This window comes from Crinia signifera, chromosome 4 (genome assembly GCF_055691185.1).
Source record: "Crinia signifera chromosome 4, ASM5569118v1, whole genome shotgun sequence".
Taxonomy (NCBI): Eukaryota; Metazoa; Chordata; class Amphibia; order Anura; family Myobatrachidae; genus Crinia; species Crinia signifera.
The window spans coordinates 87895220-87967308 of record NC_139220.1 but is presented as its reverse complement, the minus strand read 5'-3'; the positions used below and the strand labels follow the sequence as shown (position 1 = coordinate 87967308).

At 46.5% G+C, this 72089-nt stretch overlaps 1 protein-coding gene across 1 annotated transcript; it reads left to right on the top strand.

The window, feature by feature from the left end:
* The first annotated feature begins 52125 nt into the window (after positions 1 to 52125).
* On the top strand, positions 52126 to 62634 carry ZCCHC10 (zinc finger CCHC-type containing 10). Its single transcript, XM_083181962.1, has 4 exons — positions 52126 to 52275; positions 53827 to 53988; positions 57676 to 57717; positions 61539 to 62634. Exons 1-4 carry the CDS (start codon positions 52235 to 52237, stop codon positions 61816 to 61818), a joined length of 525 nt encoding a protein of 174 aa, XP_083038088.1. The 5' UTR covers positions 52126 to 52234; the 3' UTR covers positions 61819 to 62634.
* Positions 62635 to 72089: the final 9455 nt, after the last annotated feature.

The following is a 72089-nucleotide window of genomic DNA, read 5'->3' as shown; positions in this document are numbered from 1 at the left end:
ATTTATTTAAAGATGGTATGACCCTAATTGTTTAGGGATGGCAAGAAGAAGCACTTGAGACCAGCACCCTCAAAACGCGGATGCCCCTCATGGCGGCGACCAGGTCGCCCCACTCACTGGCATCACTCAAATAACTTGTGCGTACAGCCCGCTCCGCAGCGGCATGCCACGCCCCTCCTAGGGCCAGACGCGGGCACTTCCAGGAAGTGTCCAGCGCCCCACCGCGTTGAGTCGGGACTCGCCTACCTTCTTGGCAGAGGGGCGGGCCATACCCTACGGAGACCACCTGACACCACACTTGAGTGCTGGTCGAGAGCGCTCAACCGCCGATTGTAAATCAAACTAAATTCAAATTTGGTGAAGGCTCAAAAAGCCCATGTAGCACTTTAAAAGGGGAGGGAGGGTGGGAATCCAGACTCAAAGAGGAAGTCCTTCCTGCCTGCTTGCCTATAAGTACCCCTCTCTAAGCTGACGCCCCCCAGCTACCCCATAGGGCAGATCTACCTGCCACTCATTATTTGCCTCAGGCCTTATCTTGACATTCACAACTTTATTTAACTGCTGCAAATTCACAGGCTCTTAATTACACTCGAGCCTATGCAGCCCTCGTTACATCTAAGGCGCCTAGAGAATTATGCTGCTTTATCTTATATCTATTACTTAACACTTAAGCCTAGAAATAACTCACACTGACACCTTAACTAATAAATAAGACACGGACACCAACTGCGTAAGTTTAAAGGTCATCTAGGATATTTATTTAAAGATGGTATGACCCTAATTGTTTAGGGATGGCAAGAAGAAGCACTTGAGACCAGCACCCTCAAAACGCGGATGCCCCTCATGGCGGCGACCAGGTCGCCCCACTCGCTGGCATCACTCAAATAACTTGTGCGTACAGCCCGCTCCGCAGCGGCATGCCACGCCCCTCCTAGGGCCAGACGCGGGCACTTCCAGGAAGTGTCCAGCGCCCCACCGCGTTGAGTCGGGACTCGCCTACCTTCTTGGCAGAGGGGCGGGCCATACCCTACGGAGACCACCTGACACCACACTTGAGTGCTGGTCGAGAGCGCTCAACCGCCGATTGTAAATCAAACTAAATTCAAATTTGGTGAAGGTTTAAAAAGCCCATGTAGCACTTTAAAAGGGGAGGGAGGGTGGGAATCCAGACTCAAAGAGGAAGTCCTTCCTGCCTGCTTGCCTATAAGTACCCCTCTCTAAGCTGACGCCCCCCAGCTACCCCATAGGGCAGATCTACCTGCCACTCATTATTTGCCTCAGGCCTTATCTTGACATTCACAACTTTATTTAACTACTGCAAATTCACAGGCTCTTAATTACACTCGAGCCTATGCAGCCCTCGTTACATCTAAGGCGCCTAGAGAATTATGCTGCTTTATCTTATATCTATTACTTAACACTTAAGCCTAGAAATAACTCACACTGACACCTTAACTAATAAATAAGACACGGACACCAACTGCGTAAGTTTAAAGGTCATCTAGGATATTTATTTAAAGATGGTATGACCCTAATTGTTTAGGGATGGCAAGAAGAAGCACTTGAGACCAGCACCCTCAAAACGCGGATGCCCCTCATGGCGGCGACCAGGTCGCCCCACTCGCTGGCATCACTCAAATAACTTGTGCGTACAGCCCGCTCCGCAGCGGCATGCCACGCCCCTCCTAGGGCCAGACGCGGGCACTTCCAGGAAGTGTCCAGCGCCCCACCGCGTTGAGTCGGGACTCGCCTACCTTCTTGGCAGAGGGGCGGGCCATACCCTACGGAGACCACCTGACACCACACTTGAGTGCTGGTCGAGAGCGCTCAACCGCCACTGCCTTGGCACTCCTACCCCGCCGGGTTAAACTGTGTCACAAGGCCCGCCACCCTAAAACAACAAACTACGCCCTAACTACACTAAACTAGTGAGAATGTCCTGCAGAAAAATTGCCATACCGGGGTCCGATAGGTGAACCCCGTCTGGCCTATACAACTTGGGGTTGGTTTTCATAATGGTGGGATGCCTGACTGCTTTACCACCCTTCGCCACTATGTATCTGGACACTGCGTGGTTCACTTTCTTTCTGGCCTTCTCAACAGCCTCTATGCTCCGACACCCCCGCCATGTGAAACGGGGCACTATGTCCGACCATACCAGCAATACACCTGGCCAACGCTCCTGTATCCTCGCCATGTCTTTCTCAATCTGTATGGTTAATGCAATGCCTGTCCGCTTGACCAGGTCATTGCCTCCCAGGTGTATTACTAAAACATCAGGTACGCCTAATCCTAGCTTTGGAGACTAGCAGGTCCCACAGGCCATCCCACTGAAAACCCCTAATGCCCAGCCAGTGCACCTCCCGTGCCCGAGACAGCACCGGGGCCGCGGCTGCCAATGGGTGCCTAGCAGCCCAATATATGTAAGAGTGCCCCACTAACCAAACCCTGCCCAGAGTCCGTGAGGAAGGGGGAGGGGCTGAAAAAGAGAAAGCCTAAGGTTAGCATATAACATTATACTGTAAGACACAACTGGAATGCATTGCTATAGACCCGAGTGAAGGGGAAAAATCTTAAAAAACCTCTGGTGGACTGTTGGGGGAAGCCAATTGTAATTAAGTCCCCTGCAGAGGAAAAAGTAAAAAAATTCCCTTCACACCGTCGATTCCGGGACGCTAAAGTCCCAAAACCGATTGTAAACAATATGTTTTCGAGTCAGCGCAACAGGCGCTTTCTACAACTTATCTAACCTTATATATTTCTTATAAGCGGCTGACTTCCACCTCCCCACCGCTTGAACTGAGGATGGTGGAAGCCCCGCTGCGGCTGCGCAAGTTGCCGCCCCGATTCTGAACGAATGCGTTCCATACTCTTTCTCGGGGAGACCCAATGCCGCGACACACCTCGGAAACACAGCCGCAAACTGGAATCGGGTAAGTGGCCCCACCTCTTTGTGTGCCAGGAACTGTGCCGCGGTGCCTGGTCCGCCCGAGACATACTCCTCAGCCAGGGATACAGGACATATCGCCTTATTGCAGTGCGCTCTCAATGTAATCCAGGCGCCCTTACCCGCCTGGTCTGTCTTAGACCTCCCTATCTTGCAGAGTATCTTCCCCTCACGGAAAACTACATTTTCTTTGAGGAGCCCAGAAAGCGCGCGTTTGTTAGCTGCCACTAATTCGCTTACTCGAAAGGCCCCAAAAAATGCAAAGGAAAAGGCCACCTTGAAGAGCGCCGCCTCATAACTATTCTCTGCCACTCCATTCAGACACTGCATAAGGTCCCCCAGCATGCCCTCATCTACCGGGCGACGTGAGTCTGGAACCCCTGGCTGTGCCCTAGCCCACCCCTTTAGAGCCTTGGATAGTACAAAAGACCTGGTAGGGTCTGGCTTGCCTAGCAACTTGGAATGGAACGCTATCCCAGCCAAAGCCGCCGCCATAGCCGACTTTGACCTGCCTTTTTTATAATGTTCCCAGACGAAGGCTAGTAACCGGTCCTCGACCGACTTACCCTCTGCCTCCGGAGAAACCCGAAAGGCTGACCAATCCCTCCAAGCCGCCCCATAAGCTCTACGTGTGGACGGGGCCAAAGATAGCAGGGCCAGTGACTTCATGCCGACTCTATGACCTGCCATACAAGAGGGGGACATCTGAGCCCTGTGACAGCAGCCTCTGGTGCCAGCTCGCGAAATCTCTCGAACTGGAACCTCGAGAGTGCGTCTGCTATACTGTTGTCGACACCCGGGACGTGTCGGGCCCTAAAGTGTATATTGTGCTGCAGACAATGCAAAACTAGGTGTCTTAGCAGGCGCAATGCTTCTGGCGATGTGGCCCTCTGGTTGTTAATCGCATGGACAACTCCCATGTTATCGCACCAGAACACTATGTTCCTGTCCGCCAACTGGCTGGCCCACAGCTCTACCGCCACGATTATGGGAAAGAGCTCCAGCAGTAACAGATTGACCGTGAAACCGCGGTCTATCCATGATTGCGGCCATGGCGCGCAGCACCATTCTCCCTGCAAGTAGGCCCCAAATCCCGTAGAGCCCGCAGCATCTGTGTATAGCTGTAGCTCCACACTGGATGCTGGTTCCGCCGGCCACAGCAGCTCCCTGTTAAACTGCTCCAGGAAACTGGACCAGACTGCTAGGTCGCCCTTTATCTCCTGCCCTAGCCTGACTGTATGGTGTGGGTCTCTTACCCCCGCTGTGGCCCTCTCCAGCTTCCTGCAGAACACCCTCCCCATAGGAATGATGCGGCAAGCGAAATTGAAAGATCCCAGCAGCGACTGAATCAGCCGCAGCTGGACCCTCCCCTTCCGCCGGCACTCCTCGATAAGCGCCTGCAGCTTTGCCACTTTATCCTCTGGAAGCCTGCAACATCCACTCTCAGAGTCTATTTCGATACCCAAATATGATATCACCCTGGTGGGACCCTCTGTCTTGTCAGCTGCTATGGGAACCCCCATGGCTGCCAATATGTCTTTGGCCCTTTCCAGAATGCGCTCACATGTGTCGTCATCTCCTGGTCCCACAAAAAGGAAATCATCCAAATAATGAGCCACCCCTTTGCAGCTCGCACTTTCCTGTACGCACCAATGCAGGAAAGTGCTGAATCTCTCAAAGTAGGAACAGGAGACCGAACATCCCATGGGCAGGCATTTGTCAATATATATGCCCCCTTCTAACCTGAAACCCATAAAGCGGAATGAAGTGGGGTGTAAGGGGAGCAGCCGGAAAGCGGACTCAATGTCCAGTTTCGCCATTAGTGCCCCTTGACCAAAACGCTTCACTATCTCCAGAACTTCATCGAAGAGCTGGTAATGCACACTACACTGTGATTCAGGTATGGCGTCGTTGATCGACCTTCCGGGGGGGTAAGACAAGTGTTGTATCAACCTGTACTTCCCCGGCGTCTTCTTAGGGACTACGCCTAAAGGGGAGAAGCACATGTTGGGCAAGGGTTAGGCCGCAAAGGGGCCCGCCATCCTTCCCAGTTCTATCTCTGCATACACCTTTTGCCTCACAACCCCTGGGAAATCCCTGGCCGATTTTAGGTTTTTATAGGATCTCACTAAAACTGACTCGGGTATGGGTAACTTAAAACCAAACTTAAAACCTTGAAATAAGAACTGTGCCGCCTCCCTGTCGGGGTAAAAGGCTAGGCGGCGAGCCAACTCGTCCAGGACTATGGGGGAGTGTGCCTTACTTGTTGCTAGGCCCTGCCTCACCCTGTTCCTGGGCCCTTCCAGACTTGCAGGCTTTTCCTGAGTGTCCTGCCCCACACCAACGGCATTCGTGCCTGTAGCGGCATTTTGCCCCTCTCTCACATTTGCCGTCGTTGAAGGCAAAGCACCTGCCTTTGCCCGGGGTCTTCGCCCCGGGTTTCCCCCCGAGAAAGGGCTTCCTGCCTGCCTGCTCGGTGGATGGCTGACCTTTCCCAATGACCTCCAGCCATATCTCTACATGCTTGCACCCCATGGGCATGTTTGTGGACCCCTCGTGAGCCCGACGAAACTTCTCGTCATAGTCCCGCCATGCCCCATTCCTGTAGCTGATGAATGTCTCGTTTACCAAAAATAGGTAGCGGAGAACATTCAAATGCTCATCTGGCCTGGTGCTCAGGTAGCACGAGGAAAAGATGAGGAAACCCCTGAGCCAATTGTGAAAGCTCTTAAATGCGAGCTCCCCATTGGCTGAGGATTTCTTGGCCTTGTCGAATTCCTTTTTCATATCAGCCGTCAAAGTGAAGAAATCCACAAACTTCCCCTTCTTAATCCTCTCTTTAACTCCCCTACGGAGACCCCTGGCTATGGCTGTGTTAGAGCAGTGGACCTTATCCCCAGCCGTGTCTGTAACGGGGGGGGGGTGGCGCGTCCCTTTGTTTGCGCTTTGTGCCCTTGACCCTCTTGGCCACGGCTCGCGCAACCAACTTTGCAAGCTTGCGCGGGCGCCCAGACTGACCCTCATCCCCGCTACTAGCTGTGGAGTGGTAAGATGAGGATTCACATAACGAATTGTCAGTGTTCTCACCATCCGAGGATTCGGCCCCGTCCTCAGGTTCAGGCCCTGCTTCTTGCGCCGGCTTTTCTGAAGGCCTGGGCCTTGCCGGTCCGCCAGACTGCCCCTCATCTCCTGAGGCGCCCCCGGTGTCCCTGTCGCTTGCGACCGCCATGGCGGCCGGGGTAGATGACCTTTGACCCGACCCAGACACGTGCAGGATTCCTTGCGTGGCACCCTGTGCCGAGCTCGAGGCCCTCCCGGCCCGGTCCGAACCTGTAGACATGGCGGGAGACAAATGCAAGGTATTACCCCCAGAGCCTGACGCCGCAGAAAAAACAGCCTCTCCCCCGGGTGCCCTTCCCCTTTCTGCACTCCCCGCGGGCGTATAGTGAGGGCGCGTAGGGGTGAAGTTTGGCTGCTGCCCATATGGGTGGGGCTGGACCCCACTCTGATAGGGATGCTGCGACCCTGACGCCCAGCTAGGAGTGGGCTGCTGCTGGAATAATGGCCAAGCCGACCCGTAGGGCCCCTGCGCCGCCCCACCGTGTTGGTAGAAATATGGGAAGGCTGGCTGCTGTCCCCAGGTAGGCTGGTGTGACATTGGTTGCTGCACTGGTGTGTACCCTGTGTGGCCGGTGGATACCGCCGTCGGGAAAGGCCAGACCCCCTGCTGGTGTGTGGTGCCCGTGGGCTGCTGAAACTGCTGGAAACCCGGGTAGAATGCTGGTTGACCTAAACCCTGGTGCCCCTGCTGTAAGGGAGCTGAGTGAGGGAACATCCCCTGTGGCGCCTGGTTCTGCCCAGGGCCCTGGTGCCACGCTGCCTGCTGCCCCGGGTAAAACTGAGCTGTGGTAGGCCCCGTGGCCCCCCCGCTGCTGCGGGTTAAGGCCGGTGGCCCCCCAGAAAAAACCCCCGTTTGCGGGGCAAAGCTGCCAGGCAGTATAGGTTCCCCCGTGTGTGCCAGGGAGGCCTGCAGCGTGACCAGTGGCGGCCCCCTTAGTAACGCAGGGAGCCTTGCCGGGCCCCCCGTAATCACCTGCATGGGGCTGGAGCTAGTCGTATGCGGGGTAGATGGCCCCCCTCTGTCCCCATAAGGTAGCGCGTACACTGGGGCCCCAGGAGCTGGAGGAGGTGTACTCATCCCCCCTTGCTCCTCTTCGCGGTGGACCTGCACTCTGTGTACCCCTGCCCTAGTGCCTGGTGACGTAGTGTGGGCAGCCAGCGCCTCGGCCGAGGTGCCTGGCATGCCCCCGCGTGTTGGTGTGCTACCCGCCTCGCTAGACGCGGTCTGGCGCTGTGGTCTGGCAGCCGCCGGGGACCGCGTGATCCCCGCGACGTGAGCTCCGCTGCTGCTGGGACTGACTGCTGACAGGGGAACAATTCCGCGCTGCAGCGCCGGGGAGAGAGGGCGCACAGCCTCGCGCTGGCGCTCTGTGGCCTCTGTGTACTGGGCCATGGCTGGCGTTTTACCACCCCCACGCCCTGCTACAGTGATCAGGGGGCGGGCGGCGTCTGCCAGCCAACGGGGGGGGGGGAGCGCTGCGCTTGGGACGCCCTGACATCTTCAAGTAAGTAACTAGCTACAGAACAGAGAAAGTAGAAATACTTAGCTTCGTTTGTCCTTGCGCTTGGTTACACAGGATAGTCTCAGCAGAAATCCAGACTCAAAGAGGAAGTCCTTCCTGCCTGCTTGCCTATAAGTACCCCTCTCTAAGCTGACGCCCCCCAGCTACCCCATAGGGCAGATCTACCTGCCACTCATTATTTGCCTCAGGCCTTATCTTGACATTCACAACTTTATTTAACTACTGCAAATTCACAGGCTCTTAATTACACTTGAGCCTATGCAGCCCTCGTTACATCTTGCGACAGTTTACAAGGCAGTGCTTCAATGTGGAGGGGGAGTAGTTTGGGGTGAAAAATTGTGACTAGAGACAAGACTTGGGTTAATTTTTTTGAACCTAGCTCCAAGAGAAAGTCAATGGAATGGCGTCATAGAATCTCACCACCTTAGTAAAAATTAAAAACTGATCGATAGCTAGGGAAAGTAATTTCGGGATGCAGAGAGTGTGATTAAGGTTCATTTTTTGCAACAGTGGTGCATCATAAATTCTGTCCAATACGTCAACACCCTCAAGATGCTTAAAGCACATATTTGGCAAGTTTGGATAAGGAGATCCTGAAATATTCCATGCGTCAATGGTTGCAGAAGAAGGACCATTATGATTTTTACTGCACTGGAATATATGTTCTTGTTTCAAGGTGGACAAAAACTGTGGAAAAAGAAAGAAATGTATTCATTAATCTTGAATGTTGTGTTGATTATACTGTAAATTTAATTTAGTTTTCTTGTAAATAAAAAAAAAAAAGATGAGAGGCATTACTTTCTGACTGACCCTCGTACATTGCAAATTTCCCCTTGTACTCCATTGAAGCATGCATGAAAAATATTTTTGCCTGCCTGCCATAATATTCATTGATGTGCACAGTTAAAAGGCAAAACTGTAAAGGCCCATACACACTTAACGATTTTCAGCTGAAAATCGGTCAAAACAGACGTTTTGAGCGATTTTCAGATGAAAATCTCCTAGTGTGTAAGCCCCAGAGATTGGCGACTAGCGATGATGCGCGCTCCCGCATCATCGCTAGTAAAGTGGTTCATCTGCTGGTTTTACCAGCAGATGTGGCGATGATGGATGGTTTTTCATCCATCATCGCCATGTGTGTACGCTGCCCCGGGCTGAAAGATTAACCACTTTCAGCCCGGCGGCCCGCCCCGCTGCCTCCCCCCGCCCCCTCGCCAGTGTCATATACTCACCCTGCTGTGGTCCGACTCCACACCGCGCCGCTCATCATCTCCGACTGGCTGCTGCTGCTGCTGAATAGCCCTGCTCCCCCGCCAGGGGCGGATCCAGGATAAAATGACAGGGGGGGGCACCATGACAAAAGAGGGTTTAGGTGGGGGAGGGTCGGTGTTAGTGGTGCCAGTGTACATGCTAAGAGAGTGGCAGAGAGAGGGTGGGGGTGGGATTAAAAATAGGCCCTGGCATTTAAAGTACGCAGGCCCACCATGGCGACAAAAGTGAAGGATGTAGTTGTGCGCGCGCCGAAGGTGCGCTCTGGAAAAGGGGTGTGGCCACTCAACAGGGGGCGTGTCCTTGACTGTAGTGTACAACACCATATACAACTTCTACACATTATACAACAAAATACTAGACCCCATTATACTTGCTCCTTACACATGATGCCAAATGGATTGAGCCAAAATTTACATAATAACACACGGATTGAGCCAAAATTCACATAATGCCAAATGGATTGTGCCAAAATTCACATAATGCCACATGGATTGAGCCAGAATTCACATAATGCCACACAGATTAAGCCAAAATTCACAGTACACTTAAAAAACAGGGACATTATCCACCAAAGGCTCGCATTAAACATTTACACCATAATGTCCATTACACGTTAAGTTACACGCCATTATGTCCATTATGTGTTATGCCAAACACCATAATGCCTATTAAAAATTATGCTACATAAGTGCTGTTTCTCTACATGCTCATTGCCAAGGGTTCTATGCTCATTGCCAGAGGTTCCATGCTTGTTGCCATGTGGGATTACATGCTCATTGCCAAGGGGGAATACATGCTCGTGGTAAACGGGGGACAGCCGCCGCCAGGCAGAAGTGATAGCCACTGACAGTGGCAGAGCCTGGCTGTATTCAGAGCACTGCAGGTCCCGGCTATTTGAAATAATACCCCTTTCACACCAGAAAATGCAGTCCCTGCATTTTCTGGTGTGAGGGGTAGAGAAAACCACCCCTCCCCCCTTTAACCAGTTATCTCATTTAACCGGCTATATCTTCGGAACCTACTGACCCATTTACATGAGACAAGTATTATATTGAAGAACTTTTGAGTGGGCTTTGAATGATTTTGGTCCAGTGAAACTGAAATGTTTGGTTCCAGAGTAATCTGCCCTCAAACAACATGAACAGCCATGAAATTACATTTCAAAAATAAAAAAATTGGATTACACGCAATATCTCTGGAACTGATTGACCGATATGGACCAGCCTGGTATCATATTGAAGGCCCAGCGATTTGGAATTGAATGAGATCAACCACAAGCTTCTGTGGTGCCAGGGGGGAACTGACAGCCGTCGGAACCCGGTGGGGGTCGGAATTGACAGGTCCCATATTATCCTATGGGGAAATTTTGCCAGGCGATATCTCCGGTTCCTGGGGGGCTAGAGACACGGGGCTGGGCTCGTTGGAAAGCCCTGGTCCTCAGCTACAAAAAAAATGACAGGGGGGGCACGTGCCCGGGTGCCCCCCCCCTAAATCCGCCACTGTCCCCCGCTGATCACCCGGCTCTCCCATCCCGATTCCCCCACAACACAAAGCGCTGCTGGCCCCACCCCCCGCCCAAAACGGAGCACACTGCTGGCCACCAATGTTAAGTCAGTAAAATATTCATTGCAGACACTGTGCACCAATGATGATTAATTAGCCAGTAATATATACATTGCTGGCACAGGTCAGCAATGTATATATTGCTGGCACCACTGTGCACCAATGATGATTAATTAGCCAGTAATATATACATTGCTGACACAGGTCAGCAATGTATATATTGCTGGCACCACTGTGCACCAATGATGATTAATTAGCCAGTAATATATACAGATGGGGCCGGGCTCATCTTTGCAGGGGATGGCGATGGCGTCGCCATCGCCATTCCCTGCTCCCGCGCCATCTGTGTGTCGGAAGGGGACGCGCACGCACGAGGTGCGCGCGCGTCCCCTTCCGACGGTGCTGCCCTCGGTCGCCCGGTGCCCACACCGGGCGCCCGCACCCCCCCACAGCCTCCTCGGGTCCCCCCAGCCCCCCTCGAGCGGGAGGCGGACAGTATTGCGTCCGCCTCGCCGGCCGGCCGCCCGGATACTGAGACGCGCGTGCGTGGGGGACGCACGCGCGTCTCAGTCAGATGGCGCGCCGTGTTGCTGGCGGATCGCCAGCAGCATGCTGCTGGCGGTTCGCCAGCAAGCATAAGGCCTGCGCTATCTGTACATTGCTGGCACGGGATGCAGTTAATATCCCGGCGGTCGGGATCCCGGCGTTCAGAATCCCGACGCCGGAATCCCGACCGCCGAAATGCCGACACATTCTCCCTCCTGGGGTGTCCACGACACCCCTGGAGGGAGAATAAATTAGTGTGCCGAGCGCAGCGAGGCACCGGGCCCGCTGCGTGGCGAGCGCAGCGAGCCCGCATGGGGGGGGGGGGCGATCCACGTCCCCCCCTTGTCGGCATTTCGGCTGTCGGGATTCCGGCGTCGGGATTCTGAACGCCGGAATCCCGACCGCCGGGATTTAATACTGAATCCGCTGGCACAGGTCAGCAATGTATATATTGCTGGCACAACTGTGCACCAATGATGATTAATTAGCCAGTAATATATACATTGCTGGCACAGGTCAGCAATGTATATATTGCTGGCACCACTGTGCACCAATGTTGATTAATTAGCTAGTGACCAGCCGGGAGGGGGGGGGGGGGGGGGTTTGGAATTGGGGGGGGGGGGGCGAGGTGTCGCTGCTTGCCCTGCTTCGGAGCCCTGCTAGCCGGCACTAGACTCTGCAGCTCCTCTACATCATCCTGGAGCGACCGGCAGGCGGCTGGTGCCCTGCTAGCCTGCACCAGACGCAGCAGCTCCACTACGTCATCAAGGAGCGACCAGCGGGCGGCCGCGGCCATCGTCAATCTGGTCAAAGCCGCGGCCATATTTTGTGTGGGCAGGACAGCCGGGCAGCGGCCCAGGGTGGGGAAGCAGAGGCTCGGGCATTGGGGGATATAGTAGACAAATGTGGTCCGACCCATCGGGAAATCGCCCGGCCCAATTCGCCCCTGGTGAGGTGTGTTCAAAAGTAACTGAAATCTAAATTGTAATAGTAAAAATAAAGCAGCCAGTTTTTACCCTGCACAGAAACAAAATAACTCACCTAGATCTAAAGGCCCCCATACACTATGCGATTTTGACCTAATTCTGGGGGATCGGGCCGAGAAATCAAGATCAGAGTTGGTCTGATGTGTGGCCAGCATAATTCTTTTTTGTCTTTTTAGACATACTTGCCTCCCATGAGGGAGAAAATGCTCTTTTCCTTCCTGGACTTTCTTGGTAATGTATCATTGCCATCACCTGTGGTGAGCTAGGTAATTGATAAGAAAGGCGTTTCACCACAGGTGATGGCAATCATTCATTACCAGGGAAGCCCAGGAATGCAGCATTTTCTCTCTCATGAGTCAGATAGGCAAGTATGGTACAAGAGAATACCCTCCAACATGACCCATTCCATTATGTACAAAATGCTCTGCTTCTGGACATCCCTCTTATTGTATGATTGCCATCACATTGATAAGAAGGGTGTTTCAACACAGATGATGGCAATCATACATTACAAGGGAAGCCCGGGAGCAGAACATTTTGAACCTAATAGAATGAGTCATGCTGGAAGGTATGCAAGAGCTAGCAGGTAAATTGTTTTACCATCTTCGCAGATCTGCCTCCATTGCCACATGTAGCCTGCTCCAAGCAACAAGATCATTGTATAAATCAGCAACATATGTAGGACTAACCTTATGCATCAGAAGCTGGTAACATTTAGAGAAGGCGGTGAGGCGTGGCGGAGGTGTATAGTGTCAGGTTATAGATGCCAGGAACCTACTCCAAAATATGGGTTATGGTCATACTTGTCTACCTGACCCCCTCCATGAGGGAGAAAATGCTCTGTTCCTGGGCTTCCCTGGTAATGTATGATTGCCAGCACCTGTGGTGAAACACCTTTCTTCTCAATTACCTAGCTCCCCACAGGTGATGGTAATCATACATTACCAGGGAAGTCCAGGAACAGAGCATTTTCTCCCTCATGGAGGGGGTCAGGTAGACACGTACCGTACGTGGACGGTGAGCGAAAGTCTACCCACAAAACATCCGCATACGGACGGCCACAAAGACCGACAAAGGGGAGTGGCGTACACTTGAGCGTACGCCACTGTACACGGACGGATCTTCTCAGACACCGCTAACTGGCGTATAATAGAGCGTACGCCAAAGTTTACGGACGGTTCTCCTCCGCTAACACACCGACAGCTTACGGCTGTCTGAGCGTAAAGCCACCGTGCATGGACGGGTCTCGCCTGTTTTCAATGGAAAACTCAGCGAATGTCAACCATCGTGAGAGTGAGCGTACGTCTGTGCACGCTGGCATACCCTTCACATATATGGCCCTGCTAATCTAGCCTTTCAACTATGATTAAGGCAATTAAATGAATTATTCTAATTGTTATTCAATTATTGTTTTCTATTACCTCAATTGTCTACCTTAATGAACACCCTAATAAAAATACATTTTAACTAAATAGTGGCCATGGCCTTAAAACATTGCTGAAACATCCTTGTAGCTGTTAGATGTGGTTTATGTATTTTTATCATAATTAAAAAAACTATGTTTGTATAAGAGTGAAAAGGTTGACACGTGTCGACTTGTAGATTGAGTGTGCTGCTGTTTAAAGTATATGAAAACACTTACTGAATGTGTGTAAATGTGTGTAAATGGTTACAAAATAACTACCTTGGCATATATAAGCAGGTCTTAAAATTAATCTTCGCTAAAATGAAACCAACCTTTACATGTAGAAAGATATGCTTCCAATGTGTTTGAGTGCTGTGTGTGGCTTGCAGGTAGTGAAATAATGGTTTGGACTTAATAGGCTGCAGCATTGCTTATTACATTCAGGTGTATGTGTTTGAGTAGTAATCAGCGTTAATTAGCAGACCCAGGCGTCCGCTCTCATGCGGTATCTGTAGGGGTGGTCTGGAGGTGTCGTGGCGGCCGCCTGTTTTGTGTCCGAAATGCACGTTGCTTTCGCCGATCGAGCGGTAATAGCACCGTACATTTTTTGTGCACACCCCCGTGTACGCCCATGTTTACGCCCAGTTTCCCTCATTATTTTGGCCGCTCCCCTCAACACGCCCCTATGCCGCCCACAATGACCGTACTCTTGCGGACAGGTTTTTTTGCACGGAAAGACCCGTCCGTGAGCGTTGTGAAGTCGCCGTGCCTGCGCATTGCGGAAGGTACGCATGCGCAGATAAAAAAAAAAAAACAGATCCGCCGGCGTACGTTAATAACGTACGAACCAGAATAACCCCCTATGTCTCTACTGATTATTGGAATATGCTTAGGGATCTATATATAAATCCGTGACTATTAGGATTATTTTCTGTATATTTTCGGTCAGCCTTCACCACAATTTACTGAGAAAAGAGTGATCCGAAGCTCCTCGGTTATAATGACTGACACTGGCATAACTGAATTTATCGCTTTGCCAGCCTAGTTTTCTATACCCATGAGTTCACACATGTGCAGTGAATTGGAAACACAAGCCTGATTCAGAGTTGATGGCAAAAGCAAAATGTTTTTCAAATGGGTGAAACCATGTGCACTGCAGGTGGGGCTGATGTAACATGTGCAGAGAGAGTTAGATTTGGGTGAGGTGTGTTCAAACTTAAATCTATATTGCAGTGTAAAAATAATGCAGCCAGTATTTACCCTGCACAGAAACAAAATAACTCACCCAAATCTCCCACCCATCACCCACTCGCTCTGCACCGGTCACATCAGCCCCACCTGCAGTGTACATGGATTTACCTATTTGAGAAAGAGTTTGGTTTTATGATCAACTCTGAATCAGGCCCTAGTTTTGGTGCAAGAGAGCTATGTCATACCTCCCAACATGAACCTCTCCAGGAGGGACACAATGCTCTGTTTCTGAACTTTCTTCTTAATGTATGGTTGCCATCACCTGTTTTAAACAGGTTAATGGGTAAGAAAGATGTTTCCACACAGGTGATAGCAATACAAATTAAGAGGGAAGCCCAGAAACAGAGCATTCTGTCCCTCCTGGAGAGCGTAATGTTGGGAGGTATTCTATGTCCATATCTCCGCCCCCCAGCCCCCACCACACACCGGTTAAAGTGCACAGTGTCCCTTCACACGGCTCCCATGCTTCCGGCACTATTTTATTCTCGCATCACGCAATAGTGGATGGTAGGCCATGAAATACCGCCCATTGGCACATGTTGCTCAAAAAACAGTGAAAAACCCCATGTTGACCTAATGACCCTGTTGACCTAATGACCCTGTCATAAGATCACTGCAGCACATGAGCAGTGACAATAAAGCCCCGTACACAGAGGCGTACCTAGATATTTGTGGGCCCCATAGCAAAAGTTTGTAAGGGCCCCCTATTTGGCAACTGATGGTGATAAATGTATATAAAACATATTACTTAGACAGCAAAGATGGGCCCCCTTCAGCTCTGGGCCCCATAGCAGCTGCAGCCCTTGCACCTATGGTAGTTACGCCCTTGCCCGTACACACGGGGGGGGGGGAGATATATTGCTCAGAAATATATTGCTAGCAATATATTCCTGAGCAATATATTGCCCAGTGTCTCCTTTGCATCAGCGACCTGAGATGGTCGCTGATGAAAAGGAACCTCTGCTGGGGGAGCTGCAGAGGTAATTAGCTGGTCGCAGGAGCAAGCTCCTGCGACCAGCGATTACAATGGGGCAGAAAACGGGAGCGCGCACCCGGCAATTTATCGCTGGTGCGCACTCCAATCACTGGCAATATGGTCGCCTGCGACCATATTCCCAGCGATTATAGCACCTATCTCCCCCGTGTGTACACAGCATTAGATGCATGCACAGACCGCCTATAATCACTTAATGGTGAATAAAATCGTGATTGTGTCTCTGAATCAGGCCCATTGTTCTTGGGATAATGCACAGTGTACTTGTGATATTATTAGACCCTAAAACCTTCATCCCTTTGGTATGTAGCTCACACAAGCACAGTGTTTTTTCAACAATTATTTTATTTGAATTATCTTTCCTTAAAGATCGAGAGGTGATATAGGCAGTTCTAGCAAAAGACTTTCTTGCACATATAAGTTGGCCTGTTCTATAAAAATTCCCAGTTGTGCGATATTATGATGGACTTGAAAGTGCTCTAGGGAGTAATAAAAGTCTGGGACATTTCTCAAAAACTATTAACAGCTCTTGTGACGGCTTGAAAAAAAGATACGTAATCGTGAGTGTAATAAAAACACTGTGGATTTATTATACTAACGTATTTCCAACCATCACACGTGCTACTAATAGGCTAAGGCACAGGTTACCAAAATGTGTGCCGCGGGGTGCCTTGGGATACTTGCAGGGGTGCCCTGGGTTGGTGGTCCAGGATCAATTCAAATTATGTTTGGTTAATATAATTGATGAAACCAGTGCTTGTGGCTGCCAATCATAAAATGTGTGGACAAGCAGAAGAGAATCCTGTCCCTCACCATATAACTGACCTGAAGGTTGACATATAAACACAATTTACTTTCAACCATATATATATCAGTCTTGTTTCCCTTTGTGTGTCTCCGAAACACTGCCATCTGTTGGCAGAGAAAGGAATTACATCTCTTTCTCTCACACATGCACAAACACAGAGGCAATCACAAGGTAGCAGACTAGCTTTCGAAGCATTTGCTTCGTGCAGGCTTACTAGTATTTAATATTTATTTTTCAAAATTTCTCAATAATAAACTTTTGCCTATGGGGTGCCATGAATAAAATTCTGATACTCCAGGTCAGTGGTTCTCAAACTTGGCCCTCAGAACCCCACACAGTTTACGTTTTCCAGGTGCACTCATTACTGTCTGACACATTTTAAAACATCCACAGGTGGAGCTAATTATTTCACTTGTGATTTTGGGAGGAGACCTGCAAAACATGCACTGCATGCGGTTCTGAGGACCGACTTTGAAAACCTGTGCTCTAGGGTGTCTATGTGTGTGCTCCCACGAATAATTAACAATAAGCACTATAGTCTGAACATGCAATCAATTCTGCGGATATGGTCAGTGAGTAGGCGCTAACATGACATGCGCAGGTCTCCAGGCAACATGGCTACTGCGCCTTGTTCCAGGCAAATGGAACACACATTGGAACACATTGCACCGCCATCATCTGGTTAACAGGATCATGGGTAACTGTTTCACAGGTGCACAGCCATTATGCATGGCTACAATACCACACATGCAAAAATATGCAGATGGTATTCCGTATTTCTTGCTTTTGGTGGAAATTATATATTTTTTTTATGCTACTAATAGTGGTGTTGAGATAGGGGAGAGGGGTACTAATTATATGGGCCCAGGTTTGATAGAGGGGCCCCCTACCCAGCAGCAACAGTTGCAGCAACTCATCCTAACCCAGGGCATGCTGCTGTTTGCTGGGCTGCAGCGTGGCCAGGGAGGTGCTTAAAGTGCTATTTTTTTGTATTTTATTCTAAAGGTGCCCATACACGTTGCGATAGTAACGAGTGCAATGCGTTTTGTACTTTACTATGGTGCTGTGAGATTTTGCCACTCTATGCGATGCAATGAGGTGTATAATTTGTACTGTGTGATGCGGTGCAAATGTGTTTTTTTTTTTTTTTTATGTAGCATATAGTCACCTAATTTTTTATCGCATCGCAATGTACTACAAAAGTGATGCGATGCGATGTTGTACAAAAAGTACTGTCTACACTTTTTGTACTATACAATATCGCACTCGCGGGTACGCTCTTCACATTGCATTGCATCCCTGCAGAAACACAGTGCAATTATAAGCACATGCGATGCGTTTTGAACTTAAAGGTTCAAAACGCATGCGATAATTGCAAGGTGTATGGGCACCTGGTTAGGCCACGACCCTTGAAAAGTACCTGGCTCTCTACTGCCCTGGATACTAAGGGTATTATTATGTATTACAATGATTAGGGTTTAGGAGCACTTGGGGGTCTATTGCCTTTAGGGGGTGGGAAGGTAGTTTATAATATTTTAATATTTTATTAAAAATACTTTTTTAATAATACAAAAAATAAGTAATAAAGGAAACACTGACAATTACTGGGTTGTTTTGTGGGGGGGGGGGGGGGGGGGGGGAATGTAAATTAAGTGGTTAAGATATGGCTGTAGTGCTGCAAAAGAGATCACAGCCACATGATGGAATACAAAATTGATACTCCTATAACACGGCCATGACACAGTGTCCACCTTGAAATGCACTTGGATCGAGGAAGCCATCTTAAGCAATAGCAATATGCCCATTGCCATTGTGCACTGTGGCATGCAGACAGATACATACCTCCCAACTTTGACAAAGATGGAGGAGGGATGTGTCCTAACTAAAGGGGGCGTGACCTATACTTGCAACGGCCCCCAGAGAGCTGTCTCAGGCCTGGATTCGACGGTGTGTGGCCACTCACACACAAAACAACAATACAGGCTATATAAGCCAGTGACATACCTGCTACTGATAAGAAGCTGCAATGATGAGACACCACAGGAAAATGCAGGGGGGGGGGGGTTCTGGTTGCACAGAAACCGCCCTCCTCTTGGCAAGTTCCCTAAATGATAACAATAGCAATGGTATATAGTATGATCAATAGAGCTGCCACCACATCAGTGTATGGGACAAAGCAGAGCTGCTGCACATGCCTAGTGTACCAGCTTCTTCTACCAAGTTTGCTGTGTGTGTGCCCTCAAACATCGCAATAGACCAGATAGTACCTGCCAGGAGGAAGAGACAGGAGCGGTTGGGGGGATGGAAGGGAGGGTATACTCGAGATTATGTGGCTCAGAGTAGAACGGGCGCCTAGTGGGGTGCTGTGTCAAGCTGCTCCGACTAAAAGGGGTGTCACCCCCTTAGGGTGTATGAACAAAAAGAAAAAAATAATGGGGTGGAGCGCTGAGTGGATCAATTGGAGAGTACAATACAAAGATTATTTATTAAAAAAATGAACATAGGTAATAACAATGTATATTATTAAAATAGATTACATGTGTATCAATACAATAAAAGGGACAAAGAAGGTGTATATTTGTATTGCTGGAGTTATGCTCATTTGTACTACTCCTGTGGAGATACTATGCTTGTTGTTCCACTGGGTTTGAAGCCACAAACTGATTGGAAAAGTCACATACCATGCCGGATGTAGTAATAACGCTGGAGGAAGATCTTGTTCTCAGATGTAGAGATGTCCTCGCGATATTGTAATCCACAAAGGGCTGATGGCAATGTCCCATATGGCAGTGGAAAGTCCAGGTGCAGGGCCGGCGCCACCACTAGGCAGTGTTAGGCATTTGCCTAGGGCGCCGGCCACTGGGGGGCGGTGGTTGGGAGCAGGGCAGGAGGGAGAGCTGGAGGTCTGGCTTAGCGGGCAGGAGGGAGGTCTCGCAGTTCAGTCCCAGCACAGTGTGACTGACATCTTCCTCCACCCGCACCGCGTACAGCCGCTCAGCCGGGCAGCGTCTGATGGTGAGCCAAGTGCTCAGCGCTGCCCGGCTGAGCGGCTGTACACGGTGCGGGTGGAGGAAGATGTCAGTCACACTGTGCTGGGACTGAACTGCGAGGCCTCCCTCCTGCCCGCTAAGCCAGACCTCCAGCTCTCCCTCCCTCCCGCCCGCTGAGCTAGACCGGGCGCCGAAGGGTGAGTAACATACACTGGAAACACCACGGCGGCCGTATCCCTCTCCCCCCCCCCCAGATCAGCGCATCAAGGCCGCATCATCCCCCCTCCCCCCCAGGAGTAGCACGGCGGCCGTATTCCTCCCCACCCGTGGAGCGGGTGAGCGCCGGGGCGCTCCGGCGCCTTGCACCGGCACTGTCCAGGTGACTTCCAAAAGTGTGGTCACAGAATAAGGAGTATTGTGTAGCAGTGAGTCCAGTACCCTTCAGAGTCCAATGGTTAGATGAAGCAAGTGCTGCCTAACATGTTTCGTCGTAACCTTATGACTTTTTTAAAGGTATGGCACTTGGTAAGTGGGTCTGGGTTTATATACCCACAAACAGGAAATACACATTTACATAATTAATCAGTTATCCAATTGATCCAAGAACGTGTGTGTTACAAACAAATATTTATAATTTAATGATAGGAGGCGGACCTATAATAATAATTATATATATAAAACAAGTAAATACCTTAAGTATATAGAACACAAGAGATTATAATGTAAAGAGGTCCCCGCCGGCTGGAACGCACGCCGTGCTCCAGTTTCCAGTTGTTGGAACGCATATCACTTACCATATTCCTTCTGCTATTCAACCTTTCAGATACTTTGCTTTAGAACAAAGGCAATGCCAGAACTTTGTAGCAACATTTTGAAGAGTGACAGCCCCACAGTTACTGTTTATTTAATTTCATATTTTTGCACCTGAGCCAATCACTCACAAGTTCCGCCACTGGTCCTGACTAACTATGGAGAATGCAATGGATGCAGCTATTATGGGGCTAGGCAGCTTTGGACACCCCCAAGTCAATCCCACTGCACCCTCTAAAATGTATTATTATTATTTTCATAATTTTTTGTTTTTAATTAATGCTCTATTGCTGGGTTCTGGGCCTGGCAGCGTACTATACTGAGGAAGGCAGAAGGAGGGAGGCAAAGCAGCTTGTTCTACAGGGTGAGATTTAATAGGATGAGAGATTCAGAAAGTGAGAGATTTTGGGCCTTATTCTGGTTGGTGCGGCCGGGCCGTACGCGTACGTTCCGGGGTTTTTCATGATCTGCGCATGCGTACATTCGCTAATGCGCAGGCGCGAACACTCCACAACGCTTACGGACGGGTCTCTCCGTGCGAAAAAACCTGTACGCGAGAGTACGGGCATTGGGGGCGGCATAGGGGCGTGTTGAGGGGAGTGGCCAAAATAATGAGGGAAAATGGGCGTAAATATGGGCGTACACGGGGGTGTGCACCAAAAATGAACGCTGCTACTACCGCACGATCGACTAAAGCACCGTTCATTTCGGACACAAAACAGGCGGCCGCCAACCGCCACCTCAGACCACCCCTACAGATACCGCATGCCAGCGTGCGCCTGGGTTAGCTAATTTACGCGGATTACTACTCAAACACATACACCTGAATGTAATAAGCAATGCTGCAGTCTATTAAGTCCAAACCATGATTTCACTACCTGCAAGCCACACACAGCACTCAAACACATTGGAAGCTTATCTTTCTATACTTCTCGACATTTAAAGGTTTGGTTAATTTAAGGTAAGAATCTTTTTAAGACCTGCTTATATATGCTAAGGTAGGTATTTGTTAAACAGTTATACACATTCACTACGTGCTTTCATAGACTTTACACAGTAGCACACTCAATCTACACAAGTCGACGTGTCAACGTGTTCACTCTAATACAAACATAGGTTTTGTATTTATGATACAATAACATAAACCACATCTAACACCTACAAAGGATGTTTCAGCAATGTTTTAAGCCCATGCCCACTATTTTGCACATTAATTAATTCAATCAATTAATTAATTTTCATAATTATAGTTGAAAGGCAAGATTTGCAGGTCCATATATGTGAAGGGTATGCCAGCGTACACGGACGTACGCTCACTCTCACGAGCGGTGACATAAGCTGAGTTTTCTATTGAAAACAATAGGGACCCGTCCGTGCAAGCTGGCGTACGCTCAGATAGCCGCAAGAAGTCGGTGGGAAGACGGACGAGAGACGTCCGTAAACGGTGGCGTACGCTCAATTGTACGCCAGTTGTCGGAGTGTAAGGGCTGGTCCGTCCGTGTACGTTGGCGTACGCTCAATTGTACGCCACTCCCCTTCGACGTTGTTTCTGCCCGTACGTATGCGGCTGAGTTGTGGGTGGACTTAACCCCAACGGCCGGCCGCTCCGATCAGAATAACCTCCTTTGTGAGAAATCTCCAGTACTTTTAAAGCGGCAATCATTTACACTGCAAAACCAGTTTGATTTTGAAGTGTAAATGATTGCCGTTTTAAAAGTACTGGAGATTTCTCACAAAATCTCTCACTTTCTGAATCTCTCATCCTATTAAATCTCACCCACAGTATTGGTGTCTGGGATGCATGGCTGCACAGCTGATGGATGTGGCAATGTACAAGCATAATCAGTGCCCGCACATGAACTGCGCAGCTATTCTGGTTAGCCCTTCTGTGTCCAGAGGCACCAAAGGGAGGGGGTCGCAGGAACTCCTCACTCATACCTCCCAACTGTCCTGATTTTTGCAGGACCGTCCCGGGTTTTGGGGTCGGTCCAGTGTCCCATCCGGGCCAGCTGTATCCCACGTTGTGTGTGTGTGTAAGGGGGGGGGGGGGGGGGGGCATGCGCACAGTGTCTATTCACTGCAGAAAGGGGATGGCGGCATGTCCAGCCGCTCAATTGCTACTAATGTTGGGAGGTATGCTTACTCAGGTCTGGGACCATCCCCCCACATCGCGCAGAGAGGGAGAGGATAGCAGCAGCCTCTTTCTGCAGCCCAGCGCACGCTGCTTTGTGCTGTGCTTTAGAGAGAGGCTGGTGCCTGATGCAGCCATCCGTTTTAACTCTCCCTGCATGAACACACTCACCCCTTCAGATCTGCCCCATTGTTGTCCAGCCACAGGCCCCTCCTTATGAGAAGCTGTGAGAATGCCCCCATTATAGAGCCCACTGGAGCCCTGACTGGCTTATGAGCCCCACACCCTCATTGGAGCAAAACTTATCACATCATGTGGGCAAACACAGGGGTGCTTTAAGAGAGGAGGTCAGCGTGCAGCCTCCTCCATTAGGGTCCCCTCCTCTCTGCTGGCTGCAGTGCTCCTCCATACAGCGCAGTAGACTCTGCGTACTTGAGCGTGCAGACGCCGAAAAAATGGTGCAGCAGACTTTTTGGGCAATAAAGTCAGCAGTACTGCCATCATCGCAGACTCCAGAGAGGTAAGTATTACAAAATAAATGCAATGTGTGCCGGTGTGGGCCCCCCTGGGACGCAGGGGCCCCTGTATATCGTGCCCATGTACAGTATATTGTGCACATCGCAACCATTATAGATACACCACTGTCAAATCACTATTTTGCCTATTAGAAGCCACAATCTCTATGAATGTAGATGCTGAATGATGCTTCAGATCACATGACTGCCTTGGCTTTGGCCATACCTCCCAACAGTCCCGATTTTATCGGGACAGTCCCGATTGTCAGGGCCTGTACCGCTGTCCCACCCGCGGGCGGCAGTGTCCCGCGGTGTGGGGGGGCTGTTGGAAGTCCCCCCTGTCAGCTGCTACGCAGCGGGGAATAAACGCTGTGCAGATGCGCACAGCGTCTATTCCCGCAGCCAGGGGGCTGGGGGCATGGCTAGAGGCTCACAGAGCCTCTGGGTCATGCCCCCATAGCGGCAAAATGGGGGAGTGGCCTTGCGGGAGAACCGCGAGTATAGGCCACGTCCCCAAAAAATTTTGGCGCGCAGCAGCGTCCCGCCTGCTGGACTGCCAAAGTTGGGAGGTATGCTTTGGCTGTTTGGTGATTCATGAATCCACAAGAAAAATGGCTGCATAGTGCCGCACCTAAATTCCAGGGAGAGGAAACTGCTGATTTGTAACATTAAGCAATAGGTGGTAAAGCTTAATAAGGTGTCAGTAGTGGCAGTGCATGTGCAGCCAATACATACCTCCCAACTTTTGACCTGAAGAAATAGGGACACTCGCGCGGGGCGTATGCAAATTAGGGCGCGGCTTATGCTAATTAGCCGCGACCTCATTTTCATACGCGAATAGACGCTGTGCGCATGCGCACAGCGTCTATTCTACTAGATTGGGGGGTCTCCCAACTGCCACCCCCCGCAGCGGGACAATGCCTGCCACGGGTGGGACAGCGGGACAGGACCCGAAAATCGGGACTGTCCCTCTAAAATCGTGACAGTTGGGAGGTATGCCAATACTAGAGATAAACACCTGATAAGGCTGCAGAGAGTATTCTCATGGACAGAACTTTCTCTCAAGCTGTGTCCGTGCATGTGATAACTGATACATCCATGCAATTAAATCAATTATCACATTGCACCAACTTTATCACAGCACATCTGCATTCGTTGTCCAGTGCGGGGTGGGCGTTCTTGCGTGCTGCGTTAGATGGCTGGCAATGCAGAGAAACTCACTGCTTTGCGGGTCAAGCAGAATGACCTCTATAAAGTAGTGGCTTCAGCTTTTCTTTTTTTTAAGGGGAGATTGTTAGGTAAGCATACCTCCCAACATGACCCATGCCAGGAGGGACACAACGCTCTGTTTCTGGACTTCCCTCTTATTGTCTGATCACCTGTTTCAAGCAGGTTAATTGATAAAAAAAAAAAAAAAAAAAAGTGCTTCAACACAGGTGATAGCAATCATAAATTAAGGGAGAAGTCCAGAAACAGAGCATTATGTCCCTCCTAGAGAGGGTCATGTTGGGAGGTATGGGTAAGCGAAGTTTCCACAGGGAAAGGACCCTTACTGGACCTTAGCCAGGGGATTAATGAGGATATTTCTACTTAAATATAGACCCTGTGTCATGCAGATTCTTTCAATTATTAAAAATAGCACATGGGTTCACAAGAAGCACAATGCACAAGTCACCATGCTATTTTGGGAGGTTCTCACACAGCAGAGCGTGGCTGGACACGTACCACTGTGTGACTTCAATAGCGCGTCACATTGCTTCAATGCGTGGGGAAGCTATTTCTCTCACTAAATTAAGAAGCACTCAGATTTACATGTCAATTGAATAATATCACCACATTTATCCCAGTACACAATGCTCTGCTCCTGTTATTTCTGCTTGTATTTTATTTTATTCAATCTTCCAGTCATATTAATCTGGGTTAAAATAATCGATAAGAATAGGAAAACTAATTCATTTCAGTTTATGATTAAGGGGGTATTCTATCCTGGAAGATATTTCCGCCAGGCAGAAATAAAGTCACTTTCCAACAAGATTAAGTTGAATTGATATTCAACCTATTCAATGTGGGGTCCATTTTTAATTCGGAAACGGTATGGATCGGCAAAAATGGCCGACATTCCGGCGGCCATTTTCAACAATGCAGATTCTACATGAGGGAAATCCCATCTGAAAACGGCAGGGATTAAATAGTGAGAGCCCATATTTCCTCCTGTCAGAACTATCGGCCAACATTTAATACCACCCTAAAGCTAGATTACTGCAACTAAGAAGATAAATGGAAATGGTAGTACATACCTCCCAACTTTGAAACTCCCTGATGAGGGACACCGGAGCGTGGTCAAAAATTAGGGGGCGTAGCTACCGGAAAGGGGGCATGGTCTATAATGGCCCAGAGGCTCTAGCCTCCCTGGCTGCGGGAATAGACTGCGCACAGCGTTTACGCAGCAGCTGACAGGGGGGACTCCCAACAGCAAACACCCCCTCCCCCCCCCCCCCCGCAGCTGGACACTGCCGGCCACGGGGAAGGACGCAGGAGCGTCCCCGAAAACCCAGACGTTCTCGTGGTAATTGGGACTGTAGGGAGGTATGGTAGTAGATTATTAGGGGGTGATCAGGATCACTTGCAAAGCACATTTGGTTTGCTAATGGACAAAACTATAGATGGGCAAAACGGGTCATTAAGAAGAGCTGTGATTGAGTGATCAATCTGCAGAAAGACCCGGATCTTTTAGACGGGTCCTCGGCTCGCTTTGAAAAAAGGGGTAATTTGATAACGAAGAATAATTTGTTTTACAATCATTTATTGCCATTTTTTTTTATAACCTTTTTTTTTTTTAAACCATCGATGGCGTCTGCACCGATGGCCATCCCTAGCAGCAGCAGCCTTGTTATTCTTCCTTTCACTTGCAGTTGCAGTACTGTACTCAGAGCGGGATGTATCAACGCTTACCGTCGCGCTGACATCCCGTTTTCGCTTCCGCCGACTGTTCGTGTGATGTATGAATAAAGTTTTGGATTCCTGTTCATGAAAAAACTCCGCCGGGTTGAAATATCGCGGAGTTTCCGGAGCGCAAGATCATCCCATTGTAGTGTATTGTAGCTGAAGCGCTGTGTTATGTATTAACACTCGCAGCGCTCAGCTTTTCTTGCACATAATTCGCCTTGTATTACTGGCGAACTGCAGTTGTGATAGTTCAATTATTAAAGTATAATGTATTTCCAGTGTTGTATTTACCTTATGGAAACAGGTTGTGCTGTGGGATGTATTTTACTTGTTGTATGGGAGGCAAGATTGGTTCTTTTTTGGAAGGTGTGAGGCACAGATCATCAGGGCTAGGCAAGAGGCAGTGAGGTGTGAGACACACTGCCTCTTGCCTAGCCCTGATGATCTGTGCCTCACACCTCACTGCCTCTTGCCTAGCCCTGATGATCTGTGCCTCACACCTTCCAAAAAAGAACCAATCTTGCCTCCCATACAACAAGTAAAATACATCCCACAGCACAACCCAATAAGGTAAATCAGGGTTGCCGACTTTTAAAAAATCCTCTCCGGGAGCAGCCCGGAGAGGAATCTTGCAGTACGAGTTTTGGGGGCGGGGCTTAACCGTGACGTCATTAAGCCCCGCCCCCATTACGGCAAATAGCCGCAATAAATGATATCCATGGAGGGGGCGGGGCTAAAACGACACGATTGTGCCGTTTTAGCTCCGCCCCCTATCCTGAGACCCGCGGATTGCGGCATATTAATGCCGCGATCAGGGGGCTCAGTGGGGGTCCCCCTGATTCCGGGAGGGTTGCCCACCCTTCCGGGGGCCGGGAGGAAGGACCCGATTTTCGGGAGACTCCCGCAAATTCCGGGAGGGTCGGCAACCCTGAGGTAAATACAACACTGGAAATACATTATACTTTAATAATTGAACTGTCACAACTGCAGTTCGCCAGCAATACAAGGGATAAGTAAAAAAAAAGCTGAGCGCTGCAAGCCGGGGAAACCCAGCCAGCAGCAGGACGCATCTGCGCATGCGCACAAAAAAAAAAAAAAAACGAAAAGATTCCGACGGAGGTCTGCATTACTGCAGAACTAAGAACAGAGGGAAAAAATCATACATAACGCGGAAAACTCAGCAAAAAGCCAGCGAAAACACCACGAAAAAAAGGACTCCACTTCACTACAGAAATGCGAGTATTAATACATCCCGCCCTCAGTCTCCGGAGTTAGTACGGCTCAGCTGCCACAGGTGGCAGTGCTGAGAACAGGCAAATGCATTGGAATGAAAAACTAAACTGAAAGTAAAAGAATGACTGTTCACCGTTTTCGGATCGGCAACTCACTCACTCTTTTATGGGATCCGTCCAAAAGATTAGCTTCATTCGCGAATGACCCATCTCTAGACAAAACCATGTGCACTGCAGGTGGGGCAGATGTAACATGTGCAGAGTGCGTTAGATTTGAGTGGGGTTTGTACTTCAAAATGATATCTATACTGCAGTGTACAAATAATGTAGCCAGTATTTACTCTGCACAGAAACAAAATAACTCACCCAAATGTAACTCTCTCTGCATACAGTGGGGTATATTCAATGCCCCATGGCGAGCTGTGACGGCAAGCAGTGCCTATTGCTCGCCATCACAGCTCGTGGGTCAGTATTCATCTGACCTCCCTGCACTCACTGTGTTTTTCCAGCAAGGTGGAAATGGCAAGTGCAGCTGTCAAAACGGTGCAGGCAGGGGTAAGACCGCGAGGATGGCTTGTTTTCAATGATCCTTGCCAAAAACAAGCCACGCTCGCCGCAAAAAAACCCTCGCCAGCAGCATTGAATACCGCCCTCTATGTTACATTGGGTGTGGATCAGATGGTCACCAGCAAGTTGTTAGACAGTCATTAGGTCGACATGCATTTAAGTCGACATGTGTCTAGGTCGACATGCAGGAAGGTCGATATGAGTCTAGGTCAACAGGGTGATGAATGATGCACATTCCCGTGGGTTGTTGATTAGGGTTTTTGGGTTTCACCCCCTGACCTAGCGGCCAATCAGGAATCGCTTGGCTGCTAATAGCGGTATTCGGGAGGAGGAACCGCTGGATGTAAACAAAGACATCTTGCGGCTCACTTCTTAGTCCGGTGTGGTCGCGTGCCTCAGTTTGTTTTTTCGCCAAGTCCCTGGATGCCTACTTGGACTGAAGAGGACTTGATCTACGCCGGAGAACCCCCTTAAGTATGGGTTGCTTCCACAGGTACCCTCATTGGATTACTCCAGGACCATTGGATGGACCGAGGAGACCTATCTACAGTGTCAAGATAGGTAAGTATCTAATGTAAGGGCTCTGAATGTAATAAAGGGTACTTGTGTATTATCACGGTGCCCAAGATTTCCATCATAGGGCATCATATTGATCGCTTCGCATGCGATCCGATCGCATGCGATGCGCCCCAATTTTTTTATTGTACAGGGACCCTGATGGGTGATTACTATGTTAAATGCACCCCCATTGTTAACGCCACCCCCACTATCAACGCCAACCCGAAGCATGGCGAGCGGCGGCGATACGCGTCCTCCGTCATTTTCATACCCCCACTATCCACGTTGGCAAGGAGTTGACCTTAGATAGTGTGGCGAGCGCAGCGAGCCACCGAGCCCAAAGCGTGGCGAGCCCCGTGAGGGGACGCGAATTACTTCACATGTATTCCGCATCCGCTCGCCACGGTTCAGGCTCGGTGGCTCGCTGCGCTCGCCACACTATCTAAAATCAACTCCACACCAACGTGGATAGCGCGGGTAAGAAAAGGTCGGAGGACGCGTACCGCCGCCGCTCGCCACGCTGTGGGTTGGTGTTGATAGTGGGGGTGGCGTTATCAATGGGGGTGCATTTAACATACTGTAGTAATCACCCATCAGGCATGCAATGCGATATTTTATTGCACAGTGCGGGTCCCATTGCATACCTTAATTAGTGGTATGCGAAGAGATGGGCGCCGTGATAATACACAAGTACCTAATAAAGTTTTATTTTTCTGGTGTGTGTGTGTGTGTAGTTAACTATTGGTTCTGCTGTGGAACTAAGAGTCCCAGCAAGTCCAATAATGGGCCGCATGCTAGGACTTGTGGTTCTCCAAGTTCCAGTATGCGGACCAGGCTTGCTGGGACTCATAGTTCCACATCAGAACCCAATGGTTTATTTAATTTTTTTTACACACAGATCAGCCACAGCCCAGGGGTAGAAAAAGGGGAACCATCAGGCTCCTTATGTACACAAATATCAATTTATTACAATAATCAACAATGACATGCATATAAAAAATATATAAAATAAAAATAAAGAATAAAAAAATATACAAAATAAAAATAAAGAATAAAAAAAATATAAAATAAAGACAAAAATAAAAAGAGATATAAATGCAACACTAAATTAGCTAAAATAGACAAGCATACAGTATATGCACAAATTGACCAATATTTTAAAACCTGGCTTTGCAATGTGCTCTGCACGATTGTGATCAATTAGATGTTTTTAGGCAGCTGTATTGTCCATAGGTGCACCTCTATTACGGCTTTAAATCTCCCAATAGATGTCACTTATTAGGGCCAGTGTAGGCAGTTCAAGAAAATGCCTCCAAGATAGTAATTTGGGCAAGGGCAGGGGTAACACTTTTGTTGCAAAGTCTTTAGTAAATATGACCCTTAAATAGGGTGATGTTACCCGTGGCCGGTGGTAGTCTGTGGATTAATTATTGCTGGTATTAAGCGTCAAATCGCTATTTGTTCTTTTAGGTGCCGCTATCCTCGTAAAGTAGCTTCTCCCCCTCTCCAAGTGTTGCTCCATCCAGCGGGCTAAGTCTGAGGCTGGGGGTGTTTGGTGTTAGCGGTGGTCTGGAGGCTGTAATCAAGACACACTAACTGTGCGGGCTGCAAGTAGCGATCACAGACGCCTGGGCTGCCGGCTCTCCAGTATCGCAGGGATAATATAATTACAACGCTGTCCGTTTCACCTGCGCCGGGCCCAGCAGTCAGACAGTTCCACTTGTGTGGTGCAGTTGGCAAATATTTCCACAGGTCATCAGTCACCTTTGGGTTTACGGTCCTTAAAAACGTGTTTCGCTGCGCTCAGGGCGTTTTTTCAATTTAGAATGAGGATTTCCTTATTGTCAGTCAATCTTATACCGGTCTGGTTTCTAAGCACAGGTGTGTCATCCCAAATGGGCCAATCGTAGCTGCCTAAGTATTTAGTATGCAGCTGAGAGATTCTGTCTCCCTTATACTGGTATACATATTAAAACTTATCATTGTGCACCACAGACAGACTTTCAGAGGTATCAGTTAATCAACATTGATGTGATAATTGACCCTCTTATAGCGAGGTCTAGATGTTAGTTAACCTTAAAGAGACATACACACTTCCAAAAAAGTGTGAAAAACTAAAAAAATTATTTCTAAAACATTTACTCAGAGTTCAAATTACAAATCCCTTATAAAAGCATCGCAATCTATGACTATGGATCTTAATATGTTCTAGGCTTAATTTGATGATCGATGTGTTACCTTAATATCCATATACAGTAATTCACCCAAAAAGGGATATAACACCTATAGGGCAGCTCAACTCAACAATCGATCCACAATACCCATATTGGGACATCTTGGCAATAATATAAATGGCATGTGGTAGATAGTACTGTATGTCAGCAGGAAAAGAATACATGCTGACAATTTACTCATCTATCATCGCATGCACATATTATGCATTTGCTGAGTAATCAAATCCCCAGACGAAGGGCGCAAATTCAAGGGAAATCATTATACATTCACAGTCCTATATAAACCATTTCAAGAATGAGATGACATTGGGCTAAATGAACTTGAGGTCTATTGTCTCATTTAGACCTTGTGGCTTGAGGGTTTGTAACTTCAGGATCCATGCCGCCTCTTGTCGGCAGAGATTCTTGGAGGCATTTCCTTGAACTGCCTACACTGCCCCAAATAAGTGACATCTATTGGGAGATATAAAGCCGTAATAGAGGTGCACCTATGGACAATACAGCTGCCTAAAAACATCTAATTGATCACAATCGTGCAGAGCACATTGCAAAGCCAGGTTTCAAATTAATATTGGTCAATTTGTGCATATATGCTTGTCTATTTTAGCTACTTAAGTGTTGCATTTATTTCTATTTTTTTATATATATATATATATATATATATATATATATATATATTTTTACATGCATGTCATTGTTGATTATTGTAATAAATTTATATTTGTGTACATAAGGTGCCTGATGGTTCCCCTTTCTTTATCTGCTATTTACTGAGGGCGGCACCCCTCTACCATAGGGCAGCCATGTGTACACAGCACAGAACTGTTGTCCCTAGCGCTCATAATAGTTTTTTCTGTTTTTGCATCTTACAGCACAGGGGTACCAGGGACAGCCGCAGGCTTCAGCCTGGGCTAGTAAATTCTGGAGGGGGGACCCCTTCATTGGGGGGGGACCCCACTTCCCCAAGACGCCTGCCCAGGCTGACCAGTCAGGGGGTAATGATTTGGCCGCTGGACTGTATATAATAAGTGTCCCCCGGCTGTGGTATTACCCTGGTGGCTGGTTGGGCCTGGTTAACAAAATATGGGGGACCCCTATTTTTTTTTTCCCCCGTATTTTGGGAACCAGGACCGGCTCTTTGAGCCTGGGGCTAGTTATGCCCATGGGGGGACCCTACGCAGTGTTTTTATAATTTATTTACTTATTTTACACTGCGGCCTGCACAGATCTGACTGATCCGTGCAGGCTAAAGCCAAATATGCCTGGAAAATGAAGTGTATTTTCCAGGCGTATTTGGCCGGCAATTAGCGGCTGTATCCCGCTAATTAATGGCCGTATTTTCAATTTGGGCTATTTTGCAAATATGTAATCTGAAAAAACATCAGTTACAGAACATATAGAATACCCGCACTGTTGCCAGGATAAACACTTGGTACATGAAAAACGGTACTTGTGTAGTTTCACGCTCGCCACGAAATATGTCCAAAAAAGTAACTTAACTCCATGCCAACATGGATATTTCATACCTCCACTATCCATGTTGGCATGGAGTTGATTTTAAATAGTGTGGCGAGCGTAGCGAGCCCGCAGCGTGGGCGAGCGAACCGAGCCCCGCAAGGGGACTCAGACGCACGGTGCCATGCTGGCGCCGTGAAACTACACAAGTACCTGAAAAACATTTTAAAAGTACACAACAATTACATAATTAAAAATGACAATGCATCTTTTTAACAATATATTAGGTACAGTAAATTAGGAATCACCATTCTTTTAAATGGTGATTCCTATTCTGTCGATGGCATATGTATTCGTATTCATAAATACGAATACGAATGTGCCATGAATACGAATAGCTGTATTTTTGGCATAGTAAATGTCAAAAATATGAATACGCCTAAAATATTCGTATTTACTAATACGAATACCAATATTTTAGCCGTATTGTCTAATGTGTATGGGCCTTTAAGCACTCTGCATATTTGTACATTTATCCCAGATACTTCTCACGCAACCTCCAACATCTGAAGGGCAGAAATCGGTGCAAATTCGTAAAGGGGGCGTGACCACAGGTAAAGGGGGCATGATGATGTCACCTTTCCTATACTTTCAATGGAGAGTCGGAGACCCAGAAAACCGGTACACAGCCCTTTTATTGCCATAAAGGCCCCTCAAAACATGGTATTGTACCGGCCAAATAATGTATAGTTTTAGGGTATGTTCCAGTAGCGCACGCAGGGGGGGTTTCCGAGTACCCAGAAACCCCCCCAGGAATCTAAGGGCCATTGTCTGAAAGCTGAGGGTCCCCTCTTTCCAAGAGTACAAGAATTTTTAAAATCGGACCTTGGGAACCGGAGATATCTGACTTCAAAGCAGTGGTCCCCATCCAAGCCTGTTAATTGCTGTTCCCAGTCAGATATTTCAGGTTTTGTCTGACGTAGAGTTTTTCTGAGGATATATTCCAAAATCTGTGACTCTCCCCCTTTGAAGGACCCTAGAAGCTTGTCTCTACTGTTCCCAGAACCAGAGATATCAGCCTTCAAGCAGCTGGTTACTGCTCCAGCTCCACACACCTGGTATGTAGTTTTATATACTCCTTGGCAGATTGCTCTTCCTCCTGAATTCTGATCCCCTAGTCCCCAAAACCATTTGGTAGGTGGACTTCTCTAGTTTTTAATTCCATTAAAATCTAAGAAATCTATTTCCGGGAACTGGAGATATCTGCAGTCAAGCAAGTTGTCCTCCCACCAGAAAATTATGAATAATAAGCCCACTCCACTATACACCCCTCCTCTGAATATTAAACATCCTCTACCACCCTGGAAGTTATGTATCAGGGCCCCTTCATTCAGCCCAATGCCCCCTTCTCCCACCTCATCTCCCACCATCTGTGCAGTAAAGGGGTAATTAGTGGAAATTACTGATCCAGGTCCTACATGCTGAGCGGTTGATATAATACCCCCTACCACCTGCGGGACATCAAAACATATACTGGGTCACCTAAGTGTCCATCTCCGTACTTTGCTCCGCACCTCTGGAAACCCCCTTCTGAAAATCCTGCGTTTGCCCCTGTGTTCTCATGTTAAACTGATCATTTTAAATAAAGGCAAATCTATTACCAATAGTGACATCTGGTGGCTGGAGGTGAAATTGTCAAAATAAAAGCTAACCTAAAAATGGGTTGCTCTTATTTTTTAAAATTATGTTTATATATTACAGTTTTTGCTTATTTTTCATCGACTAGTAGAGGTAAAACATGTACACATTTGATACAAGATATTAGTTTTGTCACAGTTCTGGTATGTCTCAGGAAATCGCAAAACATTTTTAAAAATAGGCAGCACGGATGGTGTAGTGGTTAGCATTACTGCCTCGCAGTGCTGAGGTCATGGGTTCGATCCCCACCATGGCCCAACTGTGCAGAGTTTTTATATTCTCCCTGTGCTTGCGTGGGTTTACTCCGGCCACTCCGGTTTCCTCCCACAATCCAAAAATATACAGGTAGGTTAATTGGCTTCCAATAAAATTAACCCTAAAATGTCTGTGTGTGTGTACATGTGGTAGGGAATATAGATTGTAAGCTCCACTGGGGCAGGGATTGATGTGAATGTTCAAATATTCTCTGTAAAGCGTTGCGTAGTATGTATACTATATAAGAAACGGTTAATAAATAAATATCAAAAACAAGACATTGGTCAAACTAACAGATAGTGCCTGATTCAGGTTGGATTGCAAAAGCAAACTCCTTCTTTAATAGACAAAACCATGTACACTGCAGCTGGACATGTTACAGCTGGTAGATGTAACATGTGCAGAGAGAGTTAGATTTGGGTGGGGTGTGTGCAAACTGAAATCTATATTGCAGTGTGAAATATAAGGCAGCCAGTATTTACTTTGTACATAAACAAAACAACTCACCCAAATGTAACTCTAACTGCACTACATCAACCCCACCTGCAGTGCACATGGTTTTGTCCATTAAAAGAAGGAGTTTGCTTTTGCAAACCAACCTGAATCACCCCCACAGTGTAGATTGAGGAATGTTTATGTGCCAGAGGAAGTTAGTAAGATGAGAGGAAAAAGTTAGATGGTGAGATTTTGAAAGTAGGTAGAGCAAAATGATAACACAAGCACGCTGCTAATGCGTACTCATACCTCCCAACCGTCCCGATATTAGCGGGACAGTCCCGATAAGCAGGGCCTGTCCCGGTGTCCCACCCGCGGACCGCAGTGTCCTGCGGGCGGGGGAGGTTGCGTGAGGTATATCAGTGCCTGGCAGATCATTCACAGGCTGCAGCGCATAGCTGCCGCTCGCCGCTTCCATGGGCGGATGTAGCGCACATGTGCGCACTATACAGACCCACTGACACTGCAGAGTAGTAGGCAGGTCGCCCTCTAGCAGCTATGTTTAGCTGCTACTAGAGGGTGAATTGACGTGGGAGATCCTGCTGCCAATAGTGTGCCTTGGCGATGCCTCCCTGTGATGCTAGTGTGCCGTCCAGCTGCGCATCTCACACAGTCTTGTCAGGAGGATGGGCTGGCTTCTGCACGCTGTAAGTCATTTGTAACTAGTGCAGTGAAGCTGTTGTTTATATATTAAAATCTATTTATGTTACATAAAAATCTTTATATATATATATATATATGAAACGGTCATCTGGCAGACCAGACTTAGGTCGACCCCGGAAGGTCGACTGTCCCCAAGGTCGAGAGGGTTAAAGGTCGACATGACTTAAGGTCGACATGGGCCAAGGTCGACATGGTTTTAGGTCGACATGAGTTTTTCACTGTTTTTTTGAGCCCACATGTGCCGACAGGTGGTATTTCATGCCCTACTATCCACTAGGGCGTGGTGGGAGAATAAAATAGTGTGCCGAGCGCAGCGAGGCACCATGCCCGAAGCATTGCGAGGGGCTGCGGTTCGACTCCAACTGTGTCCATGTCGACTATGTCGACATTCGGGTCAAAACACAGTGAAAACGCATGTCGACCTAAAACCATGTCGACCTTGGCCCATGTCGACCTTAAGTCATGTCGACCTTTAACCCTGTCGACCTTGTGGACAGTCGACCTTCCGGGGTCGACCTAATGACTGTAGACCTAAGTCTGTTCTGACAGATGTACCGCATATATCTATCTATCTATCTATCTATCTAATGGAAGAAAGAACAAGAGGGGCGCTCCATAGTGCATAAAAGATGATTTTTATTACAGTTAAAAGGCAATACCAAGTATGAGCAACAAAGTACCCGTACCATTAAATTAAACACTGTGGGCTGGGTACCACAAGATATAATCAATATTGAATGCCAGGCATAACTCCTACCACCACGCCGGGAACCACGAACCCCCGCTGGAATCACCAGAGCTCAGGCAGCGTGTCAGGAAACCGGACGGGAACAGCAGTTGGGGAGAGAGCGGGGCAGCAGTACAGAGCGGACGTCACAGGCCCCGGTCTAACGCGTTTCGTACTAAAACTTCGTCAGAGGGTGTGGCCTGTGACTGACAGCTCTTGGAATATAAAGCAGTGAACATCCAATCAGTGCTGAGTAATGATTGCCGATAATACAGGTGTGTGTTTAAGCACAGCTGACTGTGCAAACTATAGTAACAACAGCCGGTTATACAAATTTTAACATATAGATTTACATATAGACCATCGGGAAAGATTTTTTTAAAAAACCCGTTATCGTTAAAATGGGTCATAATTTTGAGACAATTACGATCTATAAATAATGATAGAATTTGGGCTATATTGCAAGTATGTAATCTGAAAAAACATCAGTTACAGAAGATATAGAATACCCGCACTGTTGCCAGGATAAACACTTGGTACATGAAAAACATTTTAAAAGTACACAACAATTACATCATTAAAAATGACAATGCATCTTTTTAACAATATACATAATATGAAATAATCATACAAAGATCCAGATAAAAAAACATACAATACATAAGAATGATTGGGGAAAAAATACATATATACACATCTGTCAGATATATAGAGAATTACATTTTTTCAAGGATGCAATCGATAATAGTTATTATAGAGAAACCAGTAAAAGAACACGTTCAACGATTAATAAATGGTGTAATTTCATAGCCTTTGTTTAACCCAGCTGGGGTAAGAGAGCCCAAGGTAATGATCCAATAGGTTTCGCGTCTTAATAAGGCGCGATCTCTGTCGCCACCTCGCTTATTGGGCATTACCATTTCAATGCCCTTGAACTTAAGGCCCGAAGGGTCACTATTGTGGGCACTCTTAAAGTGCCTCGAAACACTATGGCTAAGAAATCCATTCTTTATGTTCCGTGTGCGCTCCAGTATGCAGACTTTTAGTGGCCTTTTAGTTTTTCCGACATAATGGAGCCCACACGGACAGAAAAGCAAATAAACAATGTAAGTCGAGTTAAGGTGCCCACAGACGCATCAATTATCAAATGCGTTTTGTACTTTTTAAGCACAAATTGCATCTTATGTACAATTATTGGATGGTGTTTATGGGCTTGTGCGATGCGATGCGCTTTCCCGGGAGCCCGATATTGTATGTCTAAAAAAGTACGTGCTGCACGTACTTTTTAGACTACATCTGAAATTTAACATTACAAACATGGGTTCATCACATGTATCCAAGTGCACATTGCATCACAAGCTGGAAGAAAAATTGTATAGAACCATTGTACAGACAAAAACGCATAGCACAGTACAATTGTAGCGTCTGTGGGCACCTTAACAGTTAATAAGCTGTTTAACCTGGTGTACATTTCCATTCTGGGATTTAAATAATGGTCCTTTTTCAACCAAGGGACAGATCTTACATCGGCTGCATGGAAAAGATCCCTTTATACTTAAAAATGTACTGGGAGCATCCATTGTAACAGGATTAATTACATTTAGCTGGCTCCTGGATACCATGGATTTAATAGTTTTGGCCTTTATGTAAACAATTCTGGGAGTATCATGAAAAAGCGAACCTAAAATCGGGTCACGTTTAAGGATATACCAATTCCTTTTGAGTATTCTAGAAATTTGGCTCTCTGCGTTATTGTACTTCGTAATGAACAGGCAGTCTTTTTTCTTTTCCAAGTCCTGCTCTCTTACTTTGTATTGGAGAATTTCATCCCTTACAGTATTTTTTGCTTTATTGAGTGCTGTCTGTACAATTTCATTGGGGTACCCCCTTTCTCTAAACCTCTGGACATAACCTGAGGATTGTTCATCAAATGCATCCATATTTGAGCAATTCCTGCGTAACCGCTGAGGTGCCCACTTTAATGTCTGTGGACCGTGAAATTACGTCTGAAGTTATGAATACTCCACCATCCACCTCTACCGTGACAGTAGGTAGGGCCAGATCAAGGCTGGTGGAAGCCCAGGAACAATGGCTTTGTGGGGGCCCGCTCAAGTAAAATGGCAAAGCTCCCCCCACCCCCCCCCAAAACACACAAAGTCTCTCCTCTGAGCAGTTAACCTCTACTTCCTCTTGCTCCATGCTGCCAGAGTGCCACCTATTCTTTCCCTGAAGCCTGAATGCCCAGCCAGAGTGCGGCAGGCTGCTGCTTTACATTCTATTGGACAGCTGAGCGGCCCTGTTCTGCTATATGGCACCTGCGGCTCAGCTGTCCATCAGTGCAGAGGGGAGCCGGGAGTGCTTACTGATCTGCAGCAGCGGGGGCTCCCTCAGAAAGGCACTGAGTATGTGGGGTCCCTCAATTCGGTAGGGCCCATGGGATGACCGCCCCTATTGCCCTTTCCTTAACCCGGCCCTGAGAGTAGGTTAACCGTTAATAGACTGACACCAAATGCTTGACATGCACAATGTTGACATAGACAAAGGTTGCCAAACGCAAAAGGTCATCATGGAAATGGTCGACACATGAAACAGTCAACATACATTTTTCATGGAGTATTTTTGGTGTCAATTTGTACATGGACATCAAATTAGTGTAACGCGTCCCCTCACATGGCATGGTGCCTTTCTCCACTATGGCTACACTTTAACATTCCCAATCGGTGTCCACATAGATAGTGACGTACGAAAAGTAAAAATAAATAAATGCATGTTGACCTTTTCATGTGTTGACCATTGTCGCTTTGAACTTTTGCTTGTTTCGGCTGGAATGAACTGATATCACTAGCTGTCCCTCTTATGCAGCAGCAGAACCAAATAGTCAGAATTCAAGCAGGAGTGCAGGAAGAGACACAAGAGTACTGGATCAGGTTTCAAGAGCTGGAACTGGAATGGGTTATGTTGGGAGGCGTGCATAATCTAATATAACCCATCACCACTTACAGCACCTTCCACTAGGGCCCCCTATCTTAAGTGCCCCGAGCAACCCCAAGGCTTAATCCAGCCCTGCAACACAGAGCAGATACTATGGTTGAATCGGAAGGCTGCGATTTCCCCCAAACCCCACCCTGCGAATGATCGATCACCCCCCCCTCGCAGTGCGGGTTCGCCCACAGAGGCTGCAAATGGATGTTTAGCATAAACCTCCCACATCTGTCGATGGTCGCCGACCATCGACAGATGTGGAAGGTACACGCATATAAAACTGACTATCAAGTCACTTCCATATGTGTGTATGCTGGGACGGATATGGGCAGGCAGCTGACAACTGGTGGTGGCAGCTGCCCGCCCCCCACCTCATTACCATGAGAACACCCAGCGTTCTCATGAGAATGCCCATGAAACGCTGGGCGTCCCCATATGGTGTTGGGGCTGCCAGGCGCCCCCCTCCTCCACCCCCCGCACGCTGTGCGAATGCATGGAGGACCGAATAAACATGAATAACCCCCACTGTGCAAAGACCTGCTATATATTGCATTTATATATCAGATTGTGATTTGTAACAGAACCAATAATCATGAGGTCTGAGTAGATGATTACAGAAGACATGCCAATCAGATTTTTGGCTTTGAGTATTATGCCCATAACATTAGCTAGGCAATTTAAAAATGACTCCATGTATAACTAGCATAAATGTAATCTGTGGGAGGTTTGCGTGTATAAAACATAGATAAGATCTAATACCTACAGCGTCGTATTGTCCTATCATTTCATTTTTATGATCTAAGCAAAGTGTTTTTTTTCTCCAGGGATGATGTTCTCACAAATAACACGATCAGTAATGTGAGCTTACATGGCTAAATATAGCATTGCTGGAATAAGCCAAGAATGGGAACATTCACCGCACAAGTGTCTCAGGCTCAAAGTGTTACAATGGTATAACCTGCTGCCATGGGAACATTACACACATACATGCCTTGCATGATAGCGTTTCGTGAAAACAGCACTTGTAGATAGAACAGTTAACCCGTTTTACAGCTGGAAATGATTACTGAGCTGCAATGTTGCTATGATCTCACCCTATCTGGCTACATCTGATTCAGTAAAATCGCTGGAAGCATTACGGTATACACAAAAAATGCAGAGCATAAAAAATGATGTCTGATAGTTAAATCTACATACACTGAAAATCTTCTAACAATAAATACAGCATAGTGTATCTCTAATGTAAATGCTAAGATAATAACTAGTAGTTTATTAACAAGTCATGATGACACCAGCAAAACCAAGATATATGGGCAGCCCCGGTATACGATCGTTAGGTCGACAGAACGAAGGTCGACATGCATTGGGTCGACCAATGAAGGTTGACATGAGCCAATGTCGTCACACGGAAAGGTCAACATGTGCTTAGGTCAACAGGTCGACATTGCCTAGGTGAACAGTCAAAAGGTCGACAGGTGATATGTGTCGACAGGTGGTATACCATGCCCTACCATCCACTAGGGCATGGAGGGAGAATAAAATAGTGTGTTGAGCATAGCGAGGCACCGTGCCCGAAGCATGGCGAGTGAAGCGTGCTATGCGAAGGGACGTGGGGCACAGATACAGACAGTGGCGGTTTTACCTCTGGGCTGCTGGGCTGCAGTCCCCCCAGGTAAAATCTGCCACTGTAGTGAAGCCAGATGCAGTCTGTGAGACTCTACTGGCTTCACTGGGAGGGAGGAGAGGCGGCGGCGACAGGATGTTTATGTCAACTGTGTCAACATTAGGGTAAAAAAAGTGAAAAGCCCATGTCAAACTTGCCCATGTTGACCCAATGCTTGTGTCAACCTAATTACCTGTTGAGCTAAGCTTATGTTGACCTTTCCGCGTGTTGACCTTGGCTCATGTCGACCTTCAGTGGTCGAACCATGCATGTGCATGTTATCTATTCATCCACTGATGCACATGGCATCAATTCACATACCTCCCAACTTTGTTCTTCTGCGAATTGGAACTAGAGGTGCCACCGAGCACAACCCTCCTACAGATTTTCCATGATCACCAGCTGCTCTGCATGCTCCATTTACCCAAGTCCCCACCCTGATATTCATAAAAAGTAAGTGCACATTACCATTGATTGGTTCACCACTGGAGGAAGGGAGAAAAACTGTCCCATTGGTCCAGATTTTGAAGCTAACGGCACCAAAGGAATGGCCACTGGAGGAAAAGTCCAACGTTGTGACCCATTTCACTGCAGCACCCAGACTTTTGAAAATATGACAACTACTATCACATCATAGTCAGACTGAACATAAGATCCATGGTTTAAAGGTCAACCGCCAACTAATTTATGGCTTTTAAAGGTTACAGTCACCAAAACTTCTCCTGAATTACCATTAAGGAAGCAGCTGGCACAGGTTTAACCCCTTCAGTGGCTATCCCGAGAATTTTCCGAGCTGTGCCTCAGTGCCCAGTCTGGCAAGCCCGGAAAATTCTCGGGATTGCCACAGTTTAGCACTGCTGAGTTCACTCACTGATCTCAGGCAGCTTCGGCTCCCTCCCCTCTGCGGCGCCGCATCCTCCTCCCTCCTCCTCCCCCCTCCCCTCCGGCTTTTGTATTGTCCTGTCCAGAGTCGTAGCGAGGGTGTAGCCGGTGGAGCACCAGCTCCGGGCGCTGGATGATAACATGGCGCTAGAGCCGTGCCGGCACCGCCAGCTCGCCCGCTCCTCTGGCTGCTCCCCCGCCCGCTCACCCTCCCGTTCCCCCTCCCATTCCCGGCTCCCAGCTGTGTCCGGGAGATGTGCTTCTACTTTCAATCCATGTCTCCCGCTGGACCGCGCTAGCCAATAGGTGCTTGCGGTCCAGCAGCCAATCAACTGGTGGCTGCTGGACCGCGAGCGCCTATTGGCTAGCAGTCCAGCGGGAGACGTGAATTGAAAATAGCAGCACATCTCCCGACCTGGACAAAGCAGGGAGCGGGCAGTGCATTCAGGGCTGGTGCAAGCCCTGTCAGAGATCCATGTGGGGAGCCTGGATCTGGATGAGGGGCTACCTGGCTGCAGTGAATGTGCTCACTGTTATGTAGTATGTCATGCACATAAGGGTGTGTTATATAGTATGTAATGGGCATTACGGATTGTTATATAGTATGCAATAGGCATCATGTGTGGCCTTATTTGTAATTGACATTACGGCATGTGGCTTTATGTGTAATTGGTATTACAAAGTTTGGTCAAATGTGCAATGGGCATTACGGTGTGTGGTATAATGTTGGCCCGCACCCACATTTCACTGCGCAGGAGCCTCACCTACTTCAAATTGGGGGGGTGCAAAACATGCCCTTGCTCCGGGCGCCGTGGCACCTAGCTACACCACTGGTCCTGTCTGCCTTATGACAAGCCGGCTGCCGGGAGCAGAGACGGGGCAGCGGGGAGCAGAGACGGGCAGCGGCTGATTCACAGTTCAGCGGCGCTGCCCGGACCCAGGGAGAGTGTGGTGGTTTTTATTTTAGGGAGCGCTGCCCATAAAAAAAACTTGCCCAGTGGGGAGCTAAATGAGCTTGCGTAGGGGTGCATGTGAATACTATTAAAAAGACCCCACAAAAATATACACATACAGAATTCCACTGCACTTGCCATACTTAACGCAATGAACAAATGGGGGTAATTCAGACCTGATCGCGCGACCATGAATGTACAGTGGCCAATGATCAGGTAAATGCAACCACGCTTTAGTGAAATCCCGCCTTGCAAATTAATGTGTACACGGTACTCTTTACCTAGCAGGACACCCACGATTTTGATCATGGGCATCGCAGGTAAAAAATCGCGGGCATCGCATGCACTAAAAAATCGGGTGCAATGCGACCGACGCGATGCCCGCGATTTCCCATAGGGAACAATGTTAAATGTCTAAATTGACCCGTTTTTCCTGTTCAATGCCTCAATTGACCCGATTTTTCCATAGGAAACAATGTTAAATGGCCCACAGAGGCCAAATAGGCACCCTGAAGTGTGAAATGGCCCCCACAATTGTTAACGCCACCCCACGATCAACGTGAACCCGAAGCGTGGCGAGCGGCGGCGGTACGCGTCCTACAACCTTTTCATACCCCCACTATCCACATCGGCGTGGAGTTGAGAATAGAAAGTGTGGCGAGCGCAGCGAGACACCAAGCCCGAAGCGTGGCGAGGGGACGCGGACAGCTGTGAAGCCTGCGAGGGGACGCGTATACCTGTGAAGGTGTCCGCGTCCGCTCGCCACGCTTCGGGCTCGGTGGCTCGCTGTGCTCGCCACACTTTCTATTTTCCACTCCACGCCGACGTGGATAGTGGGGGTATGAAAAGGTCGTAGGACACGTACCGCCGCCCCTCGCGGGCTCGCTACGCTTCGGGTTCACGTTGAATGTGGGGTGGCGTTAACAATTGTGGGGGCCATTTCACACTTCAGGGTGCCTATTTGGCCTCAGTGGCCCATTTAACATTGTTTCCTATGGAAAAATCGGGTCAATTGAGGCATTGAACAGGAAAATCGGGTCAATTGAGACATTTAACATTGTTCCCTATGGGAAATCGCGGTCATCGCGTCGGTCGCATCGCACCCGTTTTTTTAGTGCATGCGATGCCCGCCCTTCTAGGTAAAGAGTACCATGTACACCTTGCAATTGGATGTGTATGCCTTGTGAAGACTTCACAGCCTTCTTTAGAGGCTCACCATTGAATGATTTTTCGGTTCTTATGTAATATCTGGGCTCTCGTTTTCTTATGAGACCGCGTCCCCTCGCCACGCTTCGGGCACGGTGCCTCGCTGCGCTCGCCACACTATATAAAATCAACTCCATGCTTAGTTGGATAGTAGGGGTATGAAAAAATGGGGTGCATTTAACATGGGAGCCCAGATAATACATAAGTACCGATTTTTCCACTGGGCACCAGTCATTGCAAGCTAAGAGTAGCCAGAGACTTACTCAGTGGGTGCGATGAATACAGACCTTATCCAGCACATTGCTGATGTCACACACCCTCCCCTAAAATGCTTGGGTACACCTGCATTTTCCCTGACATCTCCAAACTCTGTGCTGGATTTGTTTGCTTAGTAGAATAAATACTTCACAAGGAAAGATATTTCACTCCTCACAAACTGCCCAGGATTAACCGTTTCCTAATATGTGGTGAATAATTGCTTCTTTCAGGGGGGTATTCGTTGTCCTGTTCCCTTTTTCATGCCTATTCTCCCTTTTTTTCACAACTTTTATATGTCGTGATATTAGTGTGATATTCAATTCTTCCTTCCTTTTATTTCAGTCATTTTTAATGGCATTCCTATTCAATGTTTGGTGATAATTTTCACACTTTTTAATAGTCATAAAAACATAAGTGTTATTTTTGTTTTTATTTATTTTAATGAATGTTTTATTTACTGTGTTTTTTTTTTTTATAAGGGATAAGGATAAATGTTTTTTTATTTTTTTTATTACATACAATAGAGCACAGGCACACATCCCCCAATATAGTATATGCACACATCCCCCCTATAGAGTAATAGAGTATAGGCACGCATCCCCCCTATAGAGTAATAGAGTATAGGCACGCATCCCCCCTATAGAGTAATAGAGTATAGGCACGCATCCCCCCTATAGAGTAATAGAGTATAGGCACGCATCCCCCCTATAGAGTAATAGAGTATAGGCACGCATCCCCCCTATAGAGTAATAGAGTATAGGCACGCATCCCCCCTATAGAGTAATAGAGTATAGGCACGCTTCCCCCCTATAGAGTATAGGCACGCATCCCCCTATAGAGTATAGGCACGCATCCCCCCTATAGAGTAATAGAGTATAGGCACGCATCCCCCCTATAGAGTAATAGAGTATAGGCACGCATCCCCCCTATAGAGTAATAGAGTATAGGCACGCATCCCCCCTATAGAGTAATAGAGTATAGGCACGCATCCCCCCTATAGAGTAATAGAGTATAGGCACGCATCCCCCCATAGAGTAATAGAGTATAGGCACGCATCCCCCCATAGAGTAATAGAGTATAGGCACGCATCCCCCCATAGAGTAATAGAGTATAGGCACGCATCCCCCCATAGAGTAATAGAGTATAGGCACGCATCCCCCCATAGAGTAATAGAGTATAGGCACGCATCCCCCCATAGAGTAATAGAGTATAGGCACGTATCCCCCCATAGAGTAACAGAGTATAGACACGCATCCCCCCATAGAGTAACAGAGTATAGGCACGCATCCCCCCATAGAGTAACAGAGTATAGGCACGCATCCCCCATAGAGTAACAGAGTATAAGCACGCATCCCCCCATAGAGTAACAAAGTATAGGCACGCATCCCCCCATAGAGTAACAGAGTATAGGCACGCATCCCCCATAGAGTAACAGAGTATAAGCACGCATCCCCCCATAGAGTAACAAAGTATAGGCACGCATCCCCCCATAGAGTAACAGAGTATATGCACGCATCCCCAAATAGAGTAACAGAGTATAGGCACGCATCCCCAAATAGAGTAACAGAGTATAGGCACGCATCCCCCCATAGAGTATAGGCACGCATCCCCCCATAGAGTAATAGAGTATAGGCACGCATCCCCCCATAGAGTAATAGAGTATAGGCACGCATCCCCCCATAGAGTAATAGAGTATAGGCACGCATCCCCCCATAGAGTAATAGAGTATAGGCACGCATCCCCCCATAGAGTAATAGAGTATAGGCACGCATCCCCCCATAGAGTAATAGAGTATAGGCACGCATCCCTCCATAGAGTAATAGAGTATAGGCACGCATCCCTCCATAGAGTAACAGAGTATAGGCACGTATCCCCCCATAGAGTAACAGAGTATAGACACGCATTCCCCCATAGAGTAACAGAGTATAGGCACGCATCCCCCCATAGAGTAACAGAGTATAGGCACGCATCCCCCATAGAGTAACAGAGTATAAGCACGCATCCCCCCATAGAGTAACAAAGTATAGGCACGCATCCCCCCATAGAGTAACAGAGTATATGCACGCATCCCCAAATAGAGTAACAGAGTATAGGCACGCATCCCCAAATAGAGTAACAGAGTATAGGCACGCATCCCCCCATAGAGTATAGGCACGCATCCCCCCATAGAGTAATAGAGTATAGGCACGCATCCCCCCATAGAGTATAGGCACGCATCCCCCCATAGAGTAATAGAGTATAGGCACGCATCCCCCCATAGAGTAATAGAGTATAGGCACGCATCCCCCCATAGAGTAATAGAGTATAGGCACGCATCCCTCCATAGAGTAACAGAGTATAGGCACGTATCCCCCCATAGAGTAACAGAGTATAGGCACGTATCCCCCCATAGAGTAACAGAGTATAGACACGCATCCCCCCATAGAGTAACAGAGTATAGGCACGCATCCCCCCATAGAGTAACAGAGTATAGGCACGCATCCCCCATAGAGTAACAGAGTATAAGCACGCATCCCCCCATAGAGTAACAAAGTATAGGCACGCATCCCCCCATAGAGTAACAGAGTATATGCACGCATCCCCAAATAGAGTAACAGAGTATAGGCACGCATCCCCCCATAGAGTAACAGAGTATAGACACGCATCCCCCCATAGAGTAACAGAGTATAGGCACGCATCCCCCCATAGAGTAACAGAGTATAGGCACGCATCCCCCCATAGAGTAACAGAGTATAGGCACGCATCCCCCATAGAGTAACAGAGTATAAGCACGCATCCCCAAATAGAGTAACAAAGTATAGGCACGCATCCCCCCATAGAGTAACAGAGTATATGCACGCATCCCCAAATAGAGTAACAGAGTATAGGCACGCATCCCCAAATAGAGTAACAGAGTATAGGCACGCATCCCCCCATAGAGTATAGGCACGCATCCCCCCATAGAGTAATAGAGTATAGGCACGCATCCTCCCATAGAGTAATAGAGTATAGGCACGCATCCTCCCATAGAGTAATAGAGTATAGGCACGCATCCCCCCATAGAGTAATAGAGTATAGGCACGCATCCCCCCATAGAGTAACAGAGTATATGCACGCATCCCCAAATAGAGTAACAGAGTATAGGCACGCATCCCCAAATAGAGTAACAGAGTATAGGCACGCATCCCCCCATAGAGTATAGGCACGCATCCCCCCATAGAGTAATAGAGTATAGGCACGCATCCTCCCATAGAGTAATAGAGTATAGGCACGCATCCTCCCATAGAGTAATAGAGTATAGGCACGCATCCTCCCATAGAGTAAATTCATACATCCTCCCCTATAGAGTATGTGCGTGTCCCCCCCCCCCCCACACACACACACACCTCCACCGCCCCAACTCCTTTGCGCACAAGTCTCACAAGCCAAGTGTGTGTGTGTGTGTGACAGATGGATCAGCAGCGGCAGGCTCTGGTTCCCTGCACAGTGCATTGTCTCCTCACCTGTGGGCAGCAGGCTGCAGCACAGTTCCTCCCCGCTTTTTGTATTTGATGGCAGCTCTCTGCATGTGGCGCCCGCTCATGCATCTGGTTTTCAGAATACCCGTAGTACACATCAGGATGCGGTCGATGTGGGTGGGCCGCGTGAATTATATGGCGTTGCTTAGCAGTGGGTTGTTGCTCATATAACAGAGACAAACTTGTAAGGCCTGGCAGAGGGCAGGGTAAACTGCAGGCACCTAATAAGGGGCAGTCTACGGCTAGTAATGGGGAAAGGCAGATAATAATAAAACATATACTTACAATACACCCGGAATACCTCGTGAACCTCTCTTCAACAGGGGCAACACTTTTCATGCAGGCGGCTAATCCTCACTGCTCCGCACATCCTCTCCCACAAAATGCAGCACTGCAGCTAAATAGACTAGAAGCGGGGCAGGTCGGGGCTAAACATGGTGGCAGGATTTAAACAGGGTGGAACAAAATAGAGAATTATAAAAAGGGAATAAAATGGCATGCAAATAAAATATATGCAATCCATGAGATAAAAAAAAGGGATTAAATGGGCATAATAATTAAGACCAACTAAAACAGATTAGATGTCTAAAGAAAATAAATGATTAAATATCACTCCCGACCATCATTTCAAAAGACGTCAGGTGCATGTATCTGAAAGGTGGGAAATGCTCAAAAGTAAACATTTCAATTCCCACCGATATCTTTCTATTGGAACCAGGTTTGATTTGTGAAGATGGATCTGATCAGATCCCTTTCTACGCTCTGTTATTGTGGCAGAGCCCTTATGGCAGGTCACCTGTGCGCAATAACACTGCTTTGTCGGACAGGGAAGTGTACCATTCTGCCACTAATTAGTAATCAGCCATGTAGAGACTGCGAGGATGGCTGTTTCTGGATTGGCTAACCTTGACTAGAGCAATATTGAGTTTCTCCTGTAATTTAGTATCTGCAAATGGCGGGGAATTGGATAATTGTCAGGGTCCCAATGAATAGGCCACTTATATCCCTTTTCCACTAACATGGAAATCCTGGGTTATTGCATGTGAAGCTGGGATTTATGCCAGTGGGAATGGGTCATCTGGGCCAGTGACCCAGAAATCCGTTCAGATAAATTGGTTCAATTACAGATTTAGCCAATTTGCCTGAACAACATTTTCCCGTGTTTGGGAGCAAAATGGTTAATTGTTAGTTGCTCACACACATCACCATATTTTCATTCCAACAAACTGGTTGGACAGATCGTCTACTAGAAAATTGTTGAGTGTTTGCTAAGCAATACTGATACATTCTACACAACCACGACCACTAACAAAAACATGTTGGTGGATTTCGAGGAATAGTTTGGTCACCCTTGATCTAAAGTAGAGCATAGGTTCCCAAACACAGTCCTCAAGGCACCTCAACGGTCCAGGTATTAATTATATCCACGCTTGTCCACAGGTGACTTAATTAGTAACTCAGTCAGTATATTTAGGCCCCCATACACTATGTGACTTTTACCCTTAGAGATGTCGCATCCCTTGAGCTGCCCGGGACCAGGGCCGGTGCAAGGGACCGGAGCGCCCCAGGCAAGTCGGGGTGGGGACGCCCCGGTGCTGGGGACAGGTACCCCCGCGGGGGCGGGGGGGCGGGCAAAATGCCGCCCTCCAGTGGCCGGCGCCCTAGGCAAATGCCTAGATTTGCCTAGTGGTGGCGCCGGCCCTGCCCGGGACCTTCCAATGTGGCAGGATAGCATGCAATATATGGCATTCAGTACTGCTGCATATGATGTATCGCATGCAATCCCCATTCCCTGCCGCCAGAAGAGGGTCCGACCTGAAGATCTTACACAGCACATATGATCTCCAGCTCTGATCCGATGTGTACAGGACTGCAAATCGGATCAGATGTTACACACATGCTATTTGGGACGATTTCACTCTATTTCTCATCCCAATCCGCCAGAATCGGGTGCAATCGGGCCTGAATAATATAGTGCAGTGGTTCAGAAACTGAGTGTCGTGGCACCATGAGGTGCTGCGGAGCACTTGCAGGGGTGCCCTGGGTTGGTGATCCAGGACCAATTCAACTTATTTATGGTTAATAGTGGTTTCCAATCATAACATGTGGACAAACAGAAACAAATCCTGTCCCTCACCACATAACTGTATGACATAAAAACACAATTTATTTAATTTTATATTTTTTTTCTAAAGTACTCAAATAAGAAACCTTTGGCCTAGGGGTGCCACAAAAAACTCTGATACTCTGGGGCAGGGGTGGCCAAACCGGTCTTCATTTTCCAAATCACCTAGCTGCTGCACAGCTGTAGTCATTACTAACTGTCACATTTTCAAACCTGCTGCATTCATCCCTACTATAGATCCACAGGTTGCCTCTATATACATGCACTGTTGTTAGATCTTGAAGACAGGTTTGGCCACCCCTGCTCTAGGGTGCCATGATTCTAAAAAGTTTGGAAACCTCTGGCCTTTAGTTTTGCACTCAAAACATATTTTTATTTTAGATGCAGTAAGCCTGTCGGCAGTGCGGTCAGTAGCCCGATGGCTACAATGGGCTATCGCAATCTCAGAATGGCGGTAGCCCAGGGACCCACTGTGATCCTTCCCGATATTGGTACATCGGGCAGCAACGCATCCCCCTTAGAAAGCTATGAGGGAAGCAGCTGGCAGCGGGACAAGAGGGATCACAACAGGGAACGGAGATTCCTGCTATGGTCTCTCTTGATACATTCGGGGGATACTTAATATTTGTGGATAAAGCTGGAAAACGTGTGCTTTCAGGGAATTAGCCGCAAATATTATAAGGTAAATGGGCCCCATAGCGAGTTTTATCACTTGTTGATAAAGGGCCCCTGTATCTCATCTGTTCCTACTACTCAAAGAGTTTTTTGGACATGTCCCTGGGAGGACACGCATACCTCCCAAAATGATTCTCTCCGGGAGGGATACATTACTCCTGCACTTCACTCTTAATGCATGATTACCATCACCTGTGGTGAAACACACAGGTGTATGGCAATCATACATTAAGAGCAGAGCATTGTGTCCCTCCTGGAGAGGGTCATGTTGGGAGGTATAGAGGCGGTAATCAATTTGATCTAATTTTACAGCACACATGTTGTTCCCACCATCACACATTCTAGGAATTTGTCAAATTAGTTTTTATTGGTTGAGGTTTGAAGAAACTCAGGGAGCCCGAGGTGTGCCCTGAACAGTTAGTTGGGTTATCAGTAATCAAAGTATAGTACATCTGTAGGTACTTATGTATTATCACGGCACCCGATTTTTCCATTGCGTTGGAAAAATCGTGTCGATCGCATCGCATGCGACCAAATTGCGCATGTGATGCGATCGACGCGATTTTTCCATAGGAATCAATGTTAATTGGTTTCAAATATTCCCTGACACCCCATTTCACATTAGGGTCAATGTTAAATGCCCCCCAGGCCCCCCCATTAGGTGTATGCCCCCTCATTGTTAACGCCACCCCACCATCAACGCCAACCAGAAGCGTGGCGAGCGCAGCGGTACGCGTCCTCCGACCTTTTCTTACCCCCACTATCCACGTCGGCGTGGAGTTGATTTTATATAGTGTGGCGAGCACAGCGAGCCCGAAGCGTGGCGAGCGGATGCGGAATACGAGCCCGAAGCGTGGCGAGCGCACGCGGATCACTTAACATGTATTTTGTGTGCGCTCGCCACGCTTCGGGCTCGTATTCCTCGTCCCCTCGCCGGGCTCGCCATGCTTCCGGCTCGGTGGCTCACACTAAATAGAATCGACTCCACGCCGACGTGGATAGTGGGGGTATGAAAAGATCAGAGGACGCGTGCCGCTGCGCTCGCCACGCTTCGGGTTGGCGTTGATGGTGGGGTTGCGTTAACAATGCGGGGGCATTTGAGCTAATACACCTAATGGGGGGCCCGATTTGGTTGCATGCGATGCGATCGACGCGATTTTACCGCAAAATCGCGTCAATCGCATGTGATTGTATGCCTAACACTTAAGGCATACAATCAATGCAACTGGGCGCCGTGATAATACATAAGTACCCATCTGTAACTACGTTCAGCAATCAGTGCAACATAATAATGCATACTTGCCTACTTTTGAAAAGTAGTTTCAGGGAGATTATGGTTGGTAGCAGAATCTTGCACAGCGCCCCATATATGGAGAAATTGTGGAAAAAGATTGTGAACATCATACCCTCCAACTGTACCGATTTAGCCGGTACAGTACCGTTTTTTTTACGGTCTGTACCGGCTAAATCAGAGTGTACCGAATGTACCGGTTTTTAGGCAATCATCTGGGGCAGCACCGCCATCTCCAGCCACAGCCCCTTGTACTTGGACTCTTGGGGGTCCTTCAGCAGGAAGTCGGAGAAGACGTACTCGGTGGTGATGTGGGTGATTGCTGTGGCCACGCCCACATTAACTGTGACCACGCCCACATTAACCAGTGGCCACACCCCCTTCCCGAAGGTGTACCGATTTCTGCCCTTCAGATGTTGGAGGGTATGGAACATGGTACCTAGAAGCGTGGGTGTGTAATTTAAAATGACTTATATCCAAATGTAGAGAACCCCAAAGCAGCTAGTAAGAGCTACTATACTTGATAAAGTGCTGGGAAATAATGCTGATGATTCAATGTAAATGTATCTACCTCTCACTCCTTTTTTCCCCAAAAATGTAACAGTGTAATGTGGGCTAGGTGAAATGAGGGAGATTGCTGCTAATTCAGGGAGTCTCCTGCAGAATGCAGGAGGGTAGGCAACTAATGGTGATGATATACCTAATCACACATTATATACTACTGGAATGTAATTACTTAAAAATCGAATTAGTTATGTCAGTGAAAGAAGGACATAATCGGGCCAGGTAATGACAGACATAGCCGGGATACAGATTAAATGATAACTATGAGTAGTAGACTGTCTGACTCAGTCAGTCATGTACTGTACGTACAGTTCAGTGCCAGCTGCCCTCATCAAACATGGCGGATAGGGTTACCAGTCGCCGCTTGCAGTCGCGTTTTGCCACTACTTCCTGCTGACTGCCGTTGCCCGCCATGCAGTGGGGCAGCCGCGTCTGGCCCTCATCAACATGGCTACTCCCATGCACCGGCTGATCGCCCGTAGGCAGGCGTAAGTGGAGCACGGGGAGAGCAGCAGTGCGCTAGACTGGTTATAGTGTTAGTTGTGGCATCTTGATTCCGGCTAGGCGCCAGGAGTTCCTGCATTAGTACCATGCCCAGGGCAGCAGCTGTTGTAGATGCTGCTGGGGGGCAGGTGGTATCTGGATGTCATGGGGTCAGTGACCTGATCCAAGTCGTCACAGTGGCTGTACCCGGAGCACCCTGTGTCATTGCTGGGCAGAACATGGCTATATTATCTTACATAGTGCATTGGGGGGTGATTGATAGTATAAGTACTGTATGCTCTTTCATAGTTTTCTCATCATATTTTGCTGTACTAGTGTATGGAGAGTATAACAAAAAGAAGTTCCTTTCTTCTATGGCTAATTAGTGTATAGTAATTCTATATAGCCATTGCTTGTGTATAATTATATATTTTCAAAGTGCTATTGAGTGTAGCATACACTTGTTTGGAATTTAAGTAGTAGTAGTAGTGATGTTTATCTTTTAAAGTTAGGTGAAGTGTGACCCATCTGTAATAAATGCCATTGTCTAATCCGTTACATCAGTGTGTCACTCTAGACTGGAAAATCTGTAATTCTAGTTGACAGACATACTAATTCTCTGTCACAGTTCCAAAAGGTGCTTTGGTGATGGTGTTGGAACACCGGCAACAGAACATTAAATCGTTCTGATCTTGCCCCACATAAGGCTGTGTAATAAAGTGTGCCAGTCATCTACACACTGCACATTGCCTCTACATTGTACATAATGGAAAAATTTAACTAATTTTCATGGCTTCTAATTGAGTCCACCCCACTGCTGGTGATGATATTATCTTGTCCTCTATGTAGCGCTTATTTAGGAACAAGCATCAAACATGAATTGGTGAACCTATAGAATAGCTTCCAAAATAGTTGCGTTGATACATACTTTTTGTACTTAGTTCTCATCGCATTGCATGCACAACACATGCAATGCAATGTGATGTGATCCGTGCTATTTAAGCCCACGTGTATGGGCAGCTTGAAGCTCACAGCAACTATGCTTTTAAACCTGTTGCAATGGGAATCAGTTGACTTCCCTGGTAATTTATGATTGCCATCACCTGTGGGGAGCTAGGTAAAGGTGATTCACCACGGGTGATGGCAATCATACATTACCAGGGAAGTCCAGGAGCAGAGCATTTTCTCCCGCATGGAGAGGGTCAAGTAGGCAAGTATGGCTATGATGAATAAGTTAAAATAAGGTGCATGAGAAAATTATCACAGAACTAATTAAAAATGAATGCAATATAATCACAAGGGACCTGCACATACATCTCTCTCATATATATTATTATTATTTTTTACACACACATTCTTGTGGGAATAACATTCACATTAAAATGCTAGAAATTAATATTTATCAGAGCTGCATTAGCTAGTTTGGATACCTACTTTATTTTGTGACTGTGATTTCTTTGCACTGACAACCCCAAAACTAAATATATTAGTGTTTTGACTTTTTTTTTTGTCAGTTTGTTTGATTTAAGCCAATATACCTTTGTTTGTATTTCCAGTGAAGCCAATAAGCAGAATGTACGTTGTCAGAAGTGCCTGGAGCTTGGTCACTGGAGCTATGAATGTACCGGGAAAAGGAAATATCTGTACAGACCCTCGAGGACAGCTGAACTAAAGAGGGATTTAAAAGAAAAAGAAGCAAGATTGATTTTAGGGCAAAGGTAAATATACACCATAGACAATATTACAGACTGTGGACAATAACGAAGTGAAATAATTAACTCCACCTGCGGACCTTATAAAATGTGTCTGAGTAATTAGTACACCTGTGCACCTGCTGGGTTACCAGCAAAACATGCACTGTGTGGGGTAATGAGGACCGAGTTCCCTGACCACTGAACTAGGGTGTGAAGGGAAAATAGAGTAGTGCAGCGAGGGGACACGGTACACTTTGATGGTGTCCATGTCGAAAACTCCTGTCGACATTTTGACTGTCGATCTTGCCATTGTCGACCTAATGCTTGTGTCGAACCTGTTGACCATAGCAACCTCAACCTATTTCATGTGTCGACCTTCTGTGGTCGACCCTAATATTGCTTGGTCTGTATATATGGTTTTTCCCTATACCCCTGGATGTGGCTACTGACAATATAGCTTTATAAAATCGCTCCATGTGTACGCACTACATGTATATCAGTTGTCTGGGAGTTAAAGGGAAATCGTTGACGATACCGCATCGTTTGCAGTGTCCTACAATGGGTTTACGACTACTGATCTTAAGACTATAGAAATATCAACCCTTCCATACAATGAAGCCCATCAGATGGCTCCCTAATTCCAACAGTTAGCATCAATTTATTAGAGACTTCCTATAACAGAGCCTTTAACTTGTGCTGGTTATAGTTGCCTAACAGCAGATTGGGGGGGGGGTTGTTCCTCTACCTTTATTTGTCTTTTATATACATTGAAAGATAAGTGGGGCTATGGACTTTGTTTTGATATAAGCGTTCTTGGTGCTTAAGGCCCCCATACACTGAGCCGATTCTGTTTGATTTCGGCCGATTGTGACCAATTGGGCCCTTAAATTGGACCAAATCGACTTATCGCAGCAGTGTATGGGCACCTTTAGAGTGTATGCCTGCCAGTGCCGGTGTAAAGACTTTCACCACCCCAGGCAGGGGGGAGGTGTGTGCAGACCCGCCACCTGGGGGGGGGGAATTGGTACTGGTGGTGGCGCTGCTCCGTCCAGGGGGAAGGGCAGGGGGGTTGCGGGCGGACCCGCCGCTCCATGCTCCGGCGGGGGACGGGCTGGGGTGCTCTGCTCCAGTGAGGGGGGTGTGGGCAGACCCGCCGCTCACCTGCAGTTCCAGTCAGGGCGGCATGCTGGTGAGGATGATCTAACTTCATGCCGCCCTCCAGTGTCCAGCGCCCTAGGCAATTGCCTAATGCTTCCTTGTGGTGACGCCGGCCCTGATGCCTGCATTCTAGTATCTGTGTATGTTAGTAACTTTGCTATAAAGAGCAGTGGGAAATTATTGCATAAATATTTATTTTATTTATGCAACAGCTTCTTATGTAGCGCAAACATAAATGTATGTATAGGTTTTCATGGTTACTCACCTTGAAAAAGAGATGGTTGCGTCTCTAAACTGGTACAGAGAGTAAATTTTTTTTGCCCATAAAGGAATTTTCTTCACACAAGCCCTTGGGAGTGCCGCTTTGTCTTCATTGGATATATCTACATTATTGGACTGAAGGCACCTAAGGCAGCTGCAAACACTAAGGGGAGTACCAATCCGCCACACCAAGCTTATGATTATACAAATGAAGCGCCTTTTAAATCTGAGCACATTTCATAGAGATCATCTCTAAATTGTTCCAGGTAGTCCATGCAACAGTGTTATACAGCAGTCGTTCCCAACCTTTTTTGTCTCCCGTACCCCTTGATTAGACTTTTCATTTATGAGTACCCCCTCGTGTCAAATCACCCCCACCCATCTCTCCACACAAAATAACATTTGTAACCCGGAACTGGCACACTGGGAGCGGCTGCTTGGCACAACTAAAGCCCCAGTGTATGAGTATTGACCGCTGGGGGTAGATTTGTGGAAACGGACAGGACAGGCCTGCTCTGTATATGTGACTTTATCAGACCTCTGCGCTGCACCTCCGGTGCCGGAAACCACTCGCAGCCTCAACCTCTCACACAGCAGTTACCTCCATTTGGCGTTACTGCGGCCGCCTGCCTACATTCTGCTGCCAGGCTCCACTAAAGTAAGGGGGACAGGGGCAGTTTTATTTTAGGGATGCCAATCCCGGGAATCCTGGGATTGGGTATTTTTCAATACCAATTCCCGGGATTGAAAAAATGCCCCGGGATTGGCATCCCTATTCCCATGTGTCCAAGCCGTGTGGTAGGCACAGGGAATATAGTGTAATCATGGGGCAGGAGAGAATCATGAGAGCTGCAGGCTGGAGCTGGATTGCAGGAGGTGCAGAGGGGTTAATTCTCCCAAGCCTTGTGTTCGGTCATTAAAATTAAATTAATATTTTTTATGTATATTTACCTGCATATTTAAAATGCCCCCATTCGCTCTGCCATCCACGCCACCATCAATGCCGCCGAGGAGCCTGCAGATGAGGGCGGAAGTGATGTGCTGCAGCTTCAGGTCAGGCTCTGCCCGTCTCCCCAGCAACCCAGCCAGCGTCTTCACTCTCCGCGACCCCGCCTCCATGACACCACTACGGCGCATACCCCCGGCAGCCCGTCCCCGGCAACCCGTCTCACTCTCCCTCACCAGCATCATTAGAGTCCGGGCCGCCGCATACCCGCCCGTCCCCAGCATCCCGTCTCCCTGACCTGCAATTAGAGTCGGGACGCCGCATACTACCGCCATTACAGGCCGGGCCACCGCGTACCCCCGAGCGGGTGGACGCGTACCCGTAGGGGTACGCGTACCACCGGTTGGGAACCGCTGTTATACAGCGATCCTTTTACAGGGGCAGATAGAGTATGCACATATGGTAACCAGACCTGTACAACCTTTCTGCCTTCCTTTCTTTAATATTTGCCATCTTCAGCCAGTCCATGTGAAGTAATTAGATCTGAGGTAGCAACACAATTTGAAGTTGAAGTGTCAGAGGATATCCAATTGGACAAGATCATCTGGGCTGCTGCAGCAAATGAGGCTAATAATAGATGGTGACCCAAAGATGGTTTGGTCTCGAGGCTGGATAAATTACACCATTTGGGGCAACCCCCACAATCATAATGAATATCGACCATAATATGTAATCCAAACACTTATACTGTAGACAAGTTGTCCACAATCCTGCCACCATTTATGGTGTGTGAGGGGAAAATTAGGCAATGTGATGGTAACAAAAAGGTGTAATTACATCTGCACTGCAGGTAGGGTAGATGTAACATGTGCAGAGAGAGTTAGTTTGGGTTTGTTCAGTGTGAAATCTAAATAGCTGAGTATACTGCCGCCACATTGTACCGTGTGTACACACCTTAAGAATAAAGCAGCCAATATTTCCCTTGCACAGAAACAAAATAACTCCCTCAAATCGAACTCTCTGCACATGTTACATCTGCCCTGCGATCAGGTCCGAATTAGGCCCAAAGTTCTGTACTTCTCTGGCATTACTACCATTTTTTTTATCTTTCAGGCAGTGTATACATTATAACTATCAGTACTAAAGAGTTTTCCTAATATATTAGTATCTCTGTCTTCATACAGAAGACACAAATGTATCTAGTTTATAGACCTCTTTCTAATCGTTTTTTGCTAAAAGAAACTCATTTTTGACCGTAAAAAAAAAGGAAACCTGTTTTGTTTGTTTCCAGATTGCGATTGTAGATTTAACTTTTTATTTATATATTTCCGTTTTTTTTTTTGCAGTAGCACAAACAATATGCCAGACGCAAAAATGAGGAAGAAGAGGTAAGGTTGTTTTTTTTTTTTTTTTGTATATATTTAAATAGAAATGTGGGGTGAGAGATTTGGTGAGAAATCTCCAGTTTTTTTTAAAGCGGCAATCATTTACATCAAACTAGTTTAGCAGTGTAAATAATTGTCGCTTTAAAAAAACTGGAGATTTCTCACCAAATCTCTCACTTTCTGAATCTCTCATCCTATTAAATCTCACCCGTAATTTCTTCTCTAAAAATCTTTTTAGATTTTTTTTTACAGAATACAGAAATATGTGGCTTCATACTTGAATTTACAGATTAGCTTTTATTTTTGGTGTTATACCCTAGTGTATGAAGGTGTTCGGTAACAAATTTCTGAAAAACAAGTTTCTTCATGAATGAAGGTGTTATAGCCTAAAGTTTGTTGTAACAATGGTATTTTAAAATGATGGCAGACTATTTAATGATCTGCTTTATTGATAAAAGTACAATGTCCAATACTTGTGTTCTTATAATGTTTTTTTTATTTAATTGTCATTTTTATTTGAAATTTTCAAACCTACAAAAAGAAAACCACACAAAATAGCTAAATCTTGCATGTCAACCAACAAAACAATAAACTTGTTTGTCCCTGCTGACAAGAAATACAAATACATAAAGATCTGTTGGTAATGGACACATGGTGTAGTGTATTTAATAGAACCCAGAATCTGAAGCCACTGTTCGTCATCTAGTTCGTCCACATCACTCTCCCACGCAGGCTTTATTAAATCAAAAGATTTGGCGTATTATGACAGTTGAGAGAACAATATATAATAGAGACACGACTCCTGTGACCTAGGTGAACTATTCAATTCTTGACTGGGAAGTTAGTAACCGGAGGAGAAGATGTACCAAACGGTGCCTATACTGCATGACGAAGCTGTAGATATCTAAAGAAGGCCATGTTAGAAACCACATATTACATCCTAAGTTTCTGAGATGTCTTAAAAAGTCCTTCTTAAAACGGAGGTAAGACCATTTCTGACCCAAAAATTATCATCCGAGAGATGTCAAAGTTATTTGTATGTAGAGTGATGTCATAAAGGCGTATCCCGGTCAGTATCACACCCATGAAAACGCATGTGCATGACGCCAAACGAGTGTGGCCTGGTGTACTAGGTGCGGCAGACCTCTAACAGAAGAGCCAGAAAGAAGGTGAAGTGGAGATATGAGGGCTCGAATTCATGGCAGAGAATGTTTGTCCCCCTCTGTTCAAAATCAGGTCAGACAAATGTACAGACTGAGAAGCTAAATAATGTAAATGTAAATTCGAGAGGCCAAGGCCACCATCAACTTTAGCTTTAATGGGCACATGTGTGTGTGCCCCCCTTTTTCGATAAAAGAGGGAATACTGTTAATTTTCGTGAAACACTTTTGGGGATTTGCACAGGGGAATCTTGAAAAAGTTACAAATATTTGGGTTGTATAGCCATCTTAAACAGATTAATATGGCCCATAACAGTAATAGGTCATTTCTGCCATATATGAACGTGACTCTTAAGGTCTTCTGTAACTGGGTCTATATTCTGCTTAACAGCATTGGATATAATCCAAACACACAGATCTTTAAAGCGAAGGGTCCACTGCAAAGGGGACAAAGAGGGTAATGGATCAGGTATAACACCCAATAGGGTAAAAATACTCAATTTAGTCTAATTGATTAGCCAGAAAATGAACCGAACGTATTACCAATATCCAGCAGGGAAGTCAAGGAGGCAGCTTCATCATTAAGAAACAAAGGGGTATGTTCAATGATTTTTGCTCGCTGTGGCAGTGAGCAGTGCTGACTGCTCGCTGTCACCGCTCGCACGGTCAGTATTCAACTGACCCCCCTGCACACGCCGCTTCCACCTCGCTAGGTGTTTGCAGCGATGGGGAAACGCTAAAACAACGTGGCTCGTGGCTAAATGCAGCGGGCTCCCTGCATTTGCCGCCTGCCTCGCTGCTTGGGAGAATCCTCGCTGTATCTGTATGGTTGGCCATGGGAATTCCCCTAATATCAGGATGACATCTGATACGACACGCCAGAGCAAATAGAGCAGGGGATAGTGGGTAAACCTGCCTAGTGCCCCTACCAAGGTAAAAGGGAGAGGTAATGGTGCCATTGATGGAGAGCCTGGCCATCGGGGATGGATACAATAATTGAAGTCAATTAATAAAATAGGGACCCAAGGCAAATCTACAAAGGACCTCCCATAGATAAGACCATTCCACTGAATCCAAAGCCTTGGTGGTGTCCAAGGATACAACTGCTGCCCCCGACCCAGAAGCACAGCTCCCCTGCAGGTGGCAATTGAATCTAAGCAATTTTTGGAGCGTTGACTTCCCCGGCATAAAGCCTGTTTGGTCATCATGTACAATGGAAGTGACAACAGAATTGCATGTAGCTTAGCTAAAATGTTAACGTCGGTGGTGAGCAGGGACATTATGCGGAATAATAATTTTATCTTTAACTCTAAATATCTTCTAGATCTAGCATAACACCTTCAGACACTAAGATTTTCAAATGCTCTTAAAAGTAATGTATAACGTTTAGATACATTAGTAACTTTATCCACTCAAATAGAGTATTAAGGTCATCATTCATGGCTGTATTGAAACATTGGGTGGTATCCAATTACCCAGGATCGCAGGTAATTGGCTTGCGGGGACTATCCAATTAGCCTTGGTAAATTGTCGAGTGCCTCAGGCAGGCAAAGCAAAATCTGAAAAAAACAGGGCTGCGGCGGCTGAAATCACAGTTATCACTGAACCTGTGTGAGAACTTGTGCCGATCATAATTGGATAGCTTGATTTTGTGGAAAAATAGCCCTAATGTTTTATTGAGGCTAAGAGGATACCGTTCTTTGGAGTGAAAAAAATAAAATAAAAAAATATAAACATTTACACCTTGGAAAAACCATGTTGCACAGCAGTGGGAGGAGAGCGACAATGTACTTAGAGTTATAGATGGGAAGGGGTGTTAACAGCTTTCATTGTAAACACTAAGGTGCATAGTATTAGTTTGCTACATGTAAACGCAGCCAGTATTTACTATGCATGCAAAACTAATTGCCTAGCAACATGGATTTTTCTTCTAGTGAATTGCGCGTTATTTCTTCTTGCTCTTAACTCTGAGTAAGGCCCTTAGCTAAAGGAGCAAGTTTGCACCCTGTGGAACCATGTTGCAATGAAAGTGTACAAATTTATATATAGTCTTCATGAATAGAAAATATTGCAGGGGGGCACATGTTAAAACTGCCCCCCCCCTGCAGTGCACTTGGATTTATCCATTAACACACCAAATGTGCTTTGCGAATGAACCTAAATCAGACCCATATGGAAGAATATGGTTGTATATCACAACAATACATTGCAATCTCTTGTGGCTTAATGCAGGACATACTAAGTCAGTAGTCACGTGAGGAAGCTTGTTATAGAAATCACTTTGTCACACAGTCCAGGTTTCTGTTCCTTTTGTCTTCTCTGTAGTATTAGTGCTTTGATCGTATGCAGGGTCAGGAAGTATGGAGATAGCGGATCATGGTTTGCATTAAGTATAGTTTTCGATCAGTGTTGATCTATGCACTGCGCATAAAACATTGCTGATCGGAAAATGGTACTGTAGCCATTGCGTTCATTGATAAAATGTCAAATGAACTAAATGACTGTGGCATCCAACAGGAATTGGTGCTCTTAAACATAACTACTTAAGAAGTTAAAATGTTTGTTGAGCGTTTAAAAACCCCAAAGAATGAGAGTACATTATAATCTGGATGCGCCACTAAGAAAGTGCACAATACCTGCTAACGTTTCCACCTTATATTTCAGGTCCAAAAGTGTCACAAGCTCCAGTAGTGACAGCACAAGCAGCAACAGCTCTGACAATGACCCTTCTTCAGACAGCGAGGACACCTCCAGCTCCTCCTCCTCTTCCGAGGACACCTCCTCCAGCTCCTCCTCCTCATCAGATAACTCCTCTTCAGAATCAGAGTCCGATTCGGACTCTGAGTCGGAAACCAGCAGTAGCAGTGGTTCTAGCAGCAGTAGCAGCAGTGAAGAAGACAGCAGCTCAGAAGACGAGCCACTTAGGAAGAAAAGAAAGCATTAGAGGCACTGAAACCTTGCTGTCTTTAAAGCTTTCTCAAGCCATCCATGTTGGGATAATTTGATTCTTTGTAGAGAAATCAAAAAAGGAACCTATACTTTACAAAATGCTTTTTTTCGGGGCAGAATTGGTGTCCTCCTCCTTTGTTTAAAAGTTTTCAATACACATGGATTTAAGTAATGAATGTTATTTTCTCACTAGAAATATAGCTTACAAGAGTCTATAAGTAATGTATTTTACTCTGGTTATAAAGGTGGCAGATACCTTATTTTTTTCTGCTTTTATTTAGTAAGACCAAATATGACGTGTAATTTCCACATTGATATCAAAACAACTTGGATGTCATATTGTCTGCAGTCCATCTGCCACGGAGTGTAACTCAATATGTACATATGTTGTCTGTGCAAATAAAAAAAAGGAGAAGATAGTTTAACAAGAGATAACAGGGTGTAAAGGTTTGACCCCCTCAGCTGAAGAGTCCTGTTACAGCTTTGGGGATTATTTTTTATAGAGGAATATTATGAAGGATTTATCTACATAAATGCTACAATGGGAGATGTAAGGCTGTAGCCACAAACACTAGGTGGTGTTAGTGTTATATTTTTATGATGTGTGTGAGAGAAATGGCCCATACTTTTAGCTGTTTTTTATTGTGTAATTTACCAGTTTGCAAAGATGAATTTCATTGTGATTTTCAAAGTGCCATGTTTGTAAATAGGCCTGGATGTATTCTGTGGTGCGGCTCAGTCCAGCGCGGCCAAGACTAATGTCACCTTGTATTACGTCTCTGGTTAATAAACATTTGTTTATTTGATATTATTAATATTATTCATGTTTTTATTTCAGCAGTGCATTTAGGCCAGGGTTGGAAGAAAGAGGTTTTTCTTTGTTTGAAAAATGCTTGTTTTTTTTTTTTTTTTGTCTAACCCTACTACAGTGCTGTGCCCCCCCCCCCACCTGTTGCTTCTTCTTCGTATTTCTCCCACTCCCCCTCATCTCTGCTCCGGCGAACGTACACCGGAGCTCTGACACTGCCCCAGCCGCCATGCATAACAGGTGGCAGACTGGGATGTTCGGGGTGGCTCGGGCTCCCGAAATCCCAAGTCCCCCCCAAGCCGTGCCAAACATCCCCAAGCCAGCTTACTAGAACAAATGGTGGTGGGTGCAGGGGAGCTCCAGCTTACAATCGTCGGAGAGGTGAGGGGGAGCGATGGGAGGGGAAAAGAGAATGGCCACTGGGGGGGGGGTGCCCGAACAGGTGATGCGCCAGTGGTGCACAGCTGCAGGCACCACTGGCGCACACTTTCCGGGTACACCTCTATTTTATTTTTTTTGCATTGCATGAAAGGAAAAATGTAATCCCCTTTGTTATAATACTACTGTGAAACATTGCTATGTATTAGAAATCTTGACCGACCATGTTTTAATGCTCTCTAAATTTAAGGGAAAATTTACGAATTTAGAAGTTCTATTGAAGATGGGATGTCCAAAGCAACGAATCAGATTCTATTGTCTTCCAGAAGGTGCTAAATAAATTAGTAGTAGAATTTGGTTGCTATGGGCAACATCCCATCTGCAACAGACCTCACATCTTCGTAAATTTACCGCTAACAATCCAAATTTATTAGGCTTCGATATCATTTATTTGAAATCTTTCAATAAAACCAATTTTAGACAAAACCTAATTACAACATGCAAAAGTATTTTTCAGAGAAAAGGAAAAACACTAAATATAAAGCAGTAGCACGGGATATGTCGCTGGCATTAAACATTTTGAATAAAAGACTACTTTAGATGCCTTTTCAGTTCCCTGTCTGTTTCGAAGCTTCAAATGAACTAAACCAAAATAAGAAAAAAAATCTTTGTATGCTAGCTGAAAATGATTCAGCAGTCAGAAGTTGTTCAATAACAAGAAAAACTTCTAACGTAAAGTTAAAGAAAGAGCGCTTAATTCAGGAGTTGCTTGCTTAGAGCTGCTGCTTGTTAGGGGATGGTCACTCCTATATTTGCCACAAAAGAAAATAAAAAAGCAGCGCTCAAATAATCTATACTCAAATTAATCAATTCAATTGATTCAATTCACCTGGTATAGATTATTTGAGCGCTGCTTTTTTCTTTTCTAGAAGTTGTTCAATAATAGGCATTAAATTAGGATTAATGAATGTTGGGGAAGAAGCTTGATGCTAGGCAGATTTAGCAACTCTTATCTGATTCACCTCCCTGTGTGTGTGTGTGTGTGTGTGTGTGTGTGTGTGTGTGTGTGTGTGTGTGTGTGTGATTTTACTGCATTGGTTCAGCTTACTTTGGTAAAGACTATAAGCAACAAGAGTGTAGACTAACACCATGGATTCCTTTACAATAGGCTTTATTTTTTTTAAATACATAGTGACTACAGGCACAACACCATGACATCTTAAAACAAAGTGGTATGTGTATGTATGTGCAATACATTTTAGTCTCCTGTCTCTATGGATTCATTGCTGCAGTGCTTACTATAGGTCATTCAGGAATGTGGGAAATGGTGGCAGGTCAGTGTAGGTTTTCTGTATAATGTGCTATCTGTGCACCAAGCACATACACTGATGCACAATCTCCTTTCCCGGGGCATACCTAACAGCATTTGCAGGGGAACACCACTGCTACCTGAAGCGCCTAATCTCGCCATCGTGCTGTGACTGGTGCCCGAGATATCCACAGCATCACGACGTGGCTTTGCTGCGGGCTGTGTGTGTCGCCATCTTCCGCCTGCCTGATCAGGCGCCCGACTTCCCCGCTCTCTGCGAGAGTGCGCCCTGTGCCCATAGATAGAGGGAAGCGGCGCTGACTTCTCCTGATCCCGCTGCAGCGTCTATAATAAGAAGAGATGCCCGCCGCTGCTCTGGCAGGACCGTACTAGTCGCGCCAAGCATCAGTGAGCCTCCATCTTGGGCCTACCTCCGGACCTTGAGAAGGTAATCTGGGAGCTCTTTGGGGACGTCCTGCCATCAGAGGTCATTTAGGGGCTCTGTGTGTGACTGACAACTGCATGATTCCAGCAGCAGCAGTACGCTGACAAAACTGGATTGGATTGGTATCCTGTATTTGTCTGGTCTCCATATTGACCCTTTGGTCCGTCAGCCAGACAGTTAATTTTCTACCATAATACTCCTTGACTTATCTTAACAACTTCTGCAGAGGGACCGTTGCTACTAGCTATTTGTTCACTTAATACTAGCCCCTCTTCCTGCGCCCCTTACTACTGACACTATGGGGAACAATCATCAAGCTACAGCGGCTGCTACATTGGAGAAATTCTCCAGGCTCCCCCCGCAATCTAAACAAGCTGAAAAAAAAAAAAAAACAATCTACCCCCCCCCCCCCCCTTCAAATCCAACCCCCCTGCTGAAACTCCTGATGATCCCTTTCATTGGGTCCTAAATGCAGTTACAGCCACAGAAACTAGATTGGCAGATAAGCTAGGCCAAGTTCAATCAGATTTATCCATCATGATCTGCATTCGGTGGCTCCACTGGATAGACGAACCACTACCCTGGAATCCCAGATGCGAGAAGTCCATAAGAAAATGAGTGACATGTAGGGTCGCCTCAAGCGTAATAACATTCGCTTTGTTGGCCTGCCTGAAAAGGAGGGGGGCAACTCACCAGACCAATTTCTAGAGAAATGGCTCACTGAATTCTTTGGAGAAGAGGCGTTTGCGGTGGAATGTGCACACAGAGTCCCAATGCACCCACTGCCACCTAGTGCGCCTCCTCGCACGCTTCTGGCTAAATTCCTACACTACCGAGACCGTGACACAATCCTTCAACTGGCCCGCACCGCAGGCCCTCTTAAGTGGAATGGATCACCTATTTTAGTATTCCCTGATTTTGCGGTGGATGTCCAGAAAGGGCACAATTTGTCCCGATAAAGAGGAGGCTTAAACAACTTAACATTCAATACGCCATGCTTTTCCCATCAAGACTGAGAATTATCGCTGACTGTGAAACTACATTTTTTTACAACTCCGCGGGAGGCGGCAGCCTGGCTTGGCAGACACAGACCACAGAGACGTGCACTTACCATTGACTGATCATCTACATCAGTCAGCTTCCTGATCTATTTTGGATAAGTAGTCGCTTCATCATTGTAACTCTGTTATTGTTACTTTCCTATTATCAGAAAACACTATATACATTAGCGTGAAGTTAGATCTCGAAACTATGATGGGAATGCTTATTTCTCTCTTACCTTTATTGATGTGCTGAAGCCCCGGGAGGCTTTACCTTTACCTATATATTATGCTAAGGTGGGAGATCTGAGACCGGTAGTCATTAGATTCTTTGTCCCCACTATAGTTACTAGAGTTTTAAGTTGTTAATCCTCTTCAGGTGATATATTCACCTGTATTTTAGTTTAGTATTTTTGGGATCCAGGAATGCCGCAGTTGGGTAATGGTATACGGGGAGGGGGTAGGGTAGGGTTAATTTTTCCCGGTCAGGAATTTGGTATTTTTATATTATTGTTTTTATATTTGTTATTTCAGTATCATTTGCTTGTGTGGTTCTTATTCAATACAACAGTAGTGCAAAGGTCCCTTATCTTCTGGCAATGTGGCGGCTTGATGGCTAAACTGCTCGCACCCTATAAAACTAATTTTCTAACATGGCTTCACTAAATTTCCTTTCCTGGAATGTGAGAGGCATTAATGACAAAGTTAAAAGATCTTTGGTTCTTAGGCAATTGAAGCAATATAATCCTGATGTACCACGTAGTAAGCCCTGGGTTGGCTGGACCTACCATTCCACCCATACCTCCTCCTCCAGAAGGGTATCTATACTTATTAGAAAAACCGTTTCCTTCTCTCTGGCCAATGTTCAGATTGATCCCTGGGGTAGATTTGTATTTATAAATTGTCATATAAACTCTCTTCCTGTTCTATTACTGGCGGTTTATATCCCAACACCATATTCACCCTCCGTCCTCAAAAAGGTGGCCGAATTTATGGCATCCTCTTCTGGGACTGCTACTATATGTATGGGAGACTTTAATAACCTCCTAGACCCCACAATGGACAGAATCTCTATGAGGACTTCTTTGGCTCAGCTCAGGCCGTCTCACTTCTCGGGTGTTATCGCTGAATTAGGCCTCATTGATGCTTGGAGATTAAAATATCCGAACTCTAAGCAATACTCGTGATTCTCACACTCCTCCTTCTCCAGGATAGACCTAGCTCCTGTTACATTAGATCTGGTTCCTAGGATCTGTCACACTAAATATGAAAGCAGAGGTATTTCAGATCATTCCCCTATCATGCAACACCTAGATCTTAATTGTCATTGAGGCCAGGTGATATGGAAGGTTTGGAAGCTCAGTGTGTCGCAGCTGAGCTGAAATTCCTTAACGACAAATTAGAATCCTCTAAATCAGAATGGCTAGATGCCCAAAGAGAATGGAAAAAAAATTATTAGATAACTCATTACAAACTATTAGGTGGATAAAAACAAATTAATTTGTTATGAATGGACCGGAAGCTGAAATGATGAATGGAGTATTGTGACCAGTTCCGTGGAATATGAAGGTATAATGGTACAGAAAATCAAGAGGCCCACTGGGCTGATAGTTACCACACGGTGTCTCAGATGGTCTAGTCCCAGATATAATTAGAAGGGTGTCCTCAATTGAATGCGGTGGTGGGGCCACAATGGGCAATGACCCGATGTTTGCATCCATATGAACGGTGAGGATCTCACTTACCATATCAAAAATTTTATAAATTGCAATACTTGCTATGTCATCTATGTTCTGCGCTGTGCCTGTGATCTCTGTTATGTGGGTCGGACCACCCGTCCCCTCAAGCAGAGATTCCTGGAACACAGGCGGAACATTTTAAACAAGATATCCACACATAGTGTCTCACGACACTTTGCAGATGTACATAATGGAGATCCTGGTTCCCTAACCCTAACAGGAGTTGAATCCATCCCTACAACAACAAGGGGTGGTGACCGCTTTAAATCTTTATGCAGGAAAGAAGTCCATTGGATGTATCGGATGGACTCCCTTTTCCCGAATGGCCTAAATGAAGCCGTGGAGCTCAATAGCGTTATCTAGTTGAGCTTCCATTCGCTTCCAAATATCTCTCTGGGTCCTCCACAACCTAAACCATATATGTTACAAGATACTAGATATCGATCCAACGTGTTTCATGTGACCCCCTCTTCTATCTAGCATTAGATGCATCTCATTGTCCCTGGGCTTGGTTATATAACAGACCTCATTTATATGTATTTTTATTTTCTTTTTTATTTATTTATTTGTATTTATTCTTATTTTTATTATTTTCATTTTCATATTTATATTTATTTTTATTTTTATTTTTATTTTTATTCTTATTTATTTTTATTTTTATTTATTATTTTATTATTATTTATTTATTTTTTTCATTTTCATTTTCATTTCATTTTATTATTATTATTATTATTTCTATCATTATTTTTCATATTTATTTTTATTTTTATTTATTTTTATCTATTATTATATTTTTTTATTTTTTTATTATTATTTTTTTATTCATTATTTTCTTATTCATTATTATTAATATCATATACTATATATTTCATATTTTATTACTTATTATTATTACTATTAATTTTATTATTAATATTATGATGTGTATATATATATATATGCTTTTTGAATTGATATCATGTATAGATCTATACAGAATAGCTCTTTATACACTGTGATTCTGATAAAACATCACGTGATCCCAACGAATACCATGACAACCAACCCAAGCTTTCTCTCTGCCCGCTTATATGCTATATGTTTGAATCTTCTATAGATGTGCTTAATTAAAAATATACTGCCCTGAGTTTATATAAGAACACACACCTCGGGCTTTTCATCATGACCCCGTTTCTTTAATAATTTGCACGTCAGCTCTTATTCATGAATCCCAGTGTCCCTCATCTTTTTTGTTGAATATAGATTCCCGCACGGACCCACGAACAGAGCATTATTTAACATGTTTTGAAATTTGACCAATCTCTGTATAATACCTATACGAGGCTTGACACGCTGTCACGTGTTTGAAGCCTCTCACCGATGGAGCCTGAAACGAGGCTTGTATCGCACGCAGGACCCTGACACTTCCGGGTCCCGACAACACGCTGCTTAGTGTCACGTGATCGGACAGCTAAGACTTCTGATTGGACTGGCTGCCGATCACCATGACAATGACTCACAAGATTATGTAAAAACCGGTATCTCTCTTACTGATTGGCTCATTATCGTCTCCATACATTTCTCCTGTCACTATAATTATTATTTGATAATATGTTTTACAACACTCGTTTTTGCATTCCTGCTTTATACTAATAACTTAGTGGATATTACTATTGTTTTGCCTTCTGTTGATACGAATTTTTTAGATATATTATGTTGTTTGCTAATTACACCACAGGTGTTATGACTCACTCATTTGTCCATATGTATAAAAACCTCATGACTAACAGCACACACTCCACCTTTGAAAAAGCTGCACCCCTCAAGCAGCGAAACGCGTTAGGAGTTACTCTGGACCGGACCTATTGTATTTATTGAATATCATCGCCCACCCATACCATCTGGATCACCCCCGTCTCATCACCCACACTTTCTCAGCTTGCCACCACCACTGGTCATCATCCCAGCTGGACATACTGGTCACACTGAGTGCAGGAATCGAGGTTGGCCACTTACATCATCTACCATCCAAGTCTACCAACCTTGAGGAAACCTGCCTCTCAACAAACAGCCAATTGGGACCTCTAGCGAAGTGGGAAGTATCTGGCTATCTACCATCTAAGCCCCCGCAAACATCGGGTCATTGCCCATTGTGGCCCCACCACCGCATTCAATTGAGGACACCCTTCTAATTATATCTGGGACTAGACCATCTGAGACACCGTGTGGTAACTATCAGCCCAGTGGGCCTCTTGATTTTCTGTACCATTATACCTTCATATTCCACGGAACTGGTCACAATACTCCATTCATCATTTCAGCTTCCGGTCCATTCATAACAAATTAATTTGTTTTTATCCACCTGATCCCCAATTAATTTTATTATTTCATTTTTATAACTTGTTTATATTGTGCAATTGTACTGTTTTTTCTTAATTGTTATTAAACATTTATACCTTTCATCAAACCAGCGCCACTTCCTTTTCCTTTTTTTGCTTGGTCCTTGGGGCTGACAACCCCTTTCCAAGTGGCAGCTCTTAGCGGGACACCCTTGATAGCGCCTGTCGGTGCACCCTAGGGGGCACACCATTCTCATTACAAACTATTGTTTACCTCCCACTCGATGTATGCCTTTGGTGACAGGCCAGGTATCTACATGGCAGGACTTATGCGAGGGGAGCGTGGTCCCTCCACTGTCGCGGAGCTTCATGCAGTGAGTGGTGGTACAATTACTCACACCCCCGATATCGCCAATGAATTTGTTTCATACTATAGTAACCTCTATGCTTCCATATCCTCATGTGACCTAGATGATCTCCGAGCATACCTACACAGTATATCACTCCCCTCTTTATCTAGAGAAGATTGTGACCTTCTTGAGTCGCCTCTCTTGCTAGAAGAAATAGCGGTACTTGTTTCCTAGCACGGCCACAAATCTTGGCCATCGGGGGTAATTAGAGTGGCCTGCGACGCGACCGACGCGATGCCCCCGATTTTTCCATTGAAATGCATTGAAAACAGTGAAAAATCGGGTCGGTCACGTCGTGTGCACCTAAAAATGCTTAAATGGTCCAGACGCGATGCCCCCGATTTCCCCATAGGGAACAATGTTAAATGCCTCAATTTACCCGCGATGACCACGATTTCCCATAGGAAACAATGTTAAATGGATGAATTTACCCAAATCAGCATAGGAACAATAGTAAATGGGCCAAAAACACCCCTGAACATTGAAATGTCCCCCCAAAAGTAGTTGACGCCACCCCGCCATCAACGTGAACCCAAAGCGTGGTGAGCGCAGCGAGCCCGCGAGGGGCGGCGGTACGCGTCCTCCGACCTTTTCATGCCCTACTATCCACTAGGGCGTGGAGTGAGAATAGAATAGTGTGGCGAGCGCAGCGAGCCACCGAGCCCGAAGCGTGGCGAGCGGACGCGGATACCTTCACAGGTAAACGCGTCCCTTCGCGGGCTTCCCAGGTGTCCGCGTCGCCATGGACACCTGGGAAGCCCGCGAGGGGACGCGTATAACTGTGAAGGTATCCGCGTCCCCTCGCGGGGCTTGCTGCGCTCGCCACGCTTCGGGCTCGGTGGCACGCTGCGCTCGCCACACTATTCTATTCTCACTCCACGCCCTAGTGGATAGTAGGGCATGAAAAGGTCGGAGGACGCGTACCGCCGCCCCTCGCGGGCTCGCTGCGCTCGCCACGCTTTGGGTTGACGTTGATGGTGGGGTGGCGTCAACTACTTTTGGGGGGACATTTCAATGTTCAGGGGTGTTTTTGGCCCATTTACTATTGTTCCTATGATAATTTGGCTAAATTGAGCCATTTCACATTGTTTCCTATGGGAAATCGTGGTCATCGCGGGTAAATTGAGGCATTTAACATTGTTCTCTATGGGGAAATCGCGGGCATCGCGTCTGGCCCATCGCACCCGATTTTTTAGCGGCCGCGATGGCCCCGATTTTACCCCCGATGACCGCGATTATGATCGTTGTGGCCGTGCTAGGAAACAAGTACCGAAATAGCATCTGCCATACAAGCTTCTCCCAATGGCAAAGCTTCGGGCTCCGATTGTATCCCGTCCGAACTATATAAAAAACACTTAAACTTCTTTTCCACTCATTTACTTAATATCTCTTAACAAATATTTGATAAAGGTCTCCCGAGATCTATGTCAGAAGCTGTTATCATTGTTATTCCCAAACCCGGCAAAGACCTCTCTTACCCCGATTCATACTGCCCTATTTCCCTACTCCCAACCGATGTTAAGATCCTGGCCAAGGCACTGGCTACCAGACTGAATCTGATCATAACACACATAATACACCCAGACCAGACGGGCTTTATGCCCAATAAAACCACCTCCATTAACCTCTGCCGTCTAATTACACATCTACAGACTCCAGGGAAAACCAGAATACTTCAGCTATTGCCTCCCTAGATGCAACAAAAGCATTTGATTCAGTCGAATGGGGTTACCTTTGGGAGGTAATGGATATATTCGGCTTTGGTTCAAAATTTACTAGATTCATTCAAACCTTATATACTTCACCGAAGGCCAGAATC

What these genes read in the sequence shown, in the direction of transcription:
- ZCCHC10 (XM_083181962.1), top strand. Translation starts at nt 52,235, where the DNA reads ATGGCTACTCCCATGCACCGGCTGATCGCCCGTAGGCAGGC. An exon ending in AGATTGATTTTAGGGCAAAG is followed by an intron (nt 53,989 to 57,675) that starts GTAAATATACAC and finishes TTTTTTTTGCAG; the next exon opens with TAGCACAAACAATATGCCAG. An exon ending in GCAAAAATGAGGAAGAAGAG is followed by an intron (nt 57,718 to 61,538) that starts GTAAGGTTGTTT and finishes CTTATATTTCAG; the next exon opens with GTCCAAAAGTGTCACAAGCT.